This window comes from Xiphophorus couchianus, chromosome 14, assembly GCF_001444195.1.
Source record: "Xiphophorus couchianus chromosome 14, X_couchianus-1.0, whole genome shotgun sequence".
Classification (NCBI taxonomy): domain Eukaryota; kingdom Metazoa; phylum Chordata; class Actinopteri; order Cyprinodontiformes; family Poeciliidae; genus Xiphophorus; species Xiphophorus couchianus.
Window position 1 is genome coordinate 18,691,507 of NC_040241.1, and position 72,089 is coordinate 18,763,595.

The 72,089-nt window shown below is 39.6% G+C and overlaps 1 protein-coding gene across 1 annotated transcript; it reads right to left on the reverse strand.

The window, feature by feature from the left end:
• Positions 1 to 13,801: 13,801 nt before the first annotated feature.
• serpinh2 (serine (or cysteine) peptidase inhibitor, clade H, member 2) lies at positions 13,802 to 36,941 on the reverse strand. Its single transcript, XM_028039386.1, has 5 exons — positions 36,761 to 36,941; positions 34,042 to 34,670; positions 28,018 to 28,110; positions 27,304 to 27,536; positions 13,802 to 15,963 (listed from the first exon to the last, which is right to left on the reverse strand). The coding sequence occupies exons 2-5, from the start codon at positions 34,661 to 34,663 to the stop codon at positions 15,658 to 15,660; spliced, it is 1,254 nt and encodes a 417-aa protein (XP_027895187.1). The 5' UTR covers positions 34,664 to 34,670; positions 36,761 to 36,941; the 3' UTR covers positions 13,802 to 15,657.
• Positions 36,942 to 72,089: the final 35,148 nt, after the last annotated feature.

Below are 72,089 nucleotides of genomic sequence, written 5' to 3' on the forward strand. Positions count from 1 at the left end.
AGCGCGAGTGTACGTGGCGTCTCCTTAAAAAGCAGCTGCGTTTTGTACACTGACTGAAACAATTAGCATGAGAATTGAACCATCACAACACACCAGCACGGTGTTTGATTGCCCCCCGGGTGCCCGCTCAATTCAGCCAATCCATCGGCGTCTCCCGGCTTTCTCGAACAACAACAAACATCTCTTTGGCTGCAACATTAAAAGAACAAGTCCAAATCCTGGATGTGTTTGTTGTTCCACTTGAAGAAGATCAGCGGTTTCCTGTCAAAATGATATTCTGTGAGCGAGCGAAGCGCCATAACCTTTATTGTGAGGCACTTTCTTCTTCAAGAGGAAACGCTTTTGCACAAATGACAGGGTAATTTCCAGGCAGCTTTGGTGAAACTGATTAAAAGTGCTGCTGTTAAGAAAGATTGTTGCTAAGACGTCTTGTTGCTAAAGAGCCAAGAGAGAGGAGGAAAACTATGTGGAGATTGGAAACACAATGGAATAATGAAGGCTTAGAGTCAGACTGAAAACAATTTGTTTCAAACTCTGATCCCAAGCAACTTTTTTTTAGATTAATGTACAAAACCTCTAGATGACCTAGAGAATTAAACAGTTGTTTGGCTGCTCAGCAAAGTTTAGGTAACACGTTTCACCTGTATTGAAGGGCTACAAACAGTTTCATACCTCGTTTTGTCACAATAAAACTGCAAGCTTCATTTCATTTTATTAGGATTTTGTAAGAGACCAACACAAAGTTGTGAATAAACCTGAAGTTGTTGAATTATTTAAACTACAAGCACAAAGAGCCAAAAATTAAAACAAAGAATCAAGAGAAATACTTCAAAGTTTCAAGGAAAAGCACAAGAAGGTCAAACAGCTTCATATAACCAGTGAGGTTAACGGTCGAGTAAAGAGTGGTCATCCTGCCGCTCCATAAAAAGCCCCAGCACACTGATGAAGAGACGGGTGTGCAGTGTGCTGCAGGTAGCCCACGCTATCCAGCAGAGATCCTCTATTAAAACAGACACACACACAAGAACACACTCAAGCACCAAAATCCTGACTGCGTTTTCCCTGACTGCATTGAGGGAAAACTCAACTGTGCTGGACAAAGAGTCACAAACACTTGGTTGTGGAATTGTTCCTCAATAAAGACTAAGGGACATTCACCCTGTTTCTGGACAGATTTGAGAGTTAGACAAGAAACATTTCAAACAGAAATAGAAGCAGAAAGTGATATATTGGAATGTTGGTCCCGACTCCAACTAAGAGCTTGATAGAGATGCAGAATTCACATCAGCTTCGTCCGGACATGAATTCTGGACAGTGAAAGCCCTCACTACCACACCTTCATGGATTAAGATCGATCTGTGATCCACAAGAGGACTTGGAGCTGATTCACCTGGAGTCTCCAAGATCCACCTGGAGTCTCCAGAGACCTTGAGGATGAGATTTATTCAGCTGCTTTGACCAGCAGCTAAGTTGAGATCCAGGGTGTGAGATGGTGGTACCTCACACCCTGGATCTCAGTGTGTGAGGTACCTTTTATTAAAAAGTTTGGACCTTTAGTCCAAATATAATCTTGCCATGCTTATAACTATTTGTAAATATGAAATGGATGATGCGTAATGAGTATAATTTTTACATTAGTGAGCTAGTGAGTAATGTTTTTACTTATTTCACAATTTTCTATTTACAGTCAGATAATGGAATCATAATTTGACAGTGACTGACATGTACGAATGGTGAAATGCGCTGCAAACACACAAATGACGCCAACTCCAAAACACACACACAAATGCAACAGAAAAACTATGCAATAAAGGGCTGTGATCACAGTCAATAGGGGCAAAGGGGGAAATTGCACAAATACCACAAACAACAGCAAGTATCAAGAGCTGAAAACCTGCTCCACAAAACAAAAGTCCTCCAGACCACTAGAGGGAGTCAACCACCAAATCATTTGTGACCAGACACTCAGTAAAGATGGGATGTCATGATTTAATGGGATGTCTAAAAGAAAGCTGGAGAAAGAAAGAAAAGGTGCGCGCAGCATCATAATTATGTTGGTAGTATCTACTCTTGACTCCCCCTAGTGGTCTGGAGCACTTCCATTTTGTGGAGTGAGTTTGCAGCATTTTGTACTTCTTGATTTTGCCATTTGTTGTATTTTCCCTGTTGCTTCTATTTCCTGCGGTTGCAACGTTTTCTGTTGCATTTGTGTTTGTGTGTTTTGGAGTCTGCGCCATGTTTGCAGCACGTTTGCTGTGCATTTGCATCCGTCAACCATCTTATATTCTAGCCTTACTGTGCATGTTCTGCGTGAGAAGCAAAAACAACACAAATCAGTTCAACCCCTTTGGCACTTTGAGGTTCGGCCATTTGGGGTATAAAACATCCTGTTAGGGAGGAACTTTGATCCATATCATATCCTCGTTACCAAATCACTGCTCTGGTTCTACCGAAAAGAACAAAAACTCTATAAATATGTTTAAAATAAGTAAACCTAACTCAACAGTAGGATGCTTTAGAACGTATTTGCAGTATGAAAGAACACTAGCCGTATAGCTGCATGAAACTGTGCAGTCGGCAGCTGTCCCTGATGCTCTTTTCCCCAGCAGGGTTTGGGTTCAGCTGAGAGGTCAAGCAAACATTGTCATTTTGCTCAGCCCTGGGTGGATTGGCCCTGCACCTCACCAACCTGCAGCACTGCATCAAACATCTCCTCTGTGATTACCGCCTCTGACACATGGACATAGCTGGCCAGCTGCTGCACCACCTGTCAGAGTAAAGACCTGAAGCAGAGGAGAAATTAATGGGAGCGAGCACGAGGATGAAAGTTGGGTGGGCTTGGAGACATAAAGGACAGGGAATGAGACCAGAATAGGAAATGTTGGACACATGGATGAGAGAAGGGGGGAGGAGGTGTGGAGGGGGGATAATGGAAATGTGTGGAGATAATGAAAAAGAGAAAATTGAAGGATGCAGAAAGGGGACAAAGTGAGGGGAAAAATAGACAAAGAGCGGGACTGAGTTCAAGATGCAGAATTCCAAAAAGCAGAGACTTCATGAAAGACATAATTAAATTGTGGCATTCATTGATTCTCTTTTGTAATGTCAGAAAACTGAAAGCGACTGCAGCCATAAAACGACAGGCATTTGTATTAATTCTTGTGGGCCTCTTTATACGGAGCGTGGTTGGTATTCAGGGACATCATTACCAAAACCTACAAAAGCTCTTATCAGCTGCAGAGGGCTGCCTGTGTGTCTGAGGTGTGTGTTTGCTTCACACAACTCGCCTCCTATCTCTGTTTCACATCTTTTGCCATCTGAGTGGAATGGGCAGTCCAGCTCCTCTACTGTGTTTTTTGACATTTCCATTAGTCAGGATGAAAGCTGAACAGGAATCAGACTCACTGGACAAGCCTTCATACAGAGCCGGAACAAAGGTGCTGGAACACCTTTCTCCGTTTGTGCAGAACTTCATAGAAATATGGCCGTAAAAATATTTTCTGCTGCTATTCAGAACAGCTAGCAGCTACTCACAGGAATTAATGCTACCCTCCTGGGTTTTTCAGTGTCAGGGCTTTCATTATAAGGCTCAATGGGGCACGAGTCTTTCATTAAAGGCTCAAGATCATGTCTCACAGGGGTTCGGTCACGTTTGTGTCTGCAGCTATTTCTGTCAGTAAGTTAGTATGCAAGCACACTTTAGATTTGAACATTTTTTTGGACACTACAACCTCAAATGTTAATGGATTTCATTTGATGTGACAATCCAATACAAAATGGAACCAATTGTTTTTTTTTAAACAAATAATTTGTGTTCAGCTTCTTAAATAAAATACAGTGAAGGTCATAAAGCAGGAGAGAAGAAGCAAGGTTGGAAAATAAAACAATGTCTCAAGCTTTGAAAACCTGTCTTCAGTACAGTGTAGTATGGAGCTTCAACTACTCTCGTCTCAGTATTTGTGGATTTTTCTGTCTCCGTATTGTTTGCAGAAAATTAGCATAGAGCTGAAAAACACTGGTATAAAATTCCAGTTCTCAAAGGCTGGTGCCCTACAACTATTAGATATGTCCCAGTCTTCCTGCTTTTGGAGCGGTCGCTGGTCTACTTGGCATTCACATAATTCAAAACGGCGCCAGAGTTCGTTCAACTGGACCGAAACCAAGTTCGCTTTTTGGTCCGCATCAAGGTTCGATTGCATATTCACACCACTCCAATTAAACCTGATTTTCTGGGCAAACGAACCAGAGTTCAATTAAAGTGGACTAACCAGTGCTGGTGTGAACTCACCCTAAATGTCCAGATCTTAATTTTCTAATCATCTCTCAAAACAAACTGCTGCTCAGTATCTTCATTTAGCTGAAGCAGATTTAAGAGCAAAGGGGACCAAACAGTTTGTGACACAAGGATGGTAGAACAGCCTTCCTTTGTGGACTTGTGGTACAGAAAGCAACAATAAACTTGTTAAAATAGGCTTTCTGTTGAGTATTTACTTTTATTGTCTTTTTTGCTGTTATTTTATCTTTTTTTTAAAATCTGCAGTTAGTTTTAATAGTTATTTTAGTGGTTTTCGGTAAAGTGTTTTCTGATGATTTTGTCTGAGAAAGGCACTTAAATAAACTTTACCTCCGAACTGCATCTTTTCTGCAGTATGGACTCAACGGTGTCAATGGGGGTCTGGGCGGCTCAGTTGTTGGCGCATTCATTCTGGGTTCTGTTCCCAGTTCCAGGGTACAATGAAGGACACTACAGAGAAAAGAAAAGGTTTAAACTGCTTCTGGGAAAGTAAACAGGATCTGACCTAAAATGGAGGTACTCTGGGCGGCAGATGACTCAGTTGGGAGAGCAGACGCATCATGTCCAGAGGCTATAGTCTTCGACGCAGTTGTCCTGGGTCCAGTTCCTGGTCTCTGGTCATTTGCTGCATGTCTTCCCTTCTCTCTCTCTCTCTCTCTCTCTCTCTATCCTCTTTCCTGTCAAATTACTGCCCAATAAAGGCCACAAGGGCCTAAAAATCTTTAAAAAGAAAAAAATGAAGGTACTCTTTATCCTGTCATGATAAGACTGGTTTCTGACACCTGATCCGCTGGCCTTCCTCTGTTGGGATTGTGATTTTAAATTCTTCCAAACTTTCCCTTTAGACACCAGTCAGGTATTTAGAAATCTTAATTATGCATGCAAACCAGAAGTTCTGCTTACCAGAGAGACGTTTGATCAATTAAAACTTTTATCAGCTAAAGAAAGCCTGAATGTTCATTCTCCAACTACTTCCTTTAAGTAAGCAGTTAAATTTCACAATCATTTATATCTTGTTTGTTAATTAATCAGTATATTAGAATGATTCCTAATTGTTTGATTATTGAATCTATTAGTAATTTCCAAATAGATTTTTTTTTATAAATTTGAAACTCGTAAAAATATGTAATTTAAGGAGACTTTTATTAGTTTCTCCATATACCTGATTCTGTCTAAGCTTTAGTAGTGATATTTGTCAAACTACTCAATTTCCCCGCAGAAAACTGCAAATTTCGCTGCAGATTGGTTGTGGTTTACATTACATTTACAATATGAAATCACATATCAAGAGGTTGTACTGGACATAGATCTGGTCAGTGACGGACACTGCTAACTAAAAACGTTAGTTGCGCTAACCATAAAGCACTAACCATAAACATTAGTTCAGCTAATGCTAAAAAACTACAGCAAAATTATATTTAGTGGAAGCTAATGCTAAAGCACTAACTTCAGTTCAAATTATATCTACCGTTGAAAGATATTATACTTTACATTCTGTAAAGCCCTTATATATATTTGTGTCTTGTTCTCCTCTATCCATGTTTTATTTTGTTACTGTATGTTTCTTGTTTGAAACAAAGCTCTTGGGGTTTGGGGGGAACAGAGAATGTGAGGAGAGGAAATGGAACTGCTGTGTCTACACACACTTCAAAATAAGAGCATGAATAGAGACATCTGTCTACTTGATGAATTCTTAGCAGTCAATAATCAAAACTGATGTTTTCGACTGAAACTTGACCAAGCAGACAAGTAAATTACAACTTCAGAATTTATACGGGAAAATAAATTCATGGAAAACTAAATGTGGAGGATGTGATGTTCCAATGGCGCTCAGCAGGTATTAAAGCATGACAAGAAAATATCCCATTATTACACCAGCTGTCTGAACTGAATGCATACATTTAAGCTCAACTATCTGAATGCTTTAGCTGCGGTGTGGTTCTCTGCTACTCTCTGCAGAACCAGCTTTAAAGTTCAACATGTTGTATGGTCAGAGGCAGTATTGACATGCCTGTCAAGTCTCCCGTTTTGGCCAGGAAATTCCCCTTTCTCTCTGTGCTCCTGTTGTAGTATTTTGCCGTAAATATCCCATACTATGGCTCCACCCACAGCTGTGCTGCACACAGCATGGCTTTTAGCTGACATTTTTTATTTAAACTATTAAAATTTACTACATTTAACTCTTAGAAGTAAAATAAATTTAAATGGTGAGGATTTTTCTTTTTTTTAAATCTGTTCTGGAGAATGTCTTCAGTCTGGTGAGATCTCACGTTAGACTTTCCGCACTGCGGTGGCATAAGGCAATAAGGTTTGAACAATCACACCCAAATACATGTATCCCCCCTATTATAACACTGTATATCATAATTAGAGAAGGCTGCGGTCTCACTCCAGCGCCCCCCACGCCCACCTGGCCTCATTTCTCAGCAGCAATTTCACCACAGTAACAGGTGGCACCTAAACCTCCTCCAATATTACCCAAACACAAACCCTGTGCAGATTATACAGGGAGGTGTCTCGTCGAATAACGCCACCAGGCAGGTACAGCAGAACGTGCAATTTGCCAGCGAGGGGGACTGAAGGTACGGGCCTGATCTGTGTCCACGCGCTGCAGCTGTTCATTTCCGTGCTGACACGGACACGCAAACACACGGCGGTGCAGAAGGAGGGATTATGGGTCAGCACATGTAAATGCCAGCAGTGTGTTCCCAGGCAGAAAGGAGTAATTAATTGCATCAGTTCAACTGATGAGAGCAGAGTGACTGTGTGGCGTCACTGAGCAGGTGGCAGCCATCTCAAGCCTGCTCTCCATGTTATCCAGATCAGGCTTTATTGCATCTCATACCTGCAGTGAAACATATTGGAAGAAGTTGCAAAGTCTAATCAAGGCGCCACTAAAAACCTGGATAGTGGCTGAGAAGACAACAAGAGTTCACACATTTGCTTTGCTAAGCTTGTCCTTTACTGTGAAGGTTCTTTGAGAGCTTTTAATTTTTAACAGCAGTTAAAAATCAATGAACTGACGATTTACTCTCCTTACTAATCAAAGCAGACATAATCTGTTGTCAGCAAGAAAGAACAAATAATCTTTTTGGATGTAAAACTTGCATCTATTTTAACCTACATACATAATCTCATTGTTTAACAGAGGAACTTCTACCAGAGAGAAAAGTCTGGTGTTTTAAACTTCAAGGCGTAGTTCAAGTAAACCTCAAATAACTGCACACCTACGACAAGAAACTGACAATGACTAACGAGCGTTTCCCGTCTGAAAAGGTGGGGGGTTTTGTCAGCATCTTGACATGAAATACCGTACCTTCAGCAATTATATCCATCTCTGGTAAAAGTATGTAAAATGCCTTAAAAATAATCTTCATAGCAGTAGAGTAACATTGGAACTGGAAAATGTGGCCGTTAATTGGAGTAAAAACACAAAACTATAATATTTTTGTAAAAAATGTAGACTTTTCTGAATGCATTCACAGCTTTTGCTGATTATCGAGGTTCTGCCAGGTATACAAACATCTGATTGCCTTAAAAAAGAAATCACCTTTAAATTTATGCTTTCCTCCCTTTCAACTCCTATTTCTGGGATTGGCAGCCGGAGCCCGGCGGGGCGCTCAATGAATAATTTGTGGACAGTAAGGGCTCCAGGCAGGTGGAAAAATCATAGACAAAAGTAATAAAATGGGGGAGTCAACAGCTTCATGAACTATTTATCTCTCTTGAACTGATATGTCCTCCTTGAATCTCCTTCTGTTCTCCGTCCACCTCACTTGTCAGGGCCCGCAGCGGTCCACACTTTATTGAAACCTTGATTCAGTTTCCCAACATGTCACTTTCTAAGGACTGTGTGCAATAAAGAAGACGGGTTATTGGGGAGCAGAAAAGAGAAAATATATAATGAAAAAATATATACTGTTGCTGGAAAGAAAAAGACAAGAAAGTGCTGTGTGCGATGTGATCGGCGGCTGGAGGAGACAACAGTTGACAGTGATCAATAACATTAATATGGGCTGCAGCAAAGTTTCTGCTTCTGGCATATTAACTATCTGCTTGCATAGATGGGAAATATCAATGCGATGCTTAACCTTTATTAATATTTTTAATAAACCGAACTCATCAAGCGCTCTGTTTTTAGGTTTCAGCAATTAGTGGAGCAGAGAAAGTTTATTTTACACCAGAATGATTCACTTCTTACTGTAAACATGAAGGTTTATATAAAAAGAAAAAAACTAATATATCTGAGGTCATAAAATAATGAAGACCAAGGAAATCCAATTAGAGGTCTGCATACAGTCAATATCGACTTGAATATTTTATTAGTTTTGTCAATTAATGATTTATTCTAAAAAAAAAAAAAACACTGAACTGCTTCAAAGCATCAACCATCTAGTCTCTAAATACACAAGGTGAAGTATTTAGAGGAATTCCTCCATTCATAACGTTAATTTTCACTTGTTTTACAATTTATGCTCTTATTTGATAAATCACATAAATCTCCTCACAAAACTTTTCTCCAGACATGTCTGTCATACTAAAGTGGTGATTTTAGAACAACTGCTTCTTTTTCGGTTGACATTGTTGATGTTAAACTGGCTTCGCTGTGGACAATGCCACTGTTGTTCCAATAATTGTCAGCTTATGGTAGCTCTGTGTCATGGTAGTTATTGTTTGTTTTTGCTGAAGATCCTAACCAATTTCTTTTCATCTAACGCCGACTGTTGGAGTTAAGCAGCAGAAACTGGGACATAACAGTTTAATCCTCCCACACATCTATTTGGAACAAATAATGCGGGTTAATAGTAAACTTCTTCCTGTGAACTATGCTTAATAGCTGGATCTGTGCCATGGAAGGAACCAGGTCACGTGAAATCCATCAGTTACATTCTTAAGTTTCGTAAACTTATCATATAAAATAGTTTTTTGATGTCCAAGAACTACATGCATAGATATTTAAATAGAGGCACGGACACGTACACAAGTGTCGTTACAACACACTCTGGGCAAGGGATATTTCACAGCTGTGCAAATGTTCACAAAAAAATCAACACTGCAATCACAGGAGTGAGTAGGACTGTAAAGATTCACGTAAAGTCAATTGAATCTATAGCAATGAAAAGAAATCAGTCTGGAAATAATTTTCTTGTTTTAAATTGTGCTTAAGTAGAGAAAATTCTTACTTTTTTTCTAAGTGTTAAGAAAGCAGTTGAGTTTAAGACCCACTTGTATGCTTAGATTCATTAAACACAACTTAAAGACTTTTAGAAAGTCTGGACAAGTATGGATCAAGACCACCTTGAATGAATTACAAAAAAAAAGAAAAATTCTCAAAGGTCAAATGTAAGGAATTTTGAGATGATGAAAAAAAAAAACAACACGTTGCTACATGTATGTCCAAAATTTGATCATTTACCAGCAATGTGAGAAATGCCACTCCTATCTCCTCACACAGCTATGAATTAAAGACATGGGGCCATTTCTATTTTTTTCATTTCCACCCCAGCTGGGTTGACTGTCGCTAGGCCTCAAGGGTGCATGGAAGTAGATTTAAAGCCCTGAACTGGCATCAGTTATTCAATTTTCGAGGCAACTCATGACAAGACTTTGAAGTGTAGCACAAACTTTGTCGAAACACTCGCCAAAAGCTTCCAAGCAACCACAGTTAAGATGTTTCCTCCATTTACACAAATGAATAATTGAGAAAAAAAAATATTTAAAAGGGAGAAAAGCAAATGTGCCCTTTTTGCCTTCCCTTTTAAAACGCTGTTTGCGTTTGGCATCCTCACTGTGTTCAGTGTTTTATTTAAAGAACAACATTTCAGTCTGACTATCCATCTGTCCGCACACACAGGACGTTTGTGCAGTTTTCCTCCCAGATGCCTTGAAAGCCCAGAAACAAAGCCAGAAAAAGATGTGCACTTCCACGAAAGGTAAAAACAAGTAAATATTGGCTGCGTCTGTCCTGTTCTACTGCTACTGTAAGAAACGCTGTCTAGACGCACAGCTGGTCTGTCTGATTCGCAGCATTCAACAAAGTCTTTTCAAACACTCCAGTGTTCCAGCTTTTACCCAAATTAGTCCCCTTTGTACGGCTCTGCTTAGCAACAGCAAGCGTTGCCGCGCCGTTTTCTCTACAGAGGCCTCCTGTGCTGCTCAGACCGGTAAAAGGGCACAATACGGCAGGTACACTCCACAATGAATAAACCCATGTGCTCAATTTAGACAGGCCGATGATGGATCTGAGGCTGTCTGCTGTGAGCACATCAATCCTGCCCATTCTAACACCAGCTCCCAGCTGGCTCGCCTTCACATTTTATTCAGGTCAGAACACTGACAAACACATGCATGTCTACATCGACTCACAGCTAGCCAAACATAATGTGACTTTCAAGGAAAAGGCAGGGTAAAAAAAAAAAAAAAAAATTAATTCGCAGTGCTGGGTAGCAGCCTTACATTCTTTTTATCCAGTCCACCTGAGGAGGAAGTAAAATATCCCAATATATTTGGTTTTTAGACCTGCATTGGTTTAATCCCAATGTTTTGATATTCTCTTTAAATGGAAAGGTTTGTTTTCAAGTAAAAAGCAATGTTTATAATATAATATTTCATGGTCTTTTACACTGTTGTTACTTTTACACTTGATAGGTATTTACATTTATTTTACTTCTATAAAAATTTTTTTAATTTGTCTCATCAGTGATGCTCCATGTCAATGTGCATTACAAAACATACGTTTTAGGCAAGAGAAAATATCTGAATGCAGAGTAATAGTATGAAAAATAACATTTTCAGCAGTTGCGATTTAATTTCTTTTGTTTCTGATACAACTTTCAACTCTGTTTACTGCATGTACAGATAGGTATCGATCATAAGACATAATTTTATTCTTGAATTTTACTAGGTCTCCATATAATGAACCACTATGATTGAAAAAGCAGAAACAGATGATCTATTTCACTATTTTCTATTTCACCCTCAGAACTAACAGTTGTAGTAATGTGAAAGCTGCGTGAGCTATAAGACATTTATCTTTATGCCAATGTCACTATAAGCAACGTCAATATTGCAAATAATTGCTTGAGCTACATTAAATATCTAATTAAATAATTACATTACCAGTATTGTAATTACTGCTGCTTGTTTAATGCAGCAGAAAATGTTTCAGATGAACATTAAGATGTGTTGGTAGAGTCGTTAAGAAACTACCACTGTTTAATTGTCTAAACAGCAGATGAAGACAGATGCAACTTTTTCAACAAAACCATGCAGTTCAGACGGAAATATTTTTTTCCAGTAGTTGGATAAACTGTTTTCAGTGTCTGCAAAAAATCTAAATCAAATACTTGGCTGAGTTACGTGTTCGTTTGGCACGAGTCATAGTTGCTACAACATTTACTAACATTATACTGCATTTGCAGCCTAAACTAATTTATTTCTTAAATACAAACCTTTGGATTCTTTTTGTTTTCAGTGTTTCATTTAAAGAATATAATAGTAGAAATTGGGATGTCTCTATGCAGCTCTGAGTTCAATGGTGAATAAATCACAGTAGAGGTTGCACAAAAAAATAAAAAAAATGTTCTGACTTTTTGTATCACAATAAATCATAGGCGTACAAAAACATACATTGAATTGTATATTTTTGTTAACATTTTTTCCCTTGGTGTTTCAGCTCATAAAATTAGCAGAAATACAGAGTATTGTTTTTGGCTTGTTTTTGTTACTCTTAGTTATCACCACAACAGTTATTAAATCCCATTGGTTTTCTGCCTCGAACATTGCTCAACTCTGGGGAGGAAGGCAATTCCCAGATCTGAGAACAAATCAAACACAGCATTAATTAGCATAAGGAGAGTTTATTTGATCTCAGAGGATCATGAAAAGATTGATAATTAAATTGGGTATTTGCCCACATATCTGATGCTTGCAGTGAACTACATCATGTCACTTTACAAACTATATCTGGATTTGCTCAGGATTATGAGGCGATTTAAAATGCAACTCTAAGATATATTCAGAGATGTTTTGCTTTTAATACTTGTTTCTCTTTGTCTTTTCTTTATGGGAGTTTATTTAGTGTTTTTTATGGTAAATTAATCCATCCATCCATTTTCTGTTCACCCTTTGTCCCTAATGGGGTCGGGAGGGTTGCTGGCGAGAAGCGGGGTTCACCCTGGACAGGTTGCCAGTCCGTCGCAGGGCAACACAGAGACATACAGGACAAACAACCATGCGCACACACACACACACTCACACCTAGGGAGAATTTAGAGAGACCAATTAACCTGACAGTCATGTTTTTGGACTGTGGGAGGAAGCCGGAGTACCCGGAGAGAACCCACGCATGCACAGGGAGAACATGCAAACTCCATGCAGACAGACCCCGGCCGGGAATCGAACCCAGGACCTTCTTGGTGCAAGGCTACCAACAGTGCTACCAACTGCGCCACTGTGCAGCCCCTAGTGGTAAATTAATATCAATATTAATTTCCTGTGATGACTTGACACCAGCACCAACTGCAGTTTCCCTCTCACATGAAAAAATAAAATCACGTTTTAATGTTTAATCTGTGTTTTTAAATAAAACATAATGTAAAGTAAGAATGTGAACTTCCTGTCTTCTTCCTTGCCCTCTGCGATGGGTTCACCTTTTGGTCAGGCCAAATGACTGAGGAGGTAAAAAAAAAGAAAAGAAAGAAAGAAAGAGCGAGACAGCAGGAAGAGCACTCAGAGCACAGTCATCCCAATTACAGCACAGCACTTGGCCTTTAGAAGAAAAATCATAGAAGTGACTCAACTGAGGGTCAGCTTGCTGATAGAGATGCTAAGGGGGACCCTCCATTTTCACCTTGCCGCTGGTAAAAGCTCAAGATGGGTCAGGAGAAAGAGCTGGCCTGAAGTAGATGGAAACAGATGTTTGTTGTGTTTGACCGCAGTGAGGACTTGCTGACTTGAGTGAAAAAGCAGAGGTAGCCGACCGCTTTGGAGCATTTATATTCACGCTGAGAACTAAGAGCATGTTTTTGTGGATTTCTCCTTTTAAAGTGCACTTTCTGAGCTACACCAACAACAAGAGAGACCTGGATTGAGTTTTAGCATCAGTTAAGGTTTTAGGTGTAGGTTTTGTGTATTTACTGATGCTTTGTTCCATTCTCCTGGTAGCTGTTTTGCTACTTTATTGGTTATTCTGCTATGACCCTGTGGCTGTCCTGGTCTTAAGCCCAGTTTCACAACTGCTTCATGTTTTCAGACTAATCACCTCCCTCGAAACACTGCTGTGAAAATATATTTGTCCTTATCAATTCCTTCTTACTTTGCTTTTCTGTCACACTCAAATGTTTCAGAGAAACATCTTTTTTAGAATTACAAAATGCAACTTTTGTCTATCCAAACCAACACACCCCTATATGTGAAAAAGCAGCTGCCTTAATAATATGAGTAATAGTTTGAATATCCATATTTTTGGATAGTGAAGTTAAATTCCACCACATCTGACTCGCAGAATCAAGGCAGCACTTTAATAGAACCTGTCTGAGAACATGAGGCAGACTCAACACATTTCAATCTGCAGTGAGAGTCATTACCCACAAATAGAGAAAACATGGAAGAGTCATGAACCTTCCCAGGAATAGCTGGCCAATCAAAGTGACCTCGTCCAGGAGGCAACAAAAGATCAAGAACGACAAGTAAAGCACAGCAGGTTTTCTGGCTTTAAATAGAGTCAGTGCTCATGGTTTAAGAATAAAATGAGAGACTGAGCAAAACTCACAACAGTGGAAGAGTTCAAGGCCAAAAGAAAACAAAGGTTAGTTTCAGGTTTGCCAAAGGAAACAAAAATAAAACATCTTGATGATTCTGTAAAATGTTGCTTAGAACTACAAGACAAAAGGTCTGTATCCTGTTACATCTGGAGTAACTAACAGCATTTCAGAACAACATTGTCATACCAACAAACATAGTGTTGACCTTTGGGCCATTTTAAGAGCCACATTCTCTTGTAACTTTTCCAGTTCTTTTCACATAAATAAAACTTCAAGTGAACCAAAATTTAGTCTATTTATTGGTCAGATGGTGGGGAAGCAGAATGTAAATACAGGAAGTGGATGCTGTGTTCTGAGTTAGATGGAAATGCGCAGAATTTAGTCATTCATTTGCATTTATTAATTTGTATGTTTTTCCACAGCATCTGAGTGGTACACCAAACCATTTTGAGAATATATTTACTGTACGGCATCCCACAATGCAACTCAAATCTGGCTACAGGAAGGCTTGCTAGCTTTGAGCCATACTAGCTGCGTTGCATCAAGGAACAAACCACTCTAGAGTCCGATTGGACCTCTTCTGTTGTGTTCACTTCTACACAACTGAACAACTCCGCAGCTACTTTAGGGTTGATCGACTTTTCATATCTGAATTCCAACTTTCAGAAGCTGTTCTATTTATTTTTTCCAATTTGCAACAAGAAATTCCCACTTCTGAGTACAAAGTGAAACAACCATGAAGACCTAAAGCAAAATACTAAAATCACCACATTATTATTGATTTTAGGTTATTTATTTTAAAAAATTGCATCCGTCAATAACTCATTGACCTCTTGAAATCAATTAACATGAATTTGTCACATTTAGGCCAAGCAATGTCACTCAAGTTCGATTCAAGTGGTAAAATAGCATCATGGATCAGCGATGGATTTAAGAGATTAAAAGGTTTCGCCCATGCTTTCCATGTTGTTGACACACTCTGTAACGCATTACGGTCATTAGCATTATCTGGCTCATCAATAAGCACTTGGGTGGACCATCAATCTTCCCCTGTTGACCCTCAGAGGACGCTGTCCCGGGTATCTGGCAACCCAGAGCAACTGCGGTGTCACTCCTGATCCTGTCCTGGTGTTTTTTGGAGAAAGAGGGCTTCTGTTTGAATGCTGTGTCTCTTTAAGCACTCCTCTGTATGTCAGCATGGCGGCTCTTTGCTACAGTGGTCTTGTTTGTCGTGTCTGTTGACTTGATCAGTCTCTGAAGGTTTCTGCGTGGGGGCAGATTTTGGGAGAAAAAGAGATGCCATCGATTTTCTCTTGAGTTGGAGGCTTATCCTGTATCCGTCAACTTCAGCAATGTCTTGTACAGAGTTATCATTTATACATGCAGTGTAGGTGTAGCTCTGAGTGTGTGACAGTGTAAATGTCGGATATGGCAGTGTCGGTGCCAGTCAGCCAAAAGACTATGGCGGTGTCAGCGTATGACAGTGTGATGTGAAAGAGTGCCACAGTGAATGACAATGTCTGCACTCAGAAACCAGCAAGCTGTCTCAGAGAGGGACCGGTGGAAGAAACGAAAAAAGACAGGAAGTAGAAAGAGATGCTACAATTCATCATGTAGGAGGTCTCCCTCGACGTTGTCCAAAGCGCCCATCAGCAGCAGGGCTCCAGTGGTGTTATCTCTAACACAGATGATGAACGGATGGTCGGCGTAGAACAGCTTGGGTCGCTCTATGTTCTCCTCCTCTAGATCAACGTCCTGTTCACCAGCTGCGGGATCGAGCTCTAAGGAAGCCCAGTGGAGGGCGCCACCGAGGTGAAGCTTCCCTTTGCTCTTGTCGGACATCCCGGAGAAGTCGGCTGCCTTCTGGTCCCAGGCGTCACTCAAACCCAGAGAAGACAGCTGTTTCTGGAATTGGACGAAAACACAAGTGAACAGAGTTATCGGAGCATGTTGAACATGGACATAGAAGAAGAGGCGCCACATTGACTTTGTTGACCTCCCTTGGCATCTTCCATATTGTGAGTACAAAGGTCTCCATGGAAATTAGTATGCTTTTAATTATGCTTGGTAACCAGAATTAGACTGAAGTGTTGATTCATCTGACTTAACTGTTCTTTAGCTATACCAAAACAAATTCACCTTTAGGTCTAGCAGTGGCTGGCACTGAGACTAAAAGGAATATTATCTGCAAATCAAAATAAGAGAAAACCTAATGAGTGTGTGTGCTTAAAATCCACCTAAATTACAGTAATTTACCTTGGAACAAACAGCAAACTACTAACTTTAGCATAGTGCTTAAACTGCCTTTAATTTTGCCATTTTGTCTCATCAAAAAATACTATTTAAGGGGTAGAAGTGGAACCCTTAATTATGGATGTATGGCTAGAAAAATAGACATAAAAAAATACTTTGAGGTTGAACAGAAGGGACACTTGGGACTAAAACAGAGAGCTCATCAGCTAGTGCTAGCTAGATAAACACAAACCAAAACATCCAACATCAAAATACCAGTGGAGACACTGGTAAATTATAAGGCGGCTTTAGTTGCTATAGTATCAATAACAATTATTTCATTGAGAAGCGTCTAAATTGTTTTAATATGCCATTAAAAAGAGATGTAAGTAAAAACTAATTATTTTCAAACTTTACATTGTTTAATATCTTAATATACATGTTTCACAAAAAGATTGAATAAAAATGATTTTACATGGACTTTACATGCACCTTTCCACACAAATGAACACATTAAGTGCGTTGCCCAGGGGCACATCGACATGCAACAGGAGAAAGCTGGAATCGAACCACAATCTCCTGATTGCAAGAGAACTACTCCACCCACTGACCAGGGGTATGAATAGTTTGGAGCTTAACTGTATGTAAATATAGAAATTATTGTAGTATTGCGTCTTCATTGACATTTTGTTAATTTTTTCCCTTATTCATTTACAGTCCAGTTGCTAAATCCCCAGGATGACTGGGTTTGCTCTGAAGCCTATGGAGCAGAGCGGCTGCGTTTTCTCCTCTGTGCATGTTCTCAAATCAGTTACCCCTGAATCTCCAGGCCATCCGACTCGGAGACGTCCTGCAAAGTGTATGCAAACAAGCAGCTGCCAAGACGCTGATAAATTATGTACTCAGGGAGACCAAACGACGAGTGGGAGGGAAAGAATATTTTAAAATTTTTATGATGCTGTGACATTCAGAAGTGGAGACGTGCTCCTTCTCCTGAACCTCGTCACATGATTAACCTGAACTCAACGCACCCTCCCAAAACAGTAACTTTTCCGACGGGGGGCTTCGGCTTGCCGCTTACTGACTGAGCGTCCAAAAAAACCCGGGAGTCGGGAGGACACTGACAGTTGCCCTTGTTGTGATCTGGCAGAACAAAGTAGGCAACAGGCCGAGAGGAGACGGAAGGAGGAAGCAGAGGATGAATAATTTAAGAGTGATGCCCCGTGACCTCAGCACCTCCTTTGTTTTGCCTCTGATATGAATTCCACAGAAAGTCGCCGGCGTGACAGGTAGTTTATCCTCCCGTGGCAGAAGGCCACTCACAGTGACAGGCTTCTCTGGGGGCCACATGAGAGCATGTGGTTGAGGTGTGGTGGTGGGAGGGGGGCCGCATGTGAGGCCGCACGGACCCATGTGTGGAGAAAGCCGCGGAAGGAAGCTGAAGCGGAGTCGGGAGGGTGACAACGTGATTTTCTGGCACGTTTTAGACTTCAGCTGAGTAAACCAAAGATCTCTCTTAAATCATCTGGATGGGTACATTTTCTGTGCCTCCATGACGTTGTCAGGACCGATTTTGGAGATAATCTATACAAATTATCTGCTTTTCTACATAACTTCTTGCAGAAAAAAATGACCCTGGATCAAGAATTACAGGGATATTCAGATGTGTCCTTAATACAAATCCTCCTTCCACAGAAACTCAAGTGCCACCTCTAGCTCTAATGCACTTCTATTGTGTTCATCCATTATTACTCCACTTTTTCTCTTTCCTTTCCCCCGCCACCACTACATCACTGTCTTCCTCTGCTGCTCCGCCACTCGCCTGGCGTCGCCCATCCTTCATCTGACCCTCCGCCTGTACTTTATCCGCTTTTTGTTCCTAACTTGGTATGTTTCCTCCTCACCTCATTCTTCTTTGACAGGCCTGCCGGTGCAGTTACTCTGTGCTCTAGCAACTTTTCGGTCTCCATTTCAAGCTTTCTTATTGTTGGGGAAAACAGCCGGTTTCGCTCGAATTGTCCAAGACAAATGACAGCGCATGCGGAACGGCTTGGATTGCTTTTTTGCCTATTCTTCCAGGGTTTCTGATAGTTCATTTCTTGGTTTCCATGAATATTTTAAACATTTCTGGTCGAAAATAGTAAATCACTGAAGATTTCTTTTTTTTATTATTATTTTCTCTAAAAGGTTGCATTCATGGACAGAAAACACACACAAAAACATTTAAAAAAACTGAGGATGTAACTAACTTTTTAGAAGAAACTAAAAATAATTAAACTGGTATTTTGAGTTCTGAATCTTTTGTGGAAAAATCTAGTCATAAATTACAAAAATTTAAAACCCAAGTTAAAACTTTTTAAAATTTATTCTCAGTTCACTTTTGCCAAGATGATAAACAAAACTCACCTAGGTCATCTGCCTTGACATCTGCATTTATATTCACCATTCCTTACGAGGATTATGTCAAAGTAATTAATCTAAGACGACCAAAATTAAATAATATTTTTAGGTATTTATACATTAGCTCTATTTTAAGTATTACCTTAAGAGTAAAGTAATACTTTTAAATGCCAGACAACAAAAACATCTACAGAAATTGTTGCATTTACATTTTCTTTAGTCTCTTTTTCTCATGTTTAGTAGCCACTGTAGACCAAACATGAAAAACAGGCCATTTTCATGGAGGTAAAAACAAAACAAAAAAATGAACCAAGACAAAATAAAGGGCAATATTTAATCGGCTTAAATATTAAATGAGCCAAAGATCATCTTGTGGCTCTGGAGCTGCAGGTCGCAGATCATTTATCTAGCAGATGGAAGCTGAGATCCTCTCAATACTGATGTATCTGAAAAGTTCAACACCTTCACTTTAAATTAATTGTTTATGTAAAACTGGGAACACAAAAAATGAAATTGGTCCAAGCAACTAATTGGTTACAGTTTCTCTACTTTCATCATAAGAAATTGATTTAACATTATCTCTCCAGTACAGGGGCCAACGGGGGCCAGCTCTAGGGACACTGGCCCCCGTTGGCCCCTGTTTAGGACCGCCCATGCTCAGATTTTGTTTTAAAAACTTGAGCATCGGTATGTTTCAGTACACTTCCTCTAGTGGGACTCAAAGTAAAAGTCATCAAAAAATTGAGATCTTCTGGTTAAGCAGTAATTGAGCAGCATTAAAAGTTTAGTTATCAACATATGGAGATTTTTATTCTACATTTACCAAATTTAGCATCCTTATTAGAGTCTGTGTAGTTGCATTTTTTTTTCTTTTTGCCAAGTTTGGTGTTGAAATATTTCAGCCATTAAAACTGAAAGTGAAAATTACCAACATATGTTTAAGCAATACAGTAATACTGTCCAAGTTCACACACTGCAGAAACACAAAATCAGTCATTTTTGTCTAGTTTGTAGAGCAAATATTTCAGTACACTTGAATTAAGACAAAACTGACATGTAAGTAACTTTTCAACAAGATATAGTAGCTTGTTTTAAGTCAATTCCTTAATATTGATGAAAAAGTAAAAGTTTGTCAGATCATTTTACTTATAACAAGATTTTTTCTTATCTCAAATAATCTGCTAGTAGTACTTTTTCATTAATGTTAAAGAATTATCGACTTAAAACAAACTCCTATAGTACAGAAGTGCAGTACAGGATAAAGAGTGGCATCAGAACCAAGGTCCTTAATGTTTATTTCAAAATTCACTATGACATAAAATAAGCCAGTCTTTGCTTTTTATGAGGATTAGCTCTTGATGTATTGTCTCATTCAGGCCTTAAATGATATAAAGTTGGAATAAAATGACATTAAACTAAACTTCATTCTAGATAAATACGATTAGAGTGCTGCTTTTGATTGTTGTTGTGTTTGAGTGAGCTATAAAAGCTCAGTCGTTATCCACTCTTGAAATATTTCCGTCATTTTTCTAAATTATAGTAATAGTCCAAAATATTTGTGCAAAATTGCAGGACCTTTCGGTCATCGGTCAATTTTGTTAAAGGTAAAAAATCAGCCACGTTTAGTCACCTGCTATGCAATCAGTGTGTTGACTTTTTTTTTTTTTTTACTTTTCAGCAAAATGAGTTATTTAAAGTAAAATCAATCACGTAAATTACAGTCTGAACTCTAGAGTGCTGAATCTCTTGGTCACTGGTCAGTTTTGCAAAAATAAAAATCCACTAAATCCAGAGACAGCTTTATCACCTGCTGAATAATCAGTGCACCCCTTTTCTTTTTTTTTAAAAAGAAAAAAAATTACTAATATTTTTATCATATAAACAGTACAAATCAACTTCAAACGACAAGGTCGCCTAATCTGATAATCCTTCACATTCCAGCAAAGCAAAAAAATATATTTTTGCTTAATTGTTTTTGGAAGCGGCGAAATGTGAAACCGAAGGGATCAAGAAGTGGCACGGGGGACGAGATGTAAGAGAAGCCCTGCAGAGGTGTGGCACTGCATTATTTTGGGAGGAAAAACCTCTGGGAGGTGCTCTTTGGCTGCCCTTTCTCTTCGGCGCTCCGCATGAATCTTAGATGGAGGAGTTCTGGGAGGACTGCTGATGCCCCACAGACAGAATCCACGAGGCATCTGTCTGCGAGTGAGAGCTGGAGGAGCTGTCAGCTGCCGGTTTCTTCCTCCTGTGAACATCTGCAAGGCCTGTTCGGCACGCGGCACTGTGAACGCTAACCAGGCCTGAGGAAGCAAACCGTCAGCCCCCAGGCACACATAACCCCCACCATCACATTATTTCACCTTAATAGTTGGACAAACTAAGTAGCTTTTTGTATTTATTATAGTGCGGGGGTTGTCGAAAGGGCAGTATGGGGCACCCAGGACATGACAGAGGATCTGTGAGGAATCACTGCAGATTTTAAAAGCGAGCCTTAATTATGGCTCGGCGAAAAAGAAACGGATCAAACAGAGAATGTTAAGGAGAAGATCTTTTTTCCGCTGCTGCATGCAAACTACGCGATACGAACTGGGAAAAGACGCCAAGATCAAAACCTAAGAATTACAGGATAATGACTGTTTTCACCAACAGACAGCTGGTGTATCCTGTCAGAGAAATTAAAGTGAAAAAAAAACAGGTAAGCTGAAAATTTCTTATGTAATTGGTTTATTTGCGGCCCCATTTGTACCATTTCTTTTGTTTTTTAATTGTCTTTTGTGATGTTTTATATCTACAAACTGCATATTGCATTTTATTGTTGTTTTTTTTTTTTTTTTGGAATGGCAGCAATGAAAGTAGAAATTTTCCCCAAGGGTATAATTAAGCATTTTTTGTTTCCAAGTTAATCTGGCAAAAACTCCCTGCTCAAAATAAAAACTGACATCTGTCAAAAAAATGAATCTCTTGCTAATTCTTTGTACAAATATCTGAGAAAAGGCAATCAAACCTAAAAAAAAAAAAAAAAAAAGATTTCAAGGAGATATTGAGTGAAGAAGCAATGGAAAAAAAAAAGACGGTAAATTGCATAAAGTCCCAGAGCAAAGAGGGCTTTATGGAAGTAAGGCTAATTTTAAAAGTTTCTATCAAGCCATCTCACAATTTTAGAGATAATTTTCAGAATTTTGCTGAACAGTCAAAGTCCATTAACAAAAGCCTTCAACAGAGCAAAATAATTAGTCTGCATAAAAGACATAAAACTAGTTCTCAGGGGCATACACAGGAGAAAAATAAGCTTCAGTTGCATGTCTTGTCAAAGTGTTACAATGAATATTGAACCTGTTTGCTCTCCAGCAGAGAAAACTTTTAATGGGATTGGTTGTCTGCTACAACAGAACAACCTTAAAACTTTTTATATTAATCAAATGTTTTTGTTGTAGCTGTTTTTTTTCCTTCAAACCCTTTTTTTTAAAAAAAATTAAATAGATCTTAACAAATGTGAATATTTCTTGTCTTCCAGCTGAGATTAAAAAGGTTTCCATGTCCTCGACTCTCGCTGATGAGAAATCTGCTAATAAATTTCTCCTAAGGTTTCTGAGAAGACCACACTGTCCAGGATTTATGATTATGATGCCATAATATTTGTTTGTTCACCTTTTATTGCCATACTGATGCTTTGAGGGAATTTGAAGGCACTTCAACTATACTCCCACTGACCTTGACTTGTGTGTCAGAAGGAGCTGGTATGTCTAAGTGCTCAATAGCAACAATGTCAAGACAGATCGTCTCAGCCTGAGGAAGAATCACTATGGCCATTCTTTCATGACATTGTAGCTGTATTGGCCAAACTGACCACAGGTCAGCAGATTTTTACCTTTTTTTTTTTTTTACAAGATCTAGGCTTAAAGATTATATCTAGAACTTGCTAGTGATTCCTAACGGAGTCGGAAATGTGTGCTGCAAGCTGAATGAGACGAGCTGCTCTGAGTCAGGTGACCCATAACACGCTGGCAGCAGCATCACTAAACAGAAGACCGAAGATCAAGTATGAAAAAAATGTCATTTCCATACCATAAAAGACCTTTTTTCACAAAACACATAAAATTGAGCTGAATCTTTACAAGAATGTCCAAATTTTTTTATGAATACATATGAGAGCTTGAATAAAGTCAGCACATTCCCTAAAGTTCTGACATCACTTTGTGTTGAAATATGCTCCCATGATGTCATATAATGATTAACAGCCAGATTGCAGAATCTACAACTGAGGCCATTAGAAGATTAGCTTTACCCTAGGCACCTTTTAAACCACAAATCTTGATTATCATTCTTACTGCCGTTATTACTCCAGGCCCGTGAACTGTGCTATCAGTCTGATCTGCATATTTGTCTTCAGTCTCAGTTTCCTGCGGTTTATTATTCCAGGGTGTTTAAGAAGAAGCAAATATGAAGTAGCGCTTTGACGCAAGAACATATACAGAGTTAAGGGAATTAAAAGAGCAATTTTAGTAGTTTGTCAGCATGGAAAGAGTTCTATAAATCAAATGAAAAACAATCATAGCAACAAACCTGGAGACAGACTGTCTCTGCCTCCACAGCTCACACCTGCGGTTCCTTCTGGTTCACCACTAACCATCCGGAGACGCTGCTCTAAGCCGCTGCCACCTTGAACAAATGCAGACACGTTCTGCTTAATTCAGCGCTGCCCATAACATCCTGAGTGGGTGGCTTAAAGCATGCAGCGGCTCTGGCATCATCACGGCTTCATTTCATGGAGCTATTGATGATGCGGGCTCAGAGGAAGAAATAAACAAAAAGCTCTATTTCTCACGGCTCCCTTAAGACTTCAAAGCCTCTCTCTTCCTTTATTGGATCTCATCAGCTCCACTGGTGTATTATCTCCATGGGCTTTTACCTCTTTTGCATGGTCAATATGCTCAGTGTTTCATTCAACTCGTTCGCGTACACACAAGAACAGCTTGTTTTTATTCCACAAGGCCATATCGGAATAAAAAAAAAAGGTGAAAGAAGGGAGCTTTTGCTTTTAGCGAGCAGCTACACAAATGAAGCACATCTGGTTAATTCATACGTGGGTCTGGCAACGATACGTCGAAACAGCAGTCCCCTCGACACTGTACACGGCGGAGTGAGCTCTTGTAAATATTTGATGCCCTCTTGACCTCATTAGCTATGATTGAGTGAGCTCTGTGGCGCACACTCATATGTCTTAGTCACCGGCTGGAGATCCAGCCTCAACATTGGCCATTAGTGTGTGTGTATGTGTGTGTGTGTGTGTGTGTGTCCTGGTCAGAGGAGGATCACTGAGGGAAAAGGGTGGCTTATCGCTGACCTCTTGTTAAGAGGGCTCTTCGTCTCCGACCGCGGACCCCCGACGTAATGTGCCCTTCGGAGGAAAACACCACAAATTGGAAAACGTAGGAAGAAAAAAAAAAAAAAGGAGAAAGCTAAATTCAACCGCTATTTATAGTTCCGTGTTACGCTCTCCACCTCGTCCCTGGGCAATCTTTGACCCCCACTGCCACCATGCTCCTCCACATCTCTCGCTCACTTCCCTGCCGAATGTCACTTCCATTTAGGTCAGAAGGGCTGAGATACACTTGCTCGGTGATAGCATATTAGAGGAACATGTGAGTCCCACAAAAAAAGGGAAAGGATTTAGATCCCTGTGACTGATAAGAGGGCGAGGACAGGGGTGAAGCAGGAAATGGGTGCATCTGGATGTGGGGAGGGGGAGCAGAATCTGCTCAACCTGACTCAAAGGAGGCTGATTTTGTTTGCTCCCATATACGGTCACACACACGGCACACACAGACATAACAATAATCATCTATTTGTCCAGATGCTGCCCTCTAATCTCAGGGCTATGGCCGACCCAAGCGCTGACAGACAGAGTGGTAAACAGAATTAACCAACGGTGATGAGCAATTATTTGCCAGACCCAGTTGGAGGAATAACCGTCAATGAAGACATGCCGGGCTGTCACCGGCCGGAGGGCAGAGCAGCTCAGCCTGATTAGAAAATCTCACGGTATGGTGAGAGCGCACGACACGGTAAAAATCTCAGAATGTAAAACATGATCAGCTGTAATTTATACTGCTGTAATAACTGCATTAACATATTTGTTATTACAGTTATCTATGACATCTATTTACTCGCATTTGACAGACGTAATGCAATATGTAGACACTACTGGGTTTGAGAGACTTAGAGGTGTAGCTGAGAATCAAATGTTTTACTTTTGTACTTGTTTACTAAGAACAATCTTCACAAATTATAAACTGTTTAAAACTATAAGAGTGTAAAATATTTCAGTTTTGTATGTTGTATGGACATAGTCCTACATATCGATTCATTTGACAGATTAACCCTAAACGTAATATAATTAAGGGATTATATTACCTGGTTAATATTAGCTAATACGACATTAGCTGAAATTACATTAGTTAGCATATCATATTACCAACAGCTAACATGATATTAGCTGATACATTATATCAGTTAATATAACAGCTGACATAATATGCTATTATATTAGCTAACTGCTTACTAGCTGTAGACTTGTAAGGAAATATGTAGTTGGCTTCGTTCAGCCAGCTGACCAGCAGTGTAACATGTAGGAGATCAGCAGCACTGTTAGGCTGAGTCTTTTTGTCTGGCGTCTTATTGAAACTGCAAGAACAGTACGATTCCTGCGAGAGATTTATTAAAACCTTGGTATAACCGGATAGCGGTAACCTGCCGGAGCCTTTTCCATCACGACTCATCAAACACACCTAGGCTGTGATGACTCAGAAAATCACAGGCCAAATTTGAGTACATAATCAAAACACTGATTCATGTATTTACAGGAATTACAGCTCTTTTTTCTTTCCTTCAGCCTGACAAACTCTTTCATGGAACAAATGGAGATATGTGCAACAAAAAGTTTTTTTCCTCCTGCTTTCTGAAGCCGGGCCACAGCCGTGTCAAAAAGAGTTGTTTCAGGCCTCAGCACTAGATTACAGCCGCCTCCTCCTCCCCCGGAGCGTCCCGACAATGTTAATGTCAAAAGCTTGTTCTTCAGGGCACGGCCAGCAGAGCAACATGGCAGCGTAGCTCTACAGAGATGTTTGTCAAACTGGAAACGAGGGCAGAGCAGATTTCATTAGTCCGTGATGAGGTTACAGCGTGCACACGAGGAGGACATGGTAATCGGTTTCAGTCAGCATGCCCTTCCTCTGGGGAAAAAGCTTTTACTTCCATGTCATCTGTATACGTCTGGTCCAACTATTCTTCCAGTCTGTCTTTTTTTTTTTTTGCTCCTCATGTCTTTGTCACCATCAGCTGCAGTTCAACATTTATAGAGTTAAAGTTGAAACTGAATATTTGAGAAAGGTGAGAAACAAAGTTGGATACGGGTCGCAACTGCCTGTTGTGTGAATGCAGTGTAAGATAGTCCAGAAGGCCCAAAGGCAATGAAATGGTTCAAAGCCACACGTTTTCAATATTTGTGAAATTAACAGATAATAAGTCCTGACTACTCTTCAAACAGGTTCAAGGTTAACAAGTACTCAAATGCTCAGAATGTTTTAAAAATGCACAAACGAAACCCGTCTGGAAAATCTAAATCCGAAGACGTAAAGAACTTTGCAAAGAGCAGCAAACTACCGAAGCTCATTTATTTATAGATCTGGCCACAATTAGATAATCAGATGTGTTTGATTTGCTGCACCTGGCTGCTGCTTTCCCACTTAAATCCAATAAAAGCAATGGAAGCGTGGTTAGTGTCAGACGTGCACAGCATTTCTGTATAGTTTGTGAAAAACAAAAATCATAATAGTGTGGAATCTATTTTTGAATTTGTGGTCAGATTTGAAAAAAAATAAACATGTATTTACTCTCTTTGGATACTTTAGACAGATTGTCTCACATACTTTTTCCATAAATAGCAATACAACATTTAATTTATTTAATTCTGACTTGGTATTTTAAAAACTCTCAGATCCTTTCAAATTGCTATATCTTTTAATAAATCTTTTCTTTTCTCTTTGCATATGTTCTGGTACTGTACTATTATGTATTTTAAACATAACTTGCAGGGTATTACTGTCCACTAAGTTGCAAAATTTCATTCATTTTAAGTTTATTTGAAATACAAAACAAAAAGTTTATACAGTAGATAATAAATCTTGATAAACTTGGGTCATATTTAATTTACTAAGGATGTAGATAAAAATGACTCCAACCTCAGGAGAATAACCCTCCAGCACCACCTTCCTTCACATCTGAAATTGCAGCATATATAATCAAACTTAAGCCACTCTCTGAATAAGTCAAAACTTTTGTAGCATGAGCATCGCTGCTCAGAGACAAACTGTACTGGAATCCTATTGAATTAAAGTAAGTGCTTTAAAATATTACAAACATGAACTAGAAACAACATTATTTTGGTTCATGCTTCAACATGCAGAAGCTCTGTCAACACTGCTGAAAATTCTTGCACAATTCCCATTCTGAAGGTTGCTAAAAGTATGGAATAAAAACATTTATGCTCATAAATAGCACTGCTCCATCAGAAAACTGTGAAAACTGTCATACAGCTAACATCGGTGCACCAACCTGCAGACTGAGTGAGCTGGTGATGTTTGCCTTGGGCAGAGAAAGGGCCACACCGGTAACGGCGGTTCTCTCCAGCCACTTTGACAGCAGCTCTGGGGTCAGCAGCTTGTCCAGCCTGGCCAGATTTTCCACATGAAAGGGCAGCAGGAGCACAAGGCTGGCCTTGTCTCCCCACAGCGGCGCCTCCAGAACCTGCACCATGTTGTCAACATCTTCATGGAAGCGATACCGACCTGCAGGAGGGGTGAGAGAAGATCACAACATTGAGGACAGGAGCATTTTATATTTGACTAGTTCAGTGCTGAAGCTCTCAGCAGACATGTTTATTTTATTAAATTTTTTTTTTACAGCCACTTGAGTTTGCGTCGTTCGACTCAGCTGTACTCCAACAGGAAGCCAGACGTTCAAGCCGGAGCCATAAAGTGGACTAAGTTTCTCTCAAATTGAAGACGACATTGTAAAAATAGCATTAAAATGAGCACAATGCATCTTTCTGACGTCTTTTACTGCCTTAATGGCACAAATTCACTCTGGCTTGTTGTTGTTTGAAGACAATCCATAAAATATAGAGAGCATGCTTAATAAATCATAAGGTGCACCATGATAAATGGGTGGGAAACAGATTGGACCTTACAGAAGCTGAATCTCTCTTACTTTCAGTTATTTAGCATCAAAAAGCAGCCAGCTGCATGTTTTTATCTTTCATGTTTTTACCTGCTCTGTGCATCATAATCACTTTGGTGTATTTCTTCCCCAAGAAGGTGCGGCGATCGGTGCTCTCCTCGCTCAGCTCCCTCTGCCACAACCCTGAACACACAACCACATCTTAAACGCAGGAGGAAAAAAAAAAGCCATGAAAATCATCAGGCATTGAAAGTTGTAGATGATTAAAGGCACTCAAAAGGACATGACATCCCTAAGAATACATGCGGGCCTCTTACAGCGACACAGAGCATGAATTATCAATCATTTACTGCCAATTAAACTATGTAAACCTCTCCCAAAACTGCTGAGTTTTGCAGAGGCTCTTATAGAGTCCAGAAGGCCACTGTGTACTGTTCATTGTCCGACACGTCCCACTTGGCCCTGCTTACTCCCCCCATGACAGCTGTCAGTTTAAGAGGGGCTGAGAGCAGTGGAATTACTGTTGTAATAACCTCAAAACACACTTTCAAAGCCGCTGGACCATCACAGTGTGTGTGTGCCTGTGTGTCTAGGTTGACAAAATTATGACCATTTGGGCCTTTGTGAATGACACTTTAGACTGGCTTTGGCAACAACAAATGATGACTCATTACTGATTAATCTTTTGGAAAAATCTCCGCTCTCAGCACACAATGCTGCGGAGAAAAGAGGTCCAAAAATGACAAGTGAGACATTTTGATAACTTATCGTGATCAAAGGGTCAGATTAAAAGGAGTGTGAAGCATCATGTTTTGTTCCCATTGTTGGACGATTGATCTGATTTGGAGGCAAAACGTACGCAAGGTGACATTTTACAGATTGAAGCCCTTAAAAAAGACTGAGAATAAAAACTAAACTGCCTCCTTTTGGCTCTTTGCAGAAAAAAACTTCAGACAACTACAGCATGTTCCAACAATGAAAACAATTGAGAAAAGTTTGCTTTTGCTATGTGTGTTGTTTTGACCTTTTTACACAATTCTTGCCTATTTCAATTAGACTAAGCAAAAAAGAGGAAGACAATTTAGGAGAGAAACATTTTCAGATGAATGATAAACCTCCTTATCCGAAGACGCCTCATCTTTAGATGTATTTTTATATTCCTTCATCTTATTTCATGTTTTAAAAGTCCAAGAGAAAACCAGAATGTCGCTGCTCATTTTACAACAAAAACAAAAAATGTAAACTAATTGTAACCTTTTGGACGTCAACATTCACCCATTGTAGAATAATGTTGAGTTTCAATGAGACCCCCACCAGACAGCCAAGTGTTGATGCCATCTTTACCATCAATACCAGATGATGCAGATTCTACACATACAGAGGATCATACCGGAAGATCTTTACCACTTACTAGATTCTTACCTTTAATTTACCAGGTAAAACACCTTTGAGATCCAGATCTCATTTTCCAGAAAGACTACCATTTCCATAATTCACATTCTAAAAAAAACAACATTTTAATTTGTGCAATATTTAAATAAGGCTAACAATTGTGCCCTCCAAAGAAATTGTAGCTTTTTGGCAGGAGTTCCTCTTTCCTTCTGGTAATCAACGTAAACATTTAAAGTTTACCGGTTGTAATAAAAGACAATGTGAGACATATTTGGGAAAACTCACAAAAAGCAAAAGTGGAAATATGGAAATGGGTTGATATCTTGAAAAAAAATGATTTTGTCCAGTCTAAAATACTCCAGTCAAATTCTTAAAAGCTTTACCTGATGAAACTGAAACTTGACACAACTATCCAACTTTAAAAACCCTTCTGGAAAAAGGCTTGATGGTCAGACTGGTCAATGCTAAAACCTCAACTCTATTCACATTTGCTGGATAACATGAAAAAGTCAGCTGGTCACATACTATGTATGTATAACTCTGACCCATTCTGAAGATGCACCTTAATTTTAAACTCGTGTGTCCTATTTTCATTTCTTAAAATAGTTAAAGTGATTAACTGGTTCATAATCTCACGCTGGAAATTTATTTGCAAGTAAATCTTTAAAAGCACAAAATTACTGACATTTATGCACACGAGTGAATAAAAACCTTAGACTGAAACTGTGCTTCAACTTTCAGCAAAAGTCCAGACTGAAATCAGTGAGAGTGAGCACTTTTTCTCTGATTCCTCGTCAACTTCTGATTGCGTGGCGAAGTGGGCTTTCAGAAGCTATTATTTGAGGACAAATATGCAGGAACTTGTTTCCCCCCCATGCTGTTGCATTAGCTTGTGTAACTTTGCCTCTCCTGTTCGTTTCACTGTATTATTTTCTTCCACTGTCGCCGGTATTTCTCTCCAACAAAACAAAGCCTGAATTAATTAATCAGCATGTACAAGAACTCCGAAGATGAGCTTCTAAAGCACCAATATTTCCCTTTCAACCATGTCTGCCAAAGTCCCTTAGTTTACTGTTCTTAGTGTTTCGCTCCTTAATTTAACCCTATCCAATCCACCCAGTGTTTCTTTGTCTGCAACTCATTCACACATCTATTATGGTTCTTAGTTAAAAAAGAAAGAGTTCACCACCAACCACTGACCTGATCCTCCTTCTAGGAAGTCTACATTCAAACAATTATGACTTTGTTCCCCGAATAAGTGAACACAATCAAGCTAAACTGCTAAGCAGCAGCTCCTCTTCAGTGTAGACGTTGCAACTGACTAAAGAATAACATAAAAAGGCTGTCTTTATATCAAATGGATGTTCTATATAAAGTCAAAGAAAAGAAAAAAGGCTGCTAAAATAGGAATCTATATTTTCCAAATCGTTTAATGTCATCTAAACGATTGACATTAATTGATTATAAGAGAAATGTTGCAATTCTGTATATTCTGTATAGTTAGTTGTTTTTAACTCAATCAAAAAATTATAGTAATCTGTGAACTATGATTATCCACATTAAGCATCAAATATTTCAGCGTGTGTTGCCAGTACTTATGTGATTTTTAATAAACTCAAACTCTAGATACAGATCTATTAACAGGGCCCAAAAATTTATCAATTCTTATTGCAATTTTAGAAAAATTGGAAAGGGCCTAAAAAAACTTATTGGTGCATCTTCACAGTTAATATCACTGCCACCGTTGTACTTCTACCTTGAACTGCAATCCACTAACGATTATTTTTTACCTAAAGGAAAACTGGCACCTTGTCAGAGGACAATGCCCAATCACTGCCATCACTAATTTAGGAGCCTGAAATCAAAAACAAATAAATAAAAGCAGCTAGTAGGGGCGAGAAGCAAACTATCGACCACCTCTAAATTGCGAATCAACACTATAGGAATCCAATTTTCTGTAATCTACTTTGTGTGCCGTCATGGTCTGAATAATCTAATTTATACATTTCCACCACAAAATTAATGAACCAACGAGAGTTGCTGCACAGAGAGAAAAAAAAAAAAAAAAAAAAAACTAATTTCATAATAGAGTTGAATCCTCAAACAAAGAAAAATTAATTAAGTTGCTTATCAATGCTTACTTTGTTTAGAGAATTTTGGAGGGGGTTCTCAACCTGTCCCCACTTCAGCTGCCGCTGCCTAATAAAAAGAATACCTGCAGGGGGAAAACAGCAGCAGATAGACGCAGATAAAGACGCAAACAGGGGACGAAGGAGGAGGAGGCGGGTGGGGGAGATAAGGCGTCTGATAAATAACGACAAAAGCAAGAAAAACAAGGAGGGATGGCACAATGAGAACAAATGTAACTGAAGAATATATTTAACACGTTATCAGATTTTCTGGAGAGTGGAAACAGGAGGAGTTGCATTGACACATTGGCTTTGAGACTGAATTCCTTTAAGGTCGTCATGAAAACGGACAATAAGCCCATTTCGTTTGGCTAGCAGAGAAAACTCCCACTGCTCCTTTTGAAAGGAACGTTTCACCTTTAATGATGCATCTCTGCTGCTACAGCAGAGTGCTGATAAGGATTAGATGGATATGTTTTGGGAATGAAGCTATTAAATCACAGATGGAGGTTCTGATGGACTGGATTGGAGTCTGAAACAATGACAACTTTCCACCACTGCAGCCTGCCACAAAAGAACAGAGCCGAGCTGTGCCGCGACAGGCTTGGAGCGCTCCAAGCACAGATGTTAGGCATGACGGTGAGGCAGAGGGTCCGGGCACTTGTTACTCAATTATTTAAGACGACATATCACCCCCACCCACACCAACGCCGCAAACGCCAATGAAAGATGGATTCGCTCTCAGCGACGGACCCCAGAATCATCCTTTATCCGCAGCGTCCACCAGCTGGAGTCCAATGCATCAAGGACGCGCACTCTGAGCGCAGGTGGCCATGCTGGCATGCAGCCTGCAGAGGGTATGTTGCTGTTTGAGCAGGAGAAAAATGGTGCCATGTTCACATGCGAGGTTTTTTCATTTTTTCCCCCCCATTCAGCGCCGCAAACGGGTCCAAAATGAACAGATTGGATAATTCAACATGACTCTGCTCGGTGCAGAGACGCTCCAGTGTTTCATGTCTATTTTATCCAAACAATTATACTGGAGGTTCGCCTAAATTCGTCCATGCATTTTCTATACACACTTATCCTTCCTCCAGACGGGATTCTGGAGGAAGGACAGGTGTCACAACGCAGAGACACACACAATTATCTACCTCGGATTTATAGATTTGATTTATTAGGGCGGAAAACCAGTTCAGTACCTTACAAAAACGTCCATACGTATCGAACCTGTCACATTGCAACCACAAACTTCAATGTGTTTTACAGGCATTTTATATACTTGGAGCAACACAAAGTAGTGCATAGCTATACATTTCTTTTACTATTAATTTCTTTTAAATAATCTGATAATTGAAGTGTGCGTTTGTACTCAGCTTCTCCAAATCAACACTTTGTCGAAAAAGGGTTTCAAAAAAGGGATCTTCTGGGTTATATCCATACAAGTTCACCCAATCCAGAAACAGAAATGTTTTACCCCGTTGGACCAAACAGAGAAAATCTGAACATCAATTTTCAAATCCTGTCAGAGATTCTCAACTGGACTTCTGCCTGGACTTTGAATAGGCCACTCAAAGCACTTGAATTGCAATTCAGTCTCAGGGATGAGCGATATGGACTTCAAAATTTTATGACATTTTGTGGTCTATGTATTTACTGCATCACATTTCATAAGTAGTAGATAGGAAATTAAAGCACATTCACAACCAAATGTAGAAAAACTAATTAGAAAGACAATAAAAAGAGCAAAAGAAGAACAAGATTGAAGCTACAGAGAAATTTTCACCAAATATTGTATGGACTGCTGAGACAAAGGTCCATAGAATTGGATGCTGACTGTTTTGAACGTCAGCATCCAAGTAACATCCGGTATAAAACTATCAGTATTTAAGAACATGAAGATCAAACTAACAGTCAAACATGGTGGTGCTGTGAAAATCCATGTCCAGTCATCAGTTTGTGACTTTAAGCTCAAGTCAACTTGGGCTATGCAGCAAAACAAAGATCCAAAGGATACAAGGAACTCCACCTCTAAATGGCTAAAGAAAAATCAATAAAGGTTTTGAAATTAATTAGTCAAAATGTACGGTCAAAATCCCTCTGATGTGGCTGGATTAAATTTATCCTGCATAAAAGAATGAGCCAAAATCCTGATTTAAAAGACTCACTGGCTGGTTTTGAAAAGTCTAAATAGCATCTGTTGCTACGAAAGGTGGCACAACTAGTTATCAAGTTTAGAGAAAAGTTCGTTTTTCACAATTTTTATCAAATGCTCAAAATTCTGACATTATTTCAAATTTCCATCAACCTTTTCTACTGACATTTAAAAATGTTTTTAATATTTTTAATGGAAAAAATTTGCTTTGATCTTGTGTTTGTTGCTTCTACCTCTTCTTTGGTACTTTCCCCCCTACAAACTATTTTTTTAAATAAACAGATTGCCCCACCTTAACTTGTCAAGATGGCAAAACAAACTGGAACACACCTGCTCCCCAGTGTGAACATGCAACTGGAACTGGTAGGGTTAAGGTGTGGGCAAAGAGGTTGAAAGAGGACCGACCCAATCAAAACTCAGCACACTACTCTGCTTTACCTTTCAAATGAAGAGCATTTGTCAGGATCATGGCTCCAGCTTTAGCCTTGATTTCTGCCTCCAGAAGAGCCATTTCCTTCCCACTGAGCGCAGCCTCAGCCCACTCACGCAGCTGCTTCAGGTCAGCCTTGGCGTCCCCCTTCCCCATCGTCCGGTGCTGCAGCCTGAACCGGCTCTGGATCTCCTTCGCGAAAGCCTGACTGATGGCAGGAGCCTGCTTGGTGAACACACCAGAGGATGCGTGGATCTGGAAGCTAGTCCCGTTAGCTTTAACGAAGCTCTCCAACGCCATGGAGAGAAGTTCCCCAACCGCCTCTTTGGTCCCAGACGGAGGCTTGAGAAGTTCTCGAATCTGCTCGGCAGTTTTACCCGCCGAGCCTTCAGACAGCGCCTCAAGCGAGGACGCCAAGAGGAGAGGGGAGAAGAGCGTGTTTACAGAGCCGGGGTCAGAGCGCAGGGCCTGGTAGAGGCGCACACCCAGAGGCCAGCTCGGGTCATTCACAAGAGGACGAAGAGAGGGGCTTACTGAGGCGGCGGGGCTCTTTGATGATTTAGTGGTGCTGCTCTGCACCAGGAGGACAAGCAGAGAAACCAGGAGGCAAACGGCGAGTCTGAACAGCATGGCGGGTCTGCGGCAGAGCACAAAACGATAAGGGAGTCTCAGGCTGTGCTCATTGCAACCTTCAGGAATTTCATGTGACAAACGCATATCACTGCAGAATTATGAAAGAAAATGACATACAAAGAGATGTACATTAGTATTCAGCCCCTTTCAATCCGATACCTCGAAATTAAATCCAATTTAACCAGCTGCTGTCAGAGATCAGAGTATGGCAAAGTCAAATCAAGTCAAGTTTATTCGTATAGCACATTTCAGCAATAAGGCAGCTCAACGTGCTTTAAACACAAAATATAGTAGAGAAACCAATTATTAAAAAGCGCTAAATATTACATTTTATTTACATCAAACATGTTGATCAGTGTTCTGGTTAATAGGGCTGGATGGCATGGCTGAAAAAAACTTTCCATATGAGTCAATAACAATAAGTATAAATTAGTTTTTTGTGTTAAATATTTAAAATACTGCCAAACTGGAGGTGTGACCTTTCCTGTTTTATCCACAGTTTTCACTCCATGCTGTTTATTTTTAAGCTGTTATGAGACAGGGGGGCCAAACTTAAACTGCTGCTGCGCAAGTTTCTCAACAAGCTGTTGCTAGGTAACCAAAGAAAGAGTGACTGAGTAAATTGGTCCCACCGGCCTTACCCAGGTGGCTGTGAGAGGTTGAGCAGCTAAAGCCTTTCGTCTGCCTACATCCCCCAGAATGCTGTGCAAGTCTGGGGAAAGGAATTATTGAATATTAAATATTCTATCAGACATTTTCGACTGATATCGATCCCGAGTCCATCACAATATATGTTGTTATTGATTGACATGTACCTATTTCAAAGGTACATGAAGGCAACTCTAAACAGTTGGGCTTGTTTTGCAGTTTTCTGGAAGTTTGTTCCAGATTGGTGGTGCAGCATAAAAACTATGCTGCTACGCCATGTTTGGTTCTGGGGAGACCTGAGTGGTCTGGAAGGCAGACACAACAACAGCAGGTGTTTACTGACCCGTTAAATGATTTTATAAAAACAAAAGTATTTAAAGTCTGTTCTCTAAGCTACTAGGAGCCAGGACTTTAGAAAAAAGGTGCCAACCTACAAAAACATGGCCGTCCACCTTATCTGACAGGAAAAGAGAGAATTAATTATAGAAGAAGCCAAACAGCGTAACTCTGGAGAAGCAATTAGAGCCTGGGCTTGTATTTCTTATCAGGAAGGATTTAATGCCACATAAACTGCCCAAAGCACTTCAAGAAACAACTTTATTTGAAGATCAACATGTTTTGGCTTGTGACCTTCAGGAAATAATCAAGAGAGGCATTGAAGAGACCCGTCGTAACTCTGGAGTAGCTCTACAGAGAGCCACATGGTGGAGTCTGTCCAAAACACAACCATTATTTCATTAATAGCCCCCTCCACAAGTCTGGGGCTTTGGAAGGGCGGTAAAACGAAGCCATTGTTGAAAGAAACCCATAAGAAGTTTACGGCTGCAAACATGGCAAAAATCTGAAAAGCTTCCAGGGAGGAAAGAATACTTGAGCAGTGCCCTGTATGTGTGCATTACGTGGAGGATGAGAGGAGTGCACCCCTCTGAGTTACAATGCAAGCAGAAGAGTGCAGCTCTATTCTTCACGCAACCCGGCGTCCCTTTGAGCAGCTACTTTAGCTCGCTGTTAATATTTGAGATAAAGCTCTATAAACAGCCTGAGGGTTCCCTCTTCGCTGTTAAAACTTCTACATGCGCAAAGCGCTCCTGCAGAGTCGCAAGCAGCGAACTGGATTTTTTTGTAAATTCCTCCCCGCTTGATAATTATCTCTCCTGCAGCGCCAAAAAATCAAAGTACGACAATTAAGTTTGATGAAGTTGCAAAAAGAAGAAGAAGAAGAAAAAAAAACCTTTTCAAACTGAACAAGCGGGTGAAATTGATACACTAAAAAGCATTCATGTTGGGGGGAAAAAAAGGAAAGAAAACCCCGAGTTATTGATTGTGAGGAGACGGGAAACATCTGCCGTCTGGTTCTGCCTACTCTGTTCTGATTTCCAAAAAAAAACCTCCTGACGACAAACAGAGAGGAAACAGAGGAGAATGGCTCGATTTGTTCATATTTACCGTTAATTAATTCACTCGTCTCTCCCCGCAGCTCTTCTTTCTTTCCACCTGAGCCTCCGGAGGAAGTGAGAAGTGGGACCGAACCGGAGGCTCAGACGTGGCAGGAAAGAGAGGACGGATTTTTCCTGCTTTTCTAGAAACCTCCAGGCTCAGCGGACCGCAGTGAGCCAGACTGAATCTGAAGTTGAATAAAAGTCGGCGCAGTTTCCAACTTGCTGCAAATGGAAGTGTTCCTATTGTTGTGTGCCTTTAATGAAGTAAACATGGCGTGTTAGTCACTTTAATGGCAATTTAAGAACTGAATGACTAAGGCTACAAAATCTGTATAATGCACGACTTAAAGCGATAAGTCGAGAGTGTGGAATAAATATTTGCTCAATTCATTTGAACTTTGCTCACGTAATAAACCTGTTTCTCATAGGAGGAGGCTGCAGTTCCCCTATTTATTCAAGCGGGGTCACTACTGATCTTCTCCTTGCCTCGGCAACCCTGGAAGAGTTTTCTTCTTTCTAGCCACTAAACGTGACCCACACCTCGGTGCTTTTGAATATTAATTTGCAAATATGACGCAATTTGCGATCAGTGCCACTGGTCCTGATTTGACAAGGCCGGTCCAACGCAGAATGTGGCCCTGAGCAATTTCTGATCTGCTCAGATATTGGACATAATCTAAATCCAAAATTATTCATACCTTATGCAGATGTAGTTATTATTATAATATTATTATTATTATTATTTCAACATCAACTTTTATTTCTGTTAACCTTTTAGCTTTTTCCATCTAATATCATTACAGTAAATAATTGCAAATTAATTCACATTTATTTTATACAAAAGCGTTCCATATGATAAAAAAAAACATAAGTAAAATATATTAGTTAATTATAAGTTAATTAGTGCTAGCTAAATATTTATCATGTAAAAATTGTTTAACCTGTGGCTGTATGTTGAACTATGGGATGTTTGATATGTTTGCAGATATCAAACATCCCCACAACATGATGCTGCCATTGCCATGTTTCACCGTGGGAACAGTGTGTTGACGGTGACGTACAGTGTTTTTGTTTTTTTAGCCAAACATAGCGCCTTATAGCCTAAAAAGTACTTTTGATCTCATGTGATATGCCATATTTAAAACGTTTCACAATTAAAAGTAGCTAAATCAACAGATTTCCTCAACTCTCCATGGCTGCTTCTCTCTAGATCCACCATGTCAGTTTTTGAGGGTGGGATGTTGTTTTATAACCTAACCCTGCTATAAACTGCTCCACAACTTTCTCCCTGACCTGCCTGCAGTGTTCCTTGGTCGCTATGATTTGTTTTCTAATGTTCTCAGGCCTTCACAGAGCAGCAGTTATCAGAGGAAAGGGAGCTGAATACAAATACACACCACAGTTTCCAGGTTGTATTTAGTAAATCTAACTAGAAAATTGCATCTAATTTCTCTAATATGTGCAACTTTGGGCTGGTTTATTAATAAAATCCCAATAAAAACATGAAAGTTTGTAGTTGCAATGAGCCAAAATGTGAAAATCTTCTGCAAAGCCTTTGGTTGGCTGAGCAATTTGAATTTGTGCCCTTTTTGGCAACTGTTACATCAAATCTTGATAGATTCTGGCATGCTAGCCTCCCAGAAGTCCCTCATTTCAGCTCCAGGTTTAAGTTCATGTGATAACATTTCCAGGGCATCTCTTACACATGTTAAATATCCTGATGTTGCAGAAACTGCCGCCCTCTGTCGAGAAAAAGTAGGGCAAGCCCGCTTGATGTCTGCTCCGACCCTACCAGACGACCTCATTCTGCTTTCTCTTTTCTTTTTTACTTTTCCAAATTCCCCCTAAACAAAACAAAGCAAGGTGAGCAAATAGGTTGTAACAACAGCACTTTGAAACGGTAGATTATTGTCCAAATTTAAAGCCATGCTGAGTTATAATCGATACAGCCGGGGTTAGGCTGAGGAGGCCGAAGATGGATCAGAGCGGGATATGGAAGATGATAACTGCACAGACCACCGATGCTCTGCAATCAGGCCAAACATGACAGCTTGTAGACCCCACCAATTATTCAGCCCAGCCAAATCAATAGAGCTCTGGCTGATGGACGGCCATCATTTACTCAAACACATTTGCAAACACATAAATTATAGACCTGTTATGAAGTATGTGCCACCAGAAATTTTTCTTCAGGTTTCACTAAATATTAAGCATATTTTAAAGGGTGTCCCCTTTAAAATTCACATTTTGCACATTTTTGTACTTCCATTTGGGCTTCTACTGCCCAAGCGCTTAAAGAAACGACCCGACTGTTTTTTGGCAATAAATGCTTTTTGATGTCTCGAAAAAGAGACGTTTCAGAAAACGTCATGAATCTCCAAGCACTGCCCCTCAACCCCAACAAAGCCCAGCCTGTTACCTAGCAACCCAAGCGGAGCTCCAGCATGTTTGGTCAGCTGGCTTTACCATTGCATGTGCTGTACAATGGCTGCTAGAAAAGACAAGTCTTTTGTTGTAGACTTACATTTTAGAAACGACTCACTGCATTTTTGTTGGTTGAGGATAAAGCTCTTCTGCTTTTCAAAGACGTACGGTTATTTACACGCAGGATGTACAGACTTGCTTATGTGATTTGATTCATATTTAGTCGTCTTGTTAAGGTTTTTCTAGTCCTAAGCAGGGATGGGATCATCAAAATGTTTTTTTTTTGGCAAATTTGAGATGTCAATGTCACTTTTCACCTGGGAACTCTCCCATGAATTACAGCTTTTTTGTCAGGCTTCTGTGTCATTGTTGAATCTTGACCATTGATTTCTGCAGTGCTCTAAATGTTCTGGGTTCTTCTGTTGCCTCACAGATAAGTCGTCACTCTTGGAGTAATTTTGGTAGGCCAGCCTCTCCTGGGAAGGATTACCACTGTTCCTGTTGTGAGGTGTGGATTTAAGAAAGAGCCACAATGCAGAACCTTGAATCGACATTATAAAAGAATTCATTAGTAAAAAATTGAGGCCTTACAAAAACTGAGGCAGCAAGGTAGCAGGTCAAAAATAACACTAGCAACGGAAAATAGACAGGTAGTAACAGAAGGAACCAATGGAGAACAAGTGAAAAGAGGAAGCTAAATATACTGAGGAGGGAGTGGAAAAGACAAAAAGACCAGAAGAGCTAATTACAGGTGAATGAATGCAGCTAGGGATGCAGCAGGTTGGGGAAAATGAGGAAGTTAGCAGTGTGGACGAGTTACACAATGGTACGTTGAGCTTTGGGGAGAAGACAAACAGAAACAGAACCAAAGGGAAAACAAAAGCAAATACTAATCTACTGAGATGAATCCAGAACATAAATAATGAGAATAACTAAACTAACACAAGGAATAAATTAAAATGTCTAGACATGAGAAAAACAAACAATAAAGAAATGGTCAAAACTGAAAATAACAAAAACTAAAAGTCCAAACATCTGAGGATCATAACAGTTCCATGTTTTCTCCATGTGTCTCACTGTGGTTCATAGGAATTCAAAAGCTTTAGAAATGGCCTCATAAGCTATTTCAGACTGATAGATGTGAGTTTGTTCATCTTTTGTTTTTTGGGGGGGGATTGGAGCATAATGTGTTGAGATCTTCCAGGCTCTATTTCAGAGATTTCTTTGAGCTCTGGCAGTCATCAGGCGAGGGAATGTTGCTAGTGAAATGAAACCCATCGTCACTGTTAATTCATGATTAGAGTTTTTACAAACTACAAGAAGCAGAAATTGCACACTTTTCCATATTTTAACGCGACTGAAGCTTCGCTGACAGGCAGATAGATACATGGTGGTTTCAGTGAGCCTGTAAGCCCCATGAGATGAGTCACCTTCCTCCTCCCAAGACCCCCTGGGATCGTATCACAGCGAGCCTTGTCAGTAATGAGCTGCGACACACATTACAGCGTAGGTGATTCAAAAAAAAAAAAAAAAAAAAAAGCCAGGCTCACTCTGCAGATAAACGAGTCCCAGGGGAGCTGGGGTCGGAATGAGAGAAGCATCTCAGTCAGCAGATTGTCAGGTTGCACTCTTACCACGGTGCATCTGCCCGTCTCACCCCCTCACCCCGCCTCCAGGGGGCTCACCTGCGCCACGCCGTTGCTGTACGCCTCGCTTTTCAACACCTAGACCGTGCCCCGAGCCCTTGATTCGGGTTCGCAGTTCCAGATGTTATCGTCTGAGGCGGTGGAGATTGTAATTCAGCTCACATGTTGTCCATTTGTGGGGCTGTTAGCCATTGTTCTTGGCTGCTGTTGAGTTTTAATGCCCCTGACTCAAGGGCTCGGCAACAGAATCAGCGCCTTGCTACAGAAGTCCTCACAGTCCCTGCCAAGTCGCCTCCAGTCATCTACTCTCCACATGTTCAGCTCTTTTTCTCACTGATTCACTCCGACTGCGGCGTTGGCTTTATTCTTCTAACGGCTTATAATTTATTCTTTGAAAATTACACACATTTTGCTTCACAATACAATGCCATGTTTCTTACACCAAATTTCACTTAAAAGCATCAAATTCTAGGCTTCATTACTTCATCATTTCTGAAGTGCTGTGTAAAACCTCTAAGCCAAACCCAAGATTTTATATTTTTTGCTTTAAAGGGGATCAAAGACATAAAGTCCAATGAAGAAAATAACTTTAAAAGATTATAAGAAAGTCTGGTATGCTTGTGAGGATATTTTTCTTGGCTTATGAAGGACAAGCTACCCATTTAGACACTGCTTATAACCATGCAATAATATCTTACATTTTTAAAATTTAGTTTTGAATGCAGCACTTACAAAAGGTGTTTATTTCATGTGATAGATCGACACAAAGTGGTGCAATATTGGGAATTGGTAATACAAGTTCACTAATAAAACCTGAAATGTCTGGATATGTATTTCACTTTGATTCCCTAAAATAAAATCTGGTGCCACAATCAGTGTTACTTGTCTGCTGAAGTCAGAGCAATCACTTACTGTGTCTTGGTGAGAGGCTAACATCCAGCAATTCTTCCACAGATGTACTGACAAACTCCTGAGAAGAAATTAAACAAAAAACAGGATTGGTAAATGTTCACTGGGTAGTTGTAATTATATGTTGAATATTTAGTTCTAAATATATGAAATTTTCACTCAATTTAAGGTCCTTTTTTATTCAAGTTCAAAATGGTTTTTCAGTTAGTTATTTCTACCTTCACGCCTTGTAAAAATATTTTTTGCCATTCATGTTTAAAAGAGTTATTCTGATACTGTGAAGTGTTAAAATGAGAAACTTTAATGATTGTAAAAAAGACAAATTCTTGCATTTAAAAATTTCATCTATTTTAAATTCCAAATCTTTGGTATCTATTTTGTCCAACTTTTATATTCTTCATTTTATGTATTTTATATTTAATTTCCTTTTGGGATTAATAAAGTATTTTTGAATTTTCAAATATCTTCTAAAGTTGGATTTTATTTTTTCTATTTGAAACAAACATTTTTTCCCCCAATTTACCTCCGTACTATATGGTCTGCAGCCTGGACGGCCACCGAAGGTTTGGAATGGACAGATGGAAAAAGGGAAGTATGTGTTTGTCTCAATTATTAATTGGCAGAAAATACGGGCAGCGTATGAAAGGTGGGGAGCAACCGTTGTCAAGGCGAACATGTCGAAGAGGACCAAAATCACAAATGAATCTACTGTTCATCTCAAATGTTTTAAATAAGCTCTAAATGTTTCCCAAAGTCCTTTGAAAGTGCACAGAAAGGACTAGTGCTATTTGATTTTCTCTGTGTAGAAGAAAAGTGTGGTCTCGCTCCCCGTTTTCTCATTAGACACTTCGATAAATTACCAGAAGTTCTGTGAAAAGCACAAAGGAAAGGGTACGGGGCTCTCAGGGAGCACATCTACACATCAAGAAAGGCAAATAAGTGGCTTTTAATGCACTCGCTGAGTCAGACAGAGAAGCAAATGCCAAGCGCCCACAAGAGTACACAGCTGCTTCGAGCAAGTGTTGACAGCTATCTTTATAGGAATTAAATATTGCTCTGAGCCCCGCCCCGAGTAAACTGGCTCACACCTGTGACTCGGATCACTCAGGCTCAGACTCCACCTCCCTGACTCAACGCGCGCCGCCGTTTGGCGCTCTCATCCCACCGCGAACTGTCAGAGCCGAGGAAACACACCTTCAGAAGACAGACATGCTGACATCCCCCTCACACCCCGTCCACGTACACAACCACACGGCTGCTATCCTCTGGCTGGGAGTTCGCCTGCAGCCAGCTGGTACTGTCATGTCTGATAGGCTGGAACAGAGACAGAGAGGGAGGGAGGGGTGCAAGGAAAACTTCTGCAGCACAACGTGTTAGTAAGACGATGGATGGATGGATGGATGGATGGATGGGTGGATGGATGGATGGATGGATGGATGGGTGGGTGGATGGATGGATGAGTGGGTGGATGGATGGGTGGGTGGATGGATGGGTGGATGGATGGATGGGTGGGTGGATGGGTGGATGGATGGATGGGTGGGTGGATGGATGGATGAGTGGGTGGATGGATGGGTGGGTGGACGGGTGGGTGGATGGATGGATGGATGGATGGATGGGTGGATGGATGGATGGATGGATGGATGGGTGGGTGGATGGATGGATGAGTGGGTGGATGGATGGGTGGGTGGATGGATGGGTGGATGGATGGATGGGTGGGTGGATGGGTGGATGGATGGATGGGTGGGTGGATGGATGGATGAGTGGGTGGATGGATGGGTGGGTGGACGGGTGGGTGGATGGATGGATGGATGGATGGGTGGGTGGATGGATGGATGAGTGGGTGGATGGATGGGTGGGTGGACGGGTGGGTGGATGGATGGATGGATGGATGGGTGGGTGGATGGGTGGATGGATGGATGGATGGATGGATGGGTGGGTGGATGGATGGATGAGTGGGTGGATGGATGGGTGGGTGGACGGGTGGGTGGATGGATGGATGGATGGATGGATGGATGGATGTTCTTCCTTTAAATAAAGTCTGAAAACCCACCCACTTCTGAACCATAATGAATGAAACACTGACCAACATTCTGTATTTGATGTGTATGATTTTGGTGATGGCTCTCATCAAAATGTAATGTTTGTTCGGTTATTGGTGTTTTCTTTATAACTGTAATTTTCTGTCGTTATTATGTAAAGAACTTTGAACCGCCTTGCTGCTAAAATGAGCTACATAAATAAACTGGGTGGATTGATTGATTCCTTTCTTACATCAGTTTTTGATTTGTTCATTTTCCTTCCTTTCTTGCTTCCTTCCTTCAGTCCTTCCTTCCTTCAATTTTTTGCTCACTTTTCTTCCTTTATTCCACCCTGTGCTCCTTTCTTCCTTTCTTCAATCATCCCTTTGTTCTTTTGCTTATTCATTCCTTCTTTTGCTCAGTCCTTCCTTTGTTCAAACCTTCCCTCCTTTGTCCTGTCATCCGTTTGTTTCTGTTTTTTCCTTCCTTTGTTCATTTGTTCCTTCTTTTGTTCACTCACTCCTTCATTCCGCTTTTTCTTCCTCTCTTCATTTTTCATTCCTTCCTTCAATCGTTCCTTCCTTCTTCAGTGTTTTCCTTCCTTAGTTCGTCCATTTGTTTCTTTGCTCATTCCTTCTTACTGTTGTTCTTTTGTTTCTTCCTTTCACTTGTTCCTTCACTCATATCTTCGTTTAAAAGTACTCTTACTGTGTTAGTTATCATTCTCAGTCTATAGATCCCCCTTGGGGGTTGGGCCCGTCAACGATGAAAGTCTAGCTCAGCCACTGCTTCCGCTACACGACACCCCAAAAAAACCTTAATTTGTACAATGACTTAGACACGCTTTTTCTTCAAAACAATGACTACTGCTTTTGTTTAAATTTAACATTGGATCCTCAGTTTGTTCTCTAGTAGGTACAAAAAAATTAATAACATAATTTTATAGTTTTAGTATTTTTTGTCCTGCTTTAATAGTTTTGGTGGTTTGGAGGCCACTGCCTCACACAAAATAATATGAATTGTTCTTGTCATTCCTGCTATAAAGAAGCACCGCTTCACACGTGTTCCCTTCGGCATGACCTGCAGAACGCTGCGACATTTGAACAGGACAATGTGAAGTCCTCACAATCACAGCCTCAGAGATTAACACCCATCCAGGGAACCCTCGCCTGTTGCATGTTTTATTCACAACCCCTCTCTGTGCATTATCATACATATTTATAGACATAACTGAATCTACATGTGTGCACACATGCATGGAGGTGCAGTCAGAGCCACTTGCAGAGGTTCAGCCTCTCCCCGAGGGCTGAAGCTGTCGTTCCAGTCCTTCGCAGCGGTTACTGTTCGCATGTATCTCATGGATCGCCTCTTTGTGTGAGCCTCTGTGACTGAGATTGACTGATAGGCGACAGCCGCAGGGCAGGAGCGCGTTGAGTCATCCGAGGGTGCGGGGACGTGGGTGGGTGGATGGAAGGGGAAATTGGTGGAAACATTTTTTTTAGGCGGAGAGGAGGGGTTGGAAGAGACGGAGTCAGGTGGAGGTAGGCTGTCGATCAGGCTGCCACTCGGCCTCATGGGAAACTGGTTGCAACGCTGCTGGAGGGTACACAGTTTGAGGAAGCTGGAATAATGTGGGGAGAGGGGAAGCGGGGCTCAGGAGAGAAGGGTAAAAGGTTAAAACACAAAACTCAGGAGTCATCTCTAATTTCTTTATGCTTAGTTTCCAAGGTACCAGAGTTTCCTGTAATCTTTAAATGTGATCCCTACGGATTGTTCCTCAGGCTTTTTATGAAGTTTTTCCTGGACTTCAGCTACTTATTTCAGAGAAATGTTTTCTCTTTTATCACCTGTCAACCCTGACCTATGAATTAATTAGATAAGCTTCATAGCTTAACAGATAAACCAAGTGCTGAGTCTACAAAAGGACTTTCCAAACGTTTCATGAAGTTTAAAAAAAAGATTACACAAGATATTTGTTTATCCAGGCTTGGTTTCTTGTCCAATTCACAAAAAGCGATAACTTTGATTTCAGCAAAGTGTGTTGTGGTTTTCTGCAACCTTCTTAGTTTATTTACCTTCAGTTTGTTAAAATCATTGTGTTTAGAGTTTACATATTTCCACCGCTGACCACTGTAGGAATATCTGCTGAAGAGGCTCAATGTAAAAGACTTTTCTTATGAAGATAGCGTTATCTTACATTATTATTCTATTGCTTTTACTCTAGAACAGTAAGGAATTACCCAATGAAATATGCTATGGAAACCTTGTTACAAGTCAAGAGCCACTATTTTTCATTGAACACCTTAACATTCTTGCTAACTTTGAAAACATTTAGTGCGCTTAACTTCCTCTATATGAATTTTTCCAGATAAATACTAAAGTGATAACTTACGTACCTGTTTTGTAAGCTTACAGTTGAATAAAGTTCAATATCTGTGTCCTCCAACAGTGACTCTCCTCTTGCCGTTCTTCCACACACATTGCGGTTTGTAGCTAGAATGTCAAAAATGGGAAAATATTGATGATCAGTTTAAGAATGATGCATCTTTCAGGTCTTTAGTACATTTTTCTTTTTTATTAAAGAGGTTCCTGTGAAAAGCTGTGATAAGAAATGAGTAAAAAGCAGCCAAAGTGCAACAAAAACTTTTGAAAGACAAATAAGCCTTGAGAGTGACTAATGAAAATTGCAAGACGCTAAATCTTAGAGGAAAAAAATAGATATTTTAAGGTTGCTTTTAAACTCAGTACCGGTTAATGTGGAAGATGCAACAGCAAAGAGTTATTGGTTTAATAATTCTGCATTAAGTGAAGAATCAATGGCATCACTTGAAAAAAATCAAGATGCAACTGAAAGATGGAGAATTTTCTGCAACACTTTAAGCAGATCGGGGAAGAATTTCAAATGTAATTTGTTACCATAACTCGAACGAGGGCTTGTTGTTTGCCTGAACACATCCTCCTTCATGCTGGATTTACAAAGTCAGGTTTGGTCTGTGGTGGGAAAAGGAAATAGAAAAACTGCTGCCGTTGCCAGAGCAGAGAGTCAAATGCCAAGGCTGCTTCTTTCAGCTGGGAGATATAAGCTGTTGTAAATGTCGAGGGTCAAGTTGGGGTATTATTTTGCTGCTAATGTTCCTCCGGGTCAAAGGTCATTTAATACCTGCTCAAAATGACTGCTCAGACACCATATTGCTTATGAAATCTACTAATAATGCTCCTCTGGATTAATAAAAGCTTTTAGACTCCAGAAAAGATGTTCTGTGGACTCTTCTGCATCCACAACACATTCACATCCACCTTTTGGACCAATCATTAGCACTGCAGCCAGCTTTCGTATGCTTCTGACCTTTCGCTGATAGCCCCACTTTGGCCCTGTACTTTCTCAAAAGCATTACAAACATTTTTGATGATGTAATATTGTAATAAAGAAATGACATTTTATGGCATTTAGTTAAAGCGTGTGCATTTGGAGGAGAGGAGGAAAAAAAAAATCCCCAGCAAGAATATATTAATTCAGCTGGCATTCATCAAAATTACATTAGTTTCAGCCGAACCCAGTGTGAATTTAGAAGACTCAGACGGAGAGGCTTGTAAATATGACATCACTGTAATTCAAAAGTGGCCACAGGTGCAGCTTCATGCATTTATTAAAATGAAATTTGAATTTTGGAGCTGTTAAATGACAGGTTGTTCTGATGCCAGTCTGTACATTTAGTTCATTACAACCAGTAATAAATGATTTACTGGACTTTAAAGAGGGACACCTTCTCCTCTGAGACATTTCTGAAGAATCCTACAGAACTCAGGGAATAAGTTGTTCCTTGATTTTTGAGGAGGCATTTCTGCATCTAAACATCCATGCAGTGACATCAAAATGCATTTACACCCTCACAGATCTCTTCTCGTTTTGCAGTTTTTTATTTCACACTTTAACGTTTCAGAACCAACAAATTTTAATAAATCTGTGAAAGATAACCTGCAGTTTTCAAGTAATAATTTACATTTGTTAGTAATTAAACTAACAAATGTTATTTGAATTCTGTGCTTATATCTTCTTATAAAGTGAACAAGATACAACTGGTGTTGGTAGGTCCAAGATTTACGAAAACCAGAACCCCAAATTGTTTTTTATCTCCACTGGGGGGAGCTCTCCAGCTATAAACTAATGTTTCATAAAACAATGAACCGTTGGTGTTCATGGGATGATTTTGAATACACGTCCTAGGCAAATAGTTTGTGTTTTGTTTACTTCAGCTATTATTGTTAACTTTCCAGCTGACGTTATCAGCTAAACGTTTACATGACCATAAAAGATAAACTAACTGGTAAAGTGAATTTTACAACCTTATCTCAGTATTTTTCTTATGCGTGTTCAACTTTTCTTCTCTACATTGAGGCCTACAGGAACCCCCAGGTGGAACATGTTCCCACAGCTCTGTGAATCAGGCAGATAAGATCAGGTTTAACACTCCTGTTCTGCCGCCATCTTAAATACTGTCAAATTAAACTCTAAGAATCCATGCTTGTTAAACAATTAGGATGACATTAAATATTCTGTTTTTTACACAGATATGTTCTTATTATATGTCATAAGCAGCGGTAAACAGCAAAACTTAACCTTGATATCAACAAAGATGTATTTTCTGACTGACAAAATTTCTTTTATTACTGCCATTAACTACACTTTTTTATTCTCTTCATAGAAGGTACACCTCTCCTGGCACTGTGTTTAACAGACTCCTTCCTGAACTGGGCCGATCAGCTCAGCTATGATACACCTGGTCATGTTCTTCTGTGTTTATCGGCTGAATTTAGGAGTTATCACTGGCTCAGAGCTTCTGTTATTCACCTATTCATGATTTTAGACGTTTTACATAGGAACAAATGTGGGAATGTCCAACTATGTTCCTCAACAAAAGCGTAATTCTTTTAAAAATTATTTTACAAGATTTTAAAATGTCATTTTTTGTTTGATTATATAAATTATAAGTGTTGCTCAAATTTAGATTGAATATCTACATATGTCCAAATATGCTCATTTAAACTGAATATTTTCTAGATGCTATAATTGGTGTCATTTCCACAAATTATATTTTACCTGATTGCCTCTGGTGTCCTTTTAAGTGTCCCCGATTGGACATTATTTATCCAGGTCGAAACCGCAGGCTCCATTTACCTTTATTATTTTTCAAAACTTGTAGAGAAAATAATATATTCACTAGAGGTTCATGTCTAGCATTTAAAATTAATTTCGGACGGATTGATGAATTAGCTATCAGGTTAATTTAATTTAGTGTAAGTGCCATTAAAGAAGATTTAATCTCTTTTATAAAGAAGTGACTGAAGGATTAGTATATGGATTAATGTTGCTATTTAAAAGTTGAATAAAATCCAGAAATGAGATGGTGAAATTTTATGCAGAAGAGTATTTTTGAAGAGTGAAAGGAGACATTTAGTTCACTTTTATTGAGGATGTTAAAGAGTAATCTGCAAGAGCCAAAACAAGGAGGGATGATTAAACAAAAATGCTATATTTTGTTCTTGCCCGCGGTAAACACTCGATCCATTAATTGACTCCTTTTATAGAGGCTGTAAGAAAGTTTCAAGGTAAAATTGCATAAGCACGTCCCCATAACGAGAAAAACTCTGATCGGAGTGCAGAAGAAATAGAACAAATGCTACACTGCAAAAACACTAAATCTTACCAAGTATTTTTATCTAGTTTCTGGTGCAAATATCCCATTACATTTGAAATACGACAAATCTAACTTACAAGTAACTTTTCAACAAGATGTAGGAGCTTGTTTTAAGTCAATGCGTTCTTAATATTGATTTTAAAAAGTACTAGTTCCACTGGCAGATTATTTCACTATAACAATACATTTTCCCCATGTGATAAAAAAAAATAACCTGCCAGTCGAACTAAAACTTATACAAAAAAAACTTCTAAAGATTTTGTGTTTTCTAAATGTAAAGTTTACTATAGCAACCTTTTCTTGTCAAATGTGGTGAAAACTATTACTCATTGAGATCAGTGTTTCACCCATCTGCTAACCTGGGACGTGTACATGTTGCAGACAGTGCTGACAGTTGTACAAGCAGCAACGTCTTTCTGTTTCTCAAGGTGTTACTTCCTGGCATGTGGTCAAAGCCTTTGGCAAAAGTTAGAGATTCGTTCTGGCGCAACAGCTGCAGAAATAATAGATGCTGACAGCAAGTGTCATTCTGAACTGCTTACATGAAATATGAGTAATTGTCAATTTATAAAAGCAGTTTTAAAGCAGGTTGAAGAAGAGGTGGGACAAAGTGATTACGAGGTGAGAGCTCAAAACAGCTAAACACCAAAATTGGCTGGTATTTATTTATATTTTTTTTAAAGTGTGGTTAAATTTAATAATCGTGCCTTTTAGGCAACACATTTGGCAACAATTTAGCTGTAAGGTGAGCCGCTGAAAAGGGGTTAGCCGAAGATAGACGTAGATTATGAAAATGAATCAGAAATGAACTATTCCACAATGTTTTATGAGGTTATTTTAAAGACAAAATTGTTGTTAGTTTTGGCACTAAGACGTCTGGACAAATTAGTAGAATGTGATGCTGTTGAAGATCATAGTAAATAATCTAGAAATATTCTAGAAAATGATATTTTTTCTACAAATGTCATGAAAAGGATATTTATTTACCTGCCATTGATACTGGGACCATGGGACTTTTATTGTGGTGGCTCTTAATTGACCTTACCACAGGGGCCGCTTTTCATTGGCTGATGCCCATTCTATGTGGTCACGTGCGTGGCAGTCTCACAAACACACCGTTAGCTTCCCGTTAGCTAAGTACAGCATAATGGCGGCACTGATACAACTTCTACACCTTGAAGCCTGTCTGCTACACAGTCTTACGTTAGCTAAACAGATCAATATCAATGTGTCTGTATCTGACATACACTAAAGATTTTATTTTTAGCAGAAAAGGCTTTGGACTAAACTGTTACTCGTGTTAGCCACGTTAGCACCAAGTACAGCTAGTCAATCAACCATCGCTGTGTTCAGGGAAGCGCTGATTAATAATCGAGAAATAAATATCAAGCCTGGAAACTTGATATGCAACGGACTGAATGTTATGTTTTTAACCTAATCTTTGCTCGTCTTGCGGGGAGCAGGCGGTTGCCACGGTAACAGGTGTGCTTAAGCTACAAAGAGAGAGAGAGTAAAAATGTAGGAGTGGTTTTGAGTTGATCACCTGTTCGAGTTATTTTACCTTTGTTTACCTTTGCTGTGGCGCATTACAGCCGCTGTAGTTTCTAAACGTTGGACTAATTACCTCGTTCGTTTGTGAGTTTATGTCATTCACAACAAACATCAAATACAACAAATATATTTCATAAAATTTTAACAAACAAATGGCTTCTACCGCAATAATTATGTGAAATGAAATTAATAATATCCCATCTTGAGAAGATTTGCCTTTACCTTTACAGAGCTCTTTGGTTCCTCCCATCAGTCTGTAGCTTCTCATATTGACGTCATCAAACCAAAGTTCAGATCTACCATAACTGACTGACACCTGCTGGCCTCAGGTTTGCAACCAGCTTGTGACTGAGAAACCAGTAACCTCCTCCCAGATGATGACATGAACTTGTTAGTTCCTCTGTCCATTGAAGTAGATGATATATTGTGAAAATCCGGTAGAAATGATGCACTAATCCAGTCAGAAATACACTGCAGAGAATCAGTCGAAGTGGAAGACGCCATGTTTACATAGAAACAAGGCGCCGCGAGGCTTTGCTTGTGAGACTTGCGGTCACGTGGGTCGGTTGTGGGCGGAGCTTGGTAAGGTCCATTTATAATGTTGAAATGATCTTCTCAGGATCAGTGAATTTTGAAAAAATAAACTGTACAATAATTATCTAATGAAAGGAAAAAAAATAAATCACCCTTTATGTCTGAGTAGCTCAAAGTTCTCAATTATTTGTGCTTTTATCTCAGAAGCATGTTGCTATGTTGCTATGCTAATGTCGATGTATAAAAAGTGGAGGTGAGTTTTTGCTTTGTTTTTTTGCAGTTTTTTACTTTTTGTCACTTTCTATAGCTGGGGTAGATGCTTATAAAAATAGATGCTTATAAACACACAAGCTGCATTGTTATTTGCAGCTGCCAGAATAACATTTCGGCGAGGTAGCTAATATAGTTAGCCACCAAACGCTGCTTCCTGCTCAAACTGTTCAGCCTCACTTCTTCTTGTCGTTTACCTAAAAATCTTGGTTGAGTTTTTTAAGGATATGTTTTCTATATGAAAGTGCTGGCTTTGTGTGGTGTTGTGGTGTCTGAGCGTTCATGTTTTATTCCACAATCTAAACCTGGAAATGCTAATGCTAGTTTGCATAAATGGAAACTAAAAGCAAACAAGTTTTTTCCTGAAACTAGAAGCTAATAAGAGCCCAAACTTTGAAAGTTGCTTTGGGTTAGCTGTAAACATTAGCCACCAAAAACGTCTTCCTGTGCTTATGGTTACTTAATCTAGTCATGTATCTATAAAATGTTATTGAATTTTGCTTTAAAAAATTCACATGCTGTTTGTTAAACAGTGCTCAAGTGTGGGTGGGTTTTCTTAGGATACTATGGTATCCACCCACAGTCAAAATCAATGCATTGCCTCAGGTGTGTGCAAATGGGGGTTTGTCTGGTATGTCTTTACACTTTCCTAGCAATAAAGTGGTGTACCAGTAAAAGGTACAAGTAGAAAACTGATAGATAGTTTCTTATTTTAGGGGGTCCAGGAAGAAATTAAATGAATGTCCTCGCAGATTATTTTGTATATAAAGCCATGCATTGCACTGTTTCTATTTTTTCGTATTTTACTGTAAGCTGAATTTTCTTCAACCCCTGGAGCCGCCATCCTCTCGCCCTACTTTGCTTGATTTTACGGTTGTTAAGGTAACCACTCCATTATGGGCCTAATAGCTCGAACAGAACAATGCAAGTCATAATTCTGACAGATTTCCGTATGGCTTGCAGGAAAATCACTGTCATTATAATTGTGATTACATGTGTGTACCTCAGCATGAGCGTGTGGTTGGGCACCCGGTGTGTGTTTTTAAATGGTCGGCTTCTGACAGCACAGACAAAGAGGGTTAGAATAGCAACCACTCTGGAGTGTGTTTCAAGCTGCTTTTTTCCTCCAGATTCCAACTGTTCCGAAGGCAACTAAAACTGGACCGGAGACGCAGAGGAGGCAGGATAGAATTTAATCCTGTGGAGGGTTTTTGTTAACATGATATTGTAATTTCGGAAAACATATAGGAAAGTGTCACCAGAGGCAAAAAAAATAAGAGATACGCTGGGAAAAAACTTCAGTACAGTTTGACTTACAAAATGTTTCAGTCTGACGATTCAGCACCTATGCTGATATTGACTAAAACGTTATGATGGGAATCTTTTTTAATAAAACTCAGCATGTAGTTTCTAGACAGAGATGTATAGGAGCTAGCTTTGTTCAATGTCAACCGTAGGTGCAAACATTAAGAGGGATATTTTTTATGAAACTGCTCTTTACAGTTAAGAATGCCGGCACAGACAAAGACTACAGAAAGTCTCACACAGAACAATACCAGTCAACATTTGACAGGTTTCTGTATGACTTGCTGGGAAGTCCTTGCATTGTAATTAAGATTGGAAATGCATATAGCAGCATGAGAAGGTACTTAGGCACCTGGTGTGTGTATTTTAAACGGTCTGCGTCTGACAGCACAGACAAAGAGGGCAGAATGAAAACCGTACTTAAATCTGTTGCACGCTGCTTTTTCTTTAGATTATTCAGCTATTTAAGATTTCTTTTCTTTGAGAGTTTTCATAATCAGACAGTAGGAGGTTGATGCAGAAGCACGAGGCCACGATCTTCAGGTTTCTTCTGTTTTTGTTTTAGGCCATCTAGAGTAACATGACCTGGATAAATAGAAAATCTGTCTGTTTTATTTATTATAGGAAAAACATCTGCCCAAACTAACTTACCCTTATTTGAAAAAATTATTCCCCCCTTGTTCAATCATAAAGTAAATGTAAAAAATATATATTTTTTGGCATTGACAAAAAAGTTAAGATATCAATCTGTCTTGAAAGGATGCAAAGTCATTTCTAAAGCTTTGTGACTCCAATGAACCACAGTGAGAGCCATTATTTACATTTAGAGAAATTATGGAATGGTGGTGAATCTCAACAGGAGTGGCTGATACCAAAATTACTCCAAGATGTTAACAACTTATCCAAGAGGTAAAAAAACAGAATAATGTATAACATTGCCTGAACGTTTGGTCCACCAGTTCACCGATTATCTTCCAAAGTGTTGGTGTTATCAGAATGTTTTTGTCAAATGCGATATGAGTCAGTGAGTTGTTTTTGGTCAGCAGAGGTTTCAGTCTTTTTTTTTTTTTGAATGATATTAACTGAACTGGACCAATGCAGATGAGGCCTGTAGTTCTTTCCCTGTTTCTCTGACCTCTTGGATGAATTGTCTATAATTTTGGAATGGCTTTGGTAAGCTAACCACTCATGAGAAGGTTCACCATTGTTCTTTGTTTGCTACATTGGTGGCTCAAGGCTCTTATTGTAACTCGCTGGAGTTTAAAAGCCTGAGAAGTTCATCTTTTCCAAATGGATGGTTTTCTCTCCTGTGTTCTTGTAATTCTTTGCTTTGGTGCATGATGTGTAGCTTCTGGAAATATTTTAGCTTAATTCAGGTTCTATTTGTTTTACTCTATAGGTCTGGGAGTGAACCTGACCGCTTCTGTAAAACGTGGTCAATCATTGGTCATTTATGGCTAATGAATGATCAATGATTATGTTTTAATACGGGGCGAGGTTGGTTCAAGTAGCTTTTCTTCCTTAATAAATAAAAAAAACATAATTTAAAAACTCCATTTTGTATTTACGAAGCCTATCTTAATCTGATACTGACACTTTCTTGGTGATCTGAAACGTTTAACTGTGACAAAAGAGCAAAAGAAAACTGGAAGGAGGGAGTTATGTCGTCTCAGCACTGTACAAAATAGTGAAATTAAAAAGAGAAGCCGACAGACAAACGAGGCTCAACTGAGGTTTTTGGTGGATAAAATTGCATTGAGCTTTTATTCTAACAAATAATTACCATGGTGGATGGAAGGTCAGTAAAAACAGTAGGAGTGTGTTGTGGCCTTTTTTATCCTTCAAGGTAGTCAGCTTTAGTGCGCCATAAAAACGCTGTACACAAATATGTTGAGAAAAGAAGCTAAGGGAAAGTGCAAATGGATAAATTTGGAGTATCAAAGAGGGAGGTTGGTCGGAAGGGGAAGCAATCAGCCGCCCGGTCCCAATCACGGCCTTTCCCTTTTCTTCTTTTTTTATCCCTTTTTCCACTAAAGCTATAATCCCGGCTCCACATTTGGACACATTAAGTTGCCTAAATTATTTCATAAGCTTCTCGGCCCCTCACCACCAGCAAAGGCGCAATGCAAGGGAATGATGTAAAAGGAACTGATTAGACCCAATTATGAATCCTGATTAAGGCTTTTAATTAGTCGAGCCAGTACTTCAGCTGGAGAGGGCGGCAGAGATGGAGAAAACAGCGGGAGGGAAGGGAGGAGGAGGAGGAGCGCTTCGGGGATTTAAAGGAGAGTGGAAAAGTCTGATCTGAGGTGTAAAGTGTTAAAATGCAATAAAGAATATGAGGTGGATAGAAAAAAAAGTGTAATGTAATGTTAAGAATTAATGTATGTAAGTTATAATACCAGAGAATAAAGGAAGAGAAAAGTATTCAATAGGACAGACTGAAATATTTCTTTTAGATGAGAGTCAAACTAGGTGACACTGAATCAACAAAGACACTGATTATGTTTTTCGACAAAACTGGCTTTGTGATTCTTGGACAGAGACATTTCCTCTGGCATCACTGCTCTAACATACAAGATAACTGGTAACTGCTTTTAAATTCCAGCTTCAGAACTGGATATTAGACTGTTTCTGCTGTCACATAAAGCTGCTGGTATACTTTTTTTTAATTTTTTTTATCAAATATTACTATATTTTAAAACAAAAACTGAGTCATGGTGTGTAAACCAACATAGTGCCATCCATCGCTCTCACTAAGGTAAATCAGTTTTTAAAGATATTGGGATTATGTTTTAAATCAGACAAACCTTTTCTTGTTTTAGGTCATTTCCTGAGTCCATTTTATGAATCTATGGTTATTTAAATTCTTCTTGAATCTAAACAATAGTTATGTTTTTAAAAAAAGGTTTTACTTCCACCAGTCACAAAAGGATTGTCTTTCAGAAATCCTGATCTCTACCTTATATGTCTCTTTTCTGCTGCAGAAACGCCCATGTCTCCCTTTTTTTCGCCATGTCAGCAGCTGAAGGAAGCTGCACGTTCCACTCAGTGTGCATCTGAAGGCCGTGGGCTTTGTGACAAAACATTCATGCATGTAAAAAATAGCCAGAAATCACAGTAGAGACGTTGTCTTTAACTTATGTGATCGGTGGCTGTCAGGCAACACTGCATAGGAGTAGAGCTGCAGCTTTGACACGCTGTGAGGGTGACCTGTCAGGAAACGTGGTGAAGGAGGAGGAGGAGGACTCAGACATGAAACTGACAGACTGGAGGCAGCAGGTGAAGAGCAACTCAAACTTTTAATATCCTGCTAGATGGCAGCAAAATGTAAAGCCCAGTTGAAGGAGCTGAACAGACCTGGTCCGAGAGAGGAGCTGAGAACAGATACTGATGTAAGTAAAGGGAAGGAAAGATCATTTGGGTTGAACGCAGGACTAAAACCAACAAAAGCTAACAAGATCAAACCATCAAATTCAGAAAAATGAGACGATAGCCAAACTAACATCTAACTTAGATTATAACAACAGCAATCATTCATCCTTAATGAGCATCTCTTGTCTCAAAATTTCAGAAATAAAATGGTTTTTTTTTTCCTTTGCAATATATGTAGAAAACATGCATAATAATCAACATCTGTATTAAAGACTTATTAGGGTGGTTTCAAAAGTCATTTAACAACCAGTGGGGGTGAGCTGAGTAAAATGCTCCACAGTTATTGGCAACCCTGCGTTTTTTAGTTTGAGCAGCCGACATTTCCTAACAGGACTGGGCGTCATCTCCTCTGATACCTTGTCACAAGGTTGGATCATGCAGAGAGAGGAGTCTTTGTTCCTCCTATTCTTGGATCTTCCCTTAAGGCCTTTCCCAGCTCTGGATAGACCAGCATCTGCACAGTTTTTGTACAGTTTGTATTTTCACTGCAGGCTCCTAGATAGCAATAATGAGCTGGTTTATACACGGTTTTCTCAAAAGTGGAAAAGGAAATACCTATAAAGGTAGATTAAAGTTCATTCTCACTACAATATTAATGCAGTTTCTGTCACATTGTCCCAAATAGAAAAAAATATCCACACTGGGAAACAATCAGATTTCTTTAAAACAGGTGACGGTGTTGATTTTCTTTTTCAATTTGGTGCTACGCTCTGAAATATCACTCTGTTGGTGCACACATTCAGCACCAGCGACAAATTTGGGCTGGACTCTAGTGGGTAAGGAAACTTACTTCAGGCAGGCTTTGTGGTAGCAAAGTGACATCTGAGGCTTTCTGAAAGATTTAGCTTAAATTGAAAAAATGTTAACTACTCAATGCTTTCAACACGGTCTTCTCCAGTGCCATCTGGTGGCAACAATAATGTTGTTGAAGTGGGTACCACTGCTCTAAGACACTGGGATAACAAAGAAAAAAACTGGAAGGGAAAAGACAAAAGCACTAAAACTAGAGGGAAAATAAATTCCTCAAAGAAAATACAGAAACCGTGAGAAGGAAAGTATAAAAAATTGCATCAAAAGTGGGTAATGGTGAATATGTCCCTTCACAATTTCATACTTCTGCCATTTTGGGCATTTCACATTCAACTTTTGCAGGTACAAAATTGAGCCCCTTGTCAGGGGATGTTTCTTATCAACCTTTCATAAAAGTGAACCAGAAGTGGGACATTTTAGTCATACATTGAAAATCCATTAAGGTCAATTTTGACACACCACTTGATTTTATTGGAAATATATTTAAGGCCCATTGTTCGTTTATGAGTACAAAAAAGAAACAGGAACGGACACAACAGCTAAATGCGGATGTATGTTGGGGAAAAAAGTGTTTCACGATCACTCCTCCAAAAGTGAATTTGTGAGGTCAGACACTGATGTTAGGCAAGAAGGTTTGGCTCAGTCTCCACTTTGGGTCAGTTTAAATATGTCCCATCAAGGCTGTGGTCAGAACTCTGTGCAGAGGAGTCGAGTTCTGCACACTCAGCCGTATTTTACATTCAACTCATGCAGTCAGGCAAGTATTGTTCTCCTGGCAACTGCCAAGCCCAGACAATGAGGCATGATTTGGCACTGAAGAGAACTTCCCCCACAGGAGAGTGCTCTTCATCACTACATGAACCTCCCTGTTCCTGGGCTAATCTGAAGACAACATGAAGTTTAGAGGTCTTTACCTATGGACTCTACAGAAACCTGGTGACCACCACCATTGTTTACATAGCGTTCTGATGGACTTATTGTGACGGTAGCGTCTTAACACAGCACCAGGAAATCCCTGAACATGTGAGTGTTTTTCATAAATGTCCGTTGAAGCAGTCTGCATGCTTAGGTGCTTTTATACACCCGTGGCCTTGGAAGTAATTGAAACACCTTAATTCAATGATCTGAAGAGCTGACCCAATAGTTTTGGCAGATTAGAGCATTTCAGGTGAAGGACTCTCTTCCAGCAGAAGAGGATTAACCTCAGTGGGGTTGATCTTTACTTGTTTAGACCAGGTTTCTTTGTTATGAGGACAATATCTCACCTGTGATGTTCTTCAACCTCTCATCTTTCTTTAAGTTTTTTTGCACATTTCCTTTGGTTCATCTCACCAACTGTCCTCTTTCCCTCTAACACACACCGTTTCCCTGCCTTCCCTCTCTCCACTACAGACCATTTGGCACAAGCCTCATCTCTCCTCTCATCCCTCGCTCTCACCTCAATTTTCGGCTGCTGCATAATTAATTAGCAGCACTGTTCACTATCAATGCAATTACTCCAGAGAATGGAGGAAGAAAAGAAGAGCGGGAGGGGGGAATAAAATAGGAGAACAGGGCCAAAATGGAGATGCCATGAAAAAACACGGACTGAAAAGGAGGAGAGACAGAAAAGGGAGAGAGAAGGGTAATTTTAGCTCTTACAGGGACGAAGTCAATATGGGCTAAAATCATAGTGGTAATTTTGACAATGCAAAATCCATTTGGGGACTCGGGGATCCAGATGGAGACAATGCAGGCTCAGTTCAAAAGGGAATATCATAAAATCCTCACATGAAAAATGGCTTTCTCTGTGCAGCATCATTGATATATTTATTTATCTGAATCACATTCAAGATTTTTGATAATTACACACGTCTGAGCTGTTTTGTTTCCTCCCCTGAGGAAAATTTTCCTAAATAAACATCTGCATATGCACCAGCACTATGGCAGATTTATACACTAAGTCATTATAGGAGTGTTTGCATGTGTGCAAGCCTCAAATAATTCATAAACGCATGTCAACACTCCCCTGTTTAATCTTGTTTGGACAAAAATCCAGCCTGGTTCCAGTGAGGCTCTGGTGATGCGAATGCGTTACACCCAACTGTATTTATACAGCATTTTTTGCTTGACCCCTATCAGCCTTGCGCAGAAATATTGATGCTTGGATACTTGAGTACTTTCCGGAAGTTCTACACATTTCTTTCAGCACTCAAGGCCACATTGTGGTTGGTAGAAGTGTTTTTCTTCACTTGACGCACACATTGAAGATACTGATATCACATAGGCCACTCAAAGTGCTCTTGCACTTCAAGTTAACTTCTCTAGATTCTTTAAAGCTACTAATCAGGTCATATCACTCAGTTTTTTTCAATAGTCTTTGGTCTCATATGACCGTGGAAGAAACTTGAGTTTGAACCATTTCTATGTTAATTTAGCCTTATGTTTCAGTTCAGAATCCTGCTGGAAGACACTTTGAAAATATACTTTTAGTTTCTTGGCAGACTCTACCCAATTCTTGCTCAAATACCCCAATATTTTAGAAAGTAATTGATGCTATTCACTCCAACAACATTCCCATGGCCTTTGGGAGAGAAACCAGCCAACAGCATCACAAATCCTCCACTGCTCTAAACAGTGGACATCTTTTCTCACATTTCTGCTTTATTTTTCTACATATCATACACATAACCCATGTCTAAAATATTACACGGAAAAATGCAGCTTGGGAAGCTAAAACACCTAATGCTACTTGACATGTTATTGGCTGGCATTGGCAGACTATCCAATCAAAGAGTAGCATTTATTTTTCTCAGCACTGATTGGCTGTATCCCAGGAAGACAGTAGAGATTAGCTTCTCCAGCAGTGTAAAGATGGTTTCCACTATGCATTTTAATGGATATTAAGGTATATTTAGGGTCTGAATGACTAAATTTGACAGTTATCAGCATTTTTAAACGAGCTCCAGTATTTGTGGATATTAGTAAATACTGCTGTGGTCTCTAATCCCTGCAAATACGTGGGGTCCACTGTAAGTAGTAACTGATTCTGAAGTGCTCAAATCATCTCAAGCTGGTTTGTTGATCAGTATGTTCAATTCCCAGATGCCAATGTTTGTGTGAAGGAGTCTGTATTCCTACACCTACTTGCAGATTGAGAAATAATTTGGCGTTCAAAGTCTTTCCTAGAGACTTCAACATGTGGTTGGGGTGAATAAGGGTGTTGAGATTTGGGTTACCAACCTCTTCATTGGCAACTAGAAAGAGAGGCCAAACCGTAAAAGACTGATAAATCTGTTCTCCGCATGGAAGATGAGAAACACGAAAGGCTTGTATTTCTTCTGGAGGTTGATCCGTCTGCTTCGTGGCAGATGAATAAACAGAGTCACGGTACAAAGATGACAAATTATTTTTTGTGTCAAACACACCATTTTTCATTCGATGCCAGGGTGAAAGTGAAAAATCACTCTCCAGCCCCGTTCTCTCTCTCTGTCTCTGGCCCACATCTTTGATCGTTCTTGTCTAAATGCCCTGTGGCAGAGATTTACTCAAGAATGGTTCCTTACTGCGTGTCAATTAACTGTAAGCCAGACCGTTCAAGGATCAATGCCACTTGTCTGCCTTTAAACTGTCACCCAGACATCATATCATGCAGCTGATGCTTGCGTCCGGCATAACAATCAGTGACTTTGGGATCCATATGGAGAGGCTCTCCAAACCAGTTTGCCCATCAGAGAAGAGACGTCGCCTGGACTCTGACAGCCAATAAATGACAGATGGACTAATACGACTTAATTCCTGCCGCCTGGAATGTTTTGTCCTGCTCTTAACAGTGTAATTGCTATTTTATATGGGGTGTATTTTTGCATACAGAGCAACTGGTGTCATTATGTGCTATTCCTGGAAGCTAGCAACACAGTTTGCCAATGTTCTCTCATGCTTTCTTGATGGAGATGATGCACCTAACCCTGAAAATGCTGAACAACGCAGTCAGAAAAATACATATATAAAACCTGCATTTGACTTTACTTCCTGCAGGTTTAGTTTCGGACATCAAGTCAACAGATTATATTATTAAGACAAGATGCATATTTAATTATTTGCACGCGCATGAATGCACACACACGGGCAGACCCAGCAAAAATGGAGGCTTTCCCTAATTAAAGGCAAATGTATGCAGTGATATTGTTGCAGCACTCCGTCGTCACAGGATGCGATTTGCATTGAAATGTCTCTTTGCTGTTGTGTTAATTGTTTGCTGTGGGCTAATTAAAGCTCGTCTGTCAAAAACGATGATCGGCACTCCCCGCAGATGGAGACAATGGCGACAGACCCCGAGAGAGGCAGGACGGCGGAAACAAAAGGAGGCTGACAGCGTGTGCACAGGCGGAGGAAGGTCGAGAGCTTGGAAGCGGTGGAAAAACACTCGCAGTCACAATAAATGTGAGGTTATATGTGTCGGTACATGTTTTGAAACACGCCGTGGCAGTAGGTGGGGAAAATAAAAGGAATATTTTATCACAGACACATATTTACTAGTTTTTCTTGACTACTTTCAGTATTTATTTTATTTTTAAGAGGCAAAGAAAAACGTATTAAAAACAGATTTTTGAAATAGCGGACCACAAGGTAATGTCAACGTGTTTGTTGTTCTTTTTAAGTTGTCCTTCCACATTTTAACATACATTAAAATGGAATTTAGCTTTACATTTTTATTATAAAAGGTATAAGGACCTGGAAATAAAGTATTTGAGAAAGATCTTATGTGAGAGACCAACAGACAGTATGGGGTAACTGTGAAGTGGAAGTCTCAAGTGTTTTGCAACATCTAACAGGGACAGGGAAGCTGGTCAGAGTTGATGAGAAAATGGAAGGACCTAAACACAGTCTTAGCAGAAACTTGGTTAAAGGCAGCAAAAAATTTAGACTCTTTGATTGGGACCCGGTGTGGTTTAATTAAATCCAAACTATGTAGGTCCTGGCTGGATCCCAAACAGATGGATCTGAAATCGATAAAGATGTCACTTTTTTACTCAGTCGTCATGGATCAATGGTTAGAAAAGTCAACTTGCAGTTGGGAAGATGTTGCTTCGGGGAAAAGTCTCTTCACCCCAAGTTGTCTGCTGTTCTGCATGTCAGTTCAAGAATTTATTGAACTGTTTTGAGTGCAGCAAGGTGAATGTGATCTAGTATGGGGGATTGCAACCTTTACAATCCAACTAATGTTACATGACCTTTGAAAAAAGACAACTTATATTTTTTGTGTAATACAAGAAACTTGTTGATTTTATGTCCTCCTAAAAGAGAGGGGGGAAAATAATCAACATTTGCTTTCAAAGGATGAATATATTTTCCACTATGGGATGTTGTATCTGTATCTACAGCTCTGGAAAAAATTAAGAGTCCACTTAAAATAATCAGTTTCGTTGATTTTACTTTTTGTAGGTATATGTTTAAGTAAAATTAACATTGTTCTTTTATTCTACACAACACATCTCCGAAATTCCAAGCAAAAATTTTTATATTTATTTGCAGAAAATGAGTCAAAATAAAAACGATTCAGTGCTTTCAGACCTCAAATATTGCAAAGAAAACCAGTTTATATTCATTTAGAAACAACAATACTAATGTTTTGACTTTGGAAGTGTTCAGAAATCAATATTTGGTGGAATAACGATGAGGTTTTCAATGGGGTTTAGAGCAGTGGGCCCTTTTTGATTATTGATTCTATATTGCATTGTGATTCTGTGTTTGTAATGATGTAAAGCACTTTGAAATGTCTTGCTGCTGAAATGTGCTATACAAATAAAATTTGATTGATTGATTGATTCATTCATTTTTTCCAGAGCTGTATACATAAAATAATTAAACAAATTATTACCAGTATTGTCATTCTGTTGTGGAAAAAAAGAAAATTGATAAAACATACATTTGTGGATGGATCCACATTTGAAAACATGACTTTGTTCTTTATCATTTTGAGCCAAAACTAAGAAACATTGTGCAAAGACCATAGAGAGCCAAGTTGCAGACCCCTGAGGTAGCAGCACTTTGAATGGTCAGTATGACTAGAATTCAATCCTTCTAATAAATATAAGAAATTAAACATGGGAATGTTATGTAATTCATGGGTAATCCCTCCTGGGGCCCATTTCTTCTGCCTTTTAACGATATGGTCCCCATGTAAATGCTGAATTTAGAACGACGTTTATATGGAAAAACGTATGCCTTTATGATTTGTTTGCTGCCCTTGTAACATGTTAAAGTCAAAGCCCTGTGTGTCAGTCACTGTTAGCCTTGCTGGATGTGTTTGTTATTAGAGGTCTCTCTAAATCACACAGTGTCCATCCACATTAGATCCTGCTGTAGCATTAAGTGGCACCCCTGAACGTACACGGCGGCCGGGAGTGTTTATATCTTCATTTAGGCCTGGCAGCGGGTGATGTGTGCCGGCATCACACTGAATGAGTCGCTTCTGTATGCAGGCTGTGCTCACGGAGCTGGAATTAAATGAAGAGATTTGAAGTAAAGCTGATGGGCTGTGTGTACGTCGCCTGTAATGAGAAATGTGCGTTTGTGTGAGAGAGAAAAGATGAAGAGATGGATTATAAATGTGGGGAGAAGGCTAATCTCTCCTGATAAGAGAGGAGAAATTACAGGTGAAGGCTGCTGATGTGGAATTGATCAGCAGAACGCGGGGCAGGTTCATTCTTTAAAAACAATCTGGGCAGGAGGCACTCGGGAATTCAGCTTACAAATGAAACCAAATAAAGTGAACGCTGCAAAAGGTGAGGGGGTGCTTGGTGTGGATCCGAGATTCATAATGTGAATTCTCACTGAGCTATAGCGAGAATCCAAGCTGCGTCAACGGAAGGATTAATCAAACAAGTCCAGAAAGACTGACACACATTCGTCCAAAACAACAAGAGCAAAGAAGGGAATTCTGCTTGGACTCGCTCGGACCGGTTCTGGGCTTATCTCCACCTCCTTAAAGAGCCTTTTGAAAAACATGGTTTTATCAGCAGAGGAAAACTGAAAGCTTCCTCTCTTTCTGCTGAGTGCACCGTTATGACTGACAGGTCTGCACGTGTAATATGGAACAGAAAAGCTAAGATTGCAACACTAACAGCAAGGGCTGTGATTTCTCCTACCAGAAGAAGCAATTATCTTCTGGGCAGCAGCCATAGAGTTGTGCAAAAGTTTTTTACTTTTTCATACGTCGCTTAAAAGTAGCCAAATGTTCATGTTGTCCTTTAAACTGGTCTTGACCAGTATTATAATACGACCTGTACAATGTAGGCTAAAAGATCTAAAAAAATCAACACTTAATGACTCAATCTGAGAAAATTTAGGAACAGAAACGGGCTCATTGATTTCTATCTGTGTGGAAAGGGTTACACACCCGTTTCAGAGGCTCAGTTGGACCACAGTGAAAACATAGGACAGTGGAGAAACTTCCTGAGAATGGACGACCCATCAAAACTCTCAAACCTACGTACCTGCATCCATTTGATGTTGGTAAGTCAGGTGTAAGTAAGTATTCCAAAAGCACTTACTTTCTTCCATTTTATAACAAGGAGCTGTAGTACGGCTCGGGGAATAATCAACTTTCTACATCTGTTGGTGGAACTGGGCAAGGTCCACTAAAATCATTTACTCATCCACACACACATTCACACAGTGATGGGCGCAAGCTAGTGGATTGTAGCCACAGCTGCCCTAAAGCACTGTAAGAAACTTCGGTGGTGAGGTTGCCACCGGGCCCTCTGACCACCACCAGCAGGCAAGGCGGGTGAAGTCTTGCCCAATGACACAACAACAGTGAGACGGAGTGGGGATTGCTCCAGCAACCCACCGACTGCAGAATAAACTCCCTCCACTGTCACGATGGTGCCGAGTTTGTCTCATCATCGATTCATCTTTTAAGAAAAAGATGAATCTTCTCCAGTCTCCCCCATGGTGCATCCCTTCCCTTACAGTAGTCAGCCAAACTTGAGCTTCAGGCATAATTAAACAGACATCTGTGTTTGAACATGGCTTCAAAAAGGCCATGAGTCAGGCAAAAAAGGGAAGAAGAAGAGACAAAAGGATTCCTTAAAATTATTTTACTGTTACAGACAAAAAAAAACTAGGAGCATTCACTTCTGAAGCAACAATAATCCACTTGAAGCAAATGAAAAACATAAGAAATGTTAAATGCAAAAGCAACAAAAGACATGAGAAATGACCCCATATTCAACCACAAACTATTTATACTTAATGCACCCAAATGGTTAGCAACAGCTAAAGGTTTGGATATCGTTTTATAACTCAAGCCTGCTTTAAAGCTCCCCTCATCTTTCTACCAAACCTGTCTCCTCTGTCTTCATGGTGCTTTTTGTTTACTGATGTTCTTTAGAAAGACCTCTGAGGACGCCTCAGCCTTCATACTGAGATTAATTCACACAAACATTTACTCTGTTTACAATGAAGGTGAAATCCAATGCCAGTTGGTTGCGTCTGATTTTTCCAGTACAACCAGCTGGATGGAGACAGAATAACAGCAAAACCCCCCAACATGTTTTCAAAGAAAACAGCTGAAAACAGTTCACAATAAAACACATTTAAGTTTGCAATGTGAAAACATGACAACACGGGAAAAAGTTCAAAGGGCTGCAAATCATTTTGCAAGGCGATCAATACGCGTCTTTATATGCTGTTAAGTAAGAGACGCATTCAGTGAGGAACAGGCTCAGATTGTTTTACGCCATCTGCCAATTTTACAGCCCTGTGGTAAAAAACAAAGTGGCTGCATAAAATTTGCACAAAGGAATTAAAGTCACTGATGTGGAATATAAATATCACAGTTTACAGCATGTGAGCCAGCCTCTGTCCATTCAGACTCAGCCATGCCTACCTATGTACATCCTTCCTCTGGTCAGGCTTTAACCAGAGGAACAACAATCAGATTATTACTGATATTCCTCTGTTAAAGAGAACAATGACAGTGTGCAACAAACAAAGAGGCAGATACTGACAGAAAAGAGCTTATCTTGGGAGTAAAATAACAACAACAGCAAAAAAAAACAATATTTGAAGTGTAAAAACAGATGTGTGGGCTTAAAAGCTGGGTAAACTATGTGTGTTTATTCTCTAACTGTGCCAATCCGTTCTGTCTCCGACTCAGTGCCCCTGAGGGGGTTCCTGGCCCATATGCCTGCCTGGTCTGCAGGCCTGATCACACAGGTCAGGACCTTGCCAGCCTCACTGGGACTCCAGCATGTGCGCGTGTGAACGCGTGCACGAGAAGGACTGCGCCCATCTGTTATGATCGAGGTGCGCCGAGTGACAGATCACCCATGACCCCAACCTTCTGCGAGGGGACGTGTCTGTTTGCACAAGTGGATACATGTGTAGATTGCTTTTCTTACACCACAGAGATTATAGATGAAGCATATGTTCGTATCCACCTGCCTTTTCTTTGATTTTTTTTTCTTCTTCTTTTGGTGCTTTCACCAGGCTGCATTCATCTTTATAAGCCAGAAATGACACCACTTCCATCACAATTTTCAGTAAACCAGCCCCCCCGCCGTCGTCTCTCCTTTCTGTGTACTCTGAGCCAGATGGGGTGCCAAGGTCACCTCTGACCCCCTGCCGCCCTATGACTGATGGGACGGCCAAGCCTTGTCAGCCCTCCTTTGTGCCCCTGATGGGCATCTGACACCCCTTCAGACCCGTTCATTAAGGACAGCACCACCACGCACCTGAGCTTTTTAATAAGCCTGCCAATCAGTCTCATTCTGCAGGTGATACGTTTCAAGAGCACTTTGTCTTTGTAGATTTATCAGTCTGGTGTAATCAGTCATCTGCGATGTGGCACCTGAACTTTGCAGCAATCCCGACAATGAATTCATTAGCTAGTATACAACACAGGACCTTACGGTTTAAGGGTCACTTCACCCAGACAACAAAAACATTTTTAAACCCTTTTCCTGTAGTACAAACTGATCATTCAGATTTCCCTCGTCTTCTTTCAGTTTGAAGATTTTCATATACCAAGACACAGTGAAAGAGACTAAACTAAGCTAAAAACTCCTGAGCCCAATTCAATGACATGTACTTGTGTTTTTATAGCTTGACATTTTATTTTAACTATGCAGTTTTTTGTGGGGGGGGGGGGGCTACTGCCTCTTGACCATGAATCCCTTTAAAAATTGTTTCTAATCTTAATGGGTTTTTAATGCCGGTAAAATAAAAGTTAAATAACAAATGTGTGCTGGCAAGTTTTGTGCCAATTCTGCTTAAGCAAGAACAAATTTTTAACTCAGTCCTGCTCTGTTAAAATGAGTGAATTTATGTCATAAAAGATGCAACGCATATTAATCAAAATGAGTATATTAAAAATGCCATGTAAACAGATTTAGCCACAGGGGACACTGTTCATTTGTAGTCCCCTGCAAGGATCATGGTAAAATAGAAAAATATGAATAACGAAAAACCAATTGACACAAAATTACAAAAAATTGGTCAATAATGGTACAAATGAGCAATTATAAAAAGCAGGTCTCACCCCAAAAAGAAAAGAAAAACGTTTAATTCAAAGATGTTAATTAAAAAAATTCTGTTTTGATTATTTAGAAGCCATTGTTTAAGCAGTTTTAGAAAATCACTTAATGATGTGGTGTTTCTTAATTCTGGTGATAACGTCTCAGAGTTTGATGCTCATACAGACCAAGGAAACTTTTCCTGTACTGCATTTTGCAATCCCCCCTACAATGCTTGATTGTAATTGTAACTGAACATAGTCTTTTAAAGGGCCTGGAAGCACTTTGTATGCAAGTATAATATCTGAATAGACTGTCACATTTTCCTAACTCAGAGTATTATGCTTAATATTTTATTGATATGAGTATTTTTATCCAGAGGTTTAATGAGTTGATTCATGTTCATAATTCACTGAAATGGGTTAATCCTTTCCTAAACTGTGACCTAAAAGGAGGTCTGTAAACCTGAATAAACTGAAGCAACACTGTAGAGAGAAAATGAGGTGAGAAAATAAAACGTCATACAGAAAAGGGTATATTGAATCATTTTGGCTTCATCTTTGTCTAATAAATAAGATAATTGCGAAATCTGCTGAAGTTTTAGTGCACTTAGATTTAAAATATTCAGGTAGTTGTTGTAATTTAACTCTTCACAGCTGTAGAGAATCAAACACTCTCTCCAAAAAAGAAAATGTTGGTTCCAGAGGAAATAGCTGTGTCTATGACCAAGCCACCAAATCTCAACAATTTGAAGAGAAACAATGTTTTATTGCCAGTTTTTCATTTCTGTGTAAAAGGGAGGAATCTTTGAGCCAAGAGTCTCCGAGTAATCTGCTTACCAGACGGGGTGAATGAGTTCACATGTAATTTCCTCGACTCTTTTTAAGTATTTGCTCATTGTTCTGCATTTGAAGTTCAACTCCCCCGCAATCCCCCGAAACAAAAAACAAAACATGAAAAAATAAAAACCAGCGTAACGATTTTTGAGCTCAGACTGGATCAGAAGTGTGTCAACTCTGGTTAAAAGTTCACCTTCTGTTAAGCATAACCACATTTTATTCAAAGGAATGCACTCTGGCCTGCTTTAGATTGCGATTTTGGCGCAGGTTTTTAATCCATGTGTTGTCCATGTGTCTGTCTGATTTTGAGTTTCTTTCACCTTTTTGGGGTCAATTGTCGCTCCTCTAACAAAGCCTCATTGGCAGATGTTTTCTTCAGTGCTGCAGACACTGCTGCTGTAAATCCATTTTCCTCCCTGAAGATCTGTAATAAGACACCTTTGCATCTTTGTTTATGAAATTTTTTCTTTGGTTTTTCCCCCCCCCCCTCCAATACACTTTTGATGATTGCTCTTTTCGTTGCCGTTGTAATATTATGAGATTGCTCCAGCCTGCTGTAATATTAACAGCATTTTCTTCTCTTTTTTTTGGCACGATCCCTATCAGAAACAGATTAAAATCATATGGCTGCCTGGACTTGGTGGCATACAATCTCTCTAGGATGGGGGTGATAAGCCAGCAACAGTTATTTCCTCCAAAAACCCTGGCAGAGACGCAGAGGTCAATCTGATTCCTTCATAGAAGAAAAAAAAAAAAAAAACAACAACAAAATAGATCCTTTCTTGTGATTACAGTTTCTTTCTCATGAGAAAATAACTTTTAACTGGTGCATTAGTCTCCATATGGAAATATTGAATAGTGAGTGCTTGGTGCACAAGATTACTGTTGTCCAATTATCCTGAACAGATGCAACTACTGAGGGGAAAAATGAAAACCTGTAGAGAAAAAAATACAAAATTTAAATGCAACTTGAAGCAGCTGCTTCATCAGCCATATGTGAAGTAAAGTAATCAAGTGGTTATACAGTCGGAACCATATATTAACATTCACTGCAGAAAAAAAGGAATGTATAGTTTTTTTTCTTCTATGACTGATATTAAATTAATCTGAACTTTTTTCTGTTTTATGTCAATAAACGGGGAGAAAACTGTTTACACATTTTTTTTTTTTTTTTGCTTTTTAAGAGTTCAGAAGTAAAACTGCTCTTGCAGCTACTTGACTCAGGTCAAAAAGGTTTGAAGGTTAACACACATCTCCGCTAGATGAAGGACACGTTTTCCCATCTCCTCTTATCTCCAACGACTCAGAGGTGAATTAGCGGTGCTTGCTAACAGCTGAAGGAGTCATCCTGGATAGGTTACTATGGAGTTTCGTCTCTGCTGCCCAGATATTGAGGCGCTAACACATCATGACAGTCACAAGGCCATAATAGAGCTACAGTCAGTCTTCAGTCAGAGGTTTCTTCAGATTCGTTGCAAGTCGGACTGCTACCAGAGAGCCTTCCTGCCCACAGCTGCCCATATCTACAGCAACTCTAGGAAGACAAATGAGATAACAGTTACAATGGTATACATGGATGAAGGATTTTGCCTGCTTTCTTTGCCTGATTGAGCCCTTAATGACCTCAAGAACCCAGAATTTAAAACCCATTGGCTGTATTAATCACAAACGTTTTCCTTAGAACATAGTGTGTTCATTTCACTTATTTTCTCACCAATCTATTTTAGCTTTGCTTTATTATATTTCACCCCAATACAAAATAGTGTGCAGAAAAAGTCCAAGAAAGTCTGCACTTTGGGTCGTATGTTAATCCAAAAACATGACCCTGTGACAGATGAAGCTACGTTTTACTTTAAAAGCACCGTCAGCAAGGACAGACTTCATAATAGCTTTTTATAAAGGTCAGTCATTGAAATGTCTCATTGTGAAACAAATACATATTTGAATTGGTTTTAATAAACAGAAACTAGAAAATTTCTTTTAAAATCTGCAGTCTAAATCTGTTGGGGGGAGGAAATAAATGTGCATATGCAACAGCAAGATGTGAGAGGAGAAAAACATCTGAGGCTTTAAAGGTCAAATGTTGGCTGTGAAGTAGTGTCCATACTCAAATGAAGCCCCTGGAGTTGTGTTTTGAAGTGAGCGTTTAAAGCGAGTACAGTGGATAGCACAACTATTCACCTCTCATAACGTGAAGGTTACACAATTTGGAAAAGGGCACCCTGTCCTAGAAAGAAGGGCTTTCAGGACACAGACACTGAGACCATGACCGATCACTCTGACTCATACGCTGGTGATATAATCACAGGGAACCACTTCAGGTCGACCCCCTAGTGGATGAAAGAGAAAAAGGTTGGACGGCAGCTTAAATGAAAGGATCTTTTCATAAATTGTTTTTCCACCAGAGTTCAAAGTTAAAATCTTTAAAAAATCCTGAGAAAAATTCAGCACTCCAAACATGGTTTGTCCATCCATCTATAAATTCATACACTCAATAAATCCATCCATACATTGCCTCATCTACCAAATATCAACCTGGTTCCTTACAATCTATTGTATTTCAAGGCTGATCTCTTTAGAAATAGATGTCAAAAGTCCATAATGTATTGTTATGTTTTCTTTTTAATGGCTTAATTTAATATGGTAAATGTTTAGAACTCTCCATGGTTGTATTCTTGGATATTGTAGCAACATGTTAAGGAAATGTGATATGAATAAGATCTTCTGGATCTTAAGAAAATTGATTCTCTGTCGGTAGAAAATAAAATGGTGGTACCAAAGTGTTTCCAAAATGTCACCTGCATCTTAAGATTTAGAAATAAGGCACTTTATTTATCCTACTGCCTTTTTAGCAAGGTTCTCGTTACAGTCATTTAAACTCTTCACAGTAAGAATTTTGATAATTAAACTAAGCATCTAGCAAAGAACCAGGCTGAAGACTTTATTGGGAGAACTAAACCTGGACTCACTGAACCAAGGAGTGTTTATACAGCAGAGACTGATTACTGAATGCTGCACAGGTGAGGAAAGTAAAAGATGAGAAGAAGCAGCTGTGGGGAAGTCTGAAACTAATTCAGGAAAGGAACTGGATAAATCCTAAAGAAAGAAAATACTAAATTGTGACAGAAGATAGCAAACTTAGAGTGATCTGTCCTCAGTGGTGGCATGATAATGCCAGGGTATCCAGAGTCATGTGTTCACCAGCTGATTTCTTGTTGCATTTCTACCTTTTCCATTCTTTGCTTCAACAAAAATCCAAACTGACCCAGACTATGTTGACTCTCAAAAAGAAATGAGTTTGGATTATTTAAATTGAAAGTCAATGGGAAGTGAAAAAGCTCGGTTTATTTCCAGGTAGTTCCAGCTTTACCACGACTGATTGCTTCCTTTTTCACTG

Coding starts and splice junctions, on each gene's coding strand:
- serpinh2 (XM_028039386.1), bottom strand. CDS start 34,663: ATGCTGTTCAGACTCGCCGTTTGCCTCCTGGTTTCTCTGCTTGTCCTC. Junction 28,111..34,041: donor AAATGCTCTTCATTTGAAAG/GTAAAGCAGAGT, acceptor TTGTGTGTTCAG/GGTTGTGGCAGAGGGAGCTG. Junction 15,964..27,303: donor CCAGCTCACTCAGTCTGCAG/GTTGGTGCACCG, acceptor GTCCAATTCCAG/AAACAGCTGTCTTCTCTGGG.